The 70666-nt window shown below is 44.3% G+C and overlaps 5 protein-coding genes across 7 annotated transcripts in view; all 5 read left to right on the top strand.

Annotated features, from left to right (window-relative positions):
- The window catches only part of noc4l (nucleolar complex associated 4 homolog), a 4031-nt gene extending 3666 nt beyond the window's left edge, over nucleotides 1–365 (top strand). For both annotated transcript variants that reach the window (XM_076980162.1, XM_076980161.1), the window contains exons 14-15: nucleotides 1–10; nucleotides 107–365. The exon at nucleotides 1–10 is cut by the window's left edge and continues 104 nt beyond it. In XM_076980162.1, the coding sequence (XP_076836277.1) occupies nucleotides 1–10; nucleotides 107–223 (127 nt within the window). In that variant the 3' untranslated portion in view covers nucleotides 224–365. The remainder of the gene's footprint in view (nucleotides 11–106) is intronic.
- A 614-nt stretch (nucleotides 366–979) lies between these two features.
- Nucleotides 980–1780, top strand: phpt1 (phosphohistidine phosphatase 1). The gene is made up of 3 exons (XM_076980387.1): nucleotides 980–1198; nucleotides 1282–1409; nucleotides 1505–1780. The coding sequence occupies exons 1-3, from the start codon at nucleotides 1054–1056 to the stop codon at nucleotides 1595–1597; spliced, it is 366 nt and encodes a 121-aa protein (XP_076836502.1). The 5' UTR covers nucleotides 980–1053; the 3' UTR covers nucleotides 1598–1780.
- Nucleotides 1781–1925: 145 nt separating this feature from the next.
- On the top strand, nucleotides 1926–16533 carry mamdc4 (MAM domain containing 4). Its single transcript, XM_076980386.1, has 28 exons — nucleotides 1926–2528; nucleotides 3497–3583; nucleotides 3696–3857; nucleotides 4024–4149; nucleotides 4251–4484; nucleotides 4578–4694; nucleotides 4908–5063; nucleotides 5181–5281; nucleotides 5522–5677; nucleotides 6987–7077; nucleotides 7431–7544; nucleotides 7762–7860; nucleotides 7973–8110; nucleotides 9447–9586; nucleotides 10197–10305; nucleotides 10577–10681; nucleotides 10914–11045; nucleotides 11375–11502; nucleotides 11753–11966; nucleotides 12143–12280; nucleotides 12410–12534; nucleotides 13944–14034; nucleotides 14152–14301; nucleotides 14513–14638; nucleotides 14850–14974; nucleotides 15251–15353; nucleotides 15504–15649; nucleotides 15936–16533. Exons 1-28 carry the CDS (start codon nucleotides 2477–2479, stop codon nucleotides 15963–15965), a joined length of 3495 nt encoding a protein of 1164 aa, XP_076836501.1. The 5' UTR covers nucleotides 1926–2476; the 3' UTR covers nucleotides 15966–16533.
- A 5353-nt stretch (nucleotides 16534–21886) lies between these two features.
- Nucleotides 21887–52431, top strand: arrdc1b (arrestin domain containing 1b). 2 transcript variants are annotated; one of them, XM_076979439.1, is made up of 9 exons: nucleotides 21887–22342; nucleotides 33215–34303; nucleotides 42021–42131; nucleotides 45221–45271; nucleotides 47260–47414; nucleotides 47579–47761; nucleotides 48370–48546; nucleotides 48821–49295; nucleotides 49509–52431. In XM_076979439.1, the coding sequence occupies exons 2-9, from the start codon at nucleotides 34252–34254 to the stop codon at nucleotides 49574–49576; spliced, it is 1272 nt and encodes a 423-aa protein (XP_076835554.1). In that variant the 5' UTR covers nucleotides 21887–22342; nucleotides 33215–34251; the 3' UTR covers nucleotides 49577–52431. The 2 variants fall into 2 exon arrangements, with proteins under 2 accessions (XP_076835554.1, XP_076835553.1); XM_076979438.1 differs by lacking the exon at nucleotides 33215–34303 and having other exon boundaries at nucleotides 21888–22342.
- Nucleotides 52432–53587: 1156 nt separating this feature from the next.
- Nucleotides 53588–70666, top strand: part of ehmt1b (euchromatic histone-lysine N-methyltransferase 1b) — a 38900-nt gene continuing 21821 nt past the window's right edge. Inside the window, exon 1 of the mRNA XM_076980787.1 lies at nucleotides 53588–53647. Within this exon, the coding sequence (XP_076836902.1) occupies nucleotides 53627–53647 (21 nt within the window). The 5' untranslated portion in view covers nucleotides 53588–53626. The remainder of the gene's footprint in view (nucleotides 53648–70666) is intronic.

Here is a 70666-nt window from a genome sequence, read left to right as displayed (position 1 = left end):
TACTTTTGAGGTGGGTGTGCTGTGTTTTTGTGTGGACTGACTGTGTGTGGAATGATTTTGTGACCTAATTTTGCATGGAATTCAATGTCCTTACTGTTTCCTGAAGCTGATGGAGAGAGACCTGAAGAGCCAAAGCCAATCTGTGCCTGTGGAGTTTGACCCAATCAGAGGGCTGCTTCAGAGCTCCAGGGAGGTGGTGGGCGTGCACTTCTCTCTGGAGTAAAACACTGTACCTTGTGAAGTGTGGAGAGCTTTGTCTTCCTTTGTGTATTCTTTCTGTCATTTTTTTATTGTTTGCTAATATTTCATGATGTTTTGTGTAAGAAATTAGTCTCATTTTATCAATAAAAAAACTTTTGTGAACACATGCTTATTGGCTATATTCAATAAAGGGGTGATCTATAGATATTCCATACTGGATCGGTCGAGGCCCGTGTTAACAACAACCGCCACTGGTTCTGTTGTCCAACGGCATTAGCGGAAATTGGACTACTGTTGGGACAAGGAGGAGGAGGAGAGAGGGGAAGAGAGTTCTGAAGCTGAAGGAGAGGAGGCAGAGCAGGCAACTTCAGAACTTCCAGGCAAGAGGAGGAGCGGTAGACCTAAGAGGAGGTTTATGGATGCAGTGGTAGAGGATATGAGAGTGGCTGGTGTGTCAGTGGAGGACACTCAGGACAGGGCCAGATGGAGGAGTTTGATCCGCTGTGGCGACCCATAAATGGGAATTGCTGAAAGAAGAAGAAGAGAGTGATCTATGCTAACAGGAGATTTCTTCATAGTGAGTTGAATTAGCCTGAATTTGTGTGAGCATGGTGCAGTTACTGTTTACGTAGGGTGACTAAACGTCCGTATTTCACTACAGCACTTCGTGTAGGACTCCAGAGTAAATGAAGTGTTCAAATGAATCGATGTTGAACCCATTGATCTATATAGATCAATGGTTGAACCAGCCAGCGGATAAACGTGTAGATACTCCCCACGACGCTAGATGGCGCTGGAGCGGAAGTCACCACTAACCTGCCAGTGAACGCAGCTACACCCCGCTGGTCCAGAATGGCTGCAGACCGACTCCAGAACCTCGCCGAGGCCGATATCGACCAGGACGGCGTGTTTAAATATGTCCTCATACGAGTGCACAGCAAACACGACGACTCGTACGTGGACGTGGTGCGCGGTTACGGCTGGGCGGAGTACCACGGTACGGACCCGCCGACCCAGACCCGGTTAATCCGCCGCGGTTCTGCTCCGGTTCTGATGGTTTCTGTGTCTTTTTTTTTCCAGCGGACATCTACGACAAAGTGTCCGGGGAGCTGGAGAGGGCAGGCGGTGTCGACTGTGAGTGCGTGGGGGGTGGACGGATAAAACACGACAGTGCGGGGAAACACATCCACATATATGGATATTCTATGGTGAGCAGCACTTCTAAACCAGCAGACCCGGTTTAAATTGTCCGGTCCGGTTATGATTATTCCTGATACCACATAACCAGGGTTTCTGTTCGCAGGGTTTCGGGCGAGCAAACCACTCTGTTTCTGCAGAGAAGCTAAAAGCGACATACCCGGACTACAACATCACCTGGGCCAATGAAGGCTACTGACAGACTGGACCCAGCTCTGTCCTCCTGGCCAGGACCAGCTCAGCTGTTTGTACAGAAACTGCTTATTTTCATATGGTCAAATAACTTATTTATTTTTACCTTATTGATCCAGTTGTTTAGATGCTTTCTTCAGAAATGGTCTGGATTCTGTGTACATTTTGACAATAAAAAGATCATCCACAACTTGACAAACATTTTTTTTTAAGTAGGCAAAGCACCGAAGGGTCTCTGAGCCACTGCAACAGTATCGTGCAACATATTTTAAAGGATGAACAGTCAGTGTGTGCTTTGCTTTATAGAACTGACCTGCTCATGGCAGGTAAAACAAGGTCCTTGGTGTGCAGTAATGAATGAAGACTTTTGTGTTAAAGGTTTTATTTTTTCAAAATAGGTCACACAACCTGTGGCTATACACCAAAATATAAAATCAAACCTGTGTTACAATAAAACATTAGCATTGTGATAGAATCCCTATGTAACATATTAAGGTAAGTAAATGTTTAAATAAACATTTTCTATCCATATCTCATTCTTTATCCCTAGTCTATATTTTCCACTTTTCTACAAAGGCAGTAAGTGTGAAACCCTGACCCCAGTTAGATTCTGATGAAAACTGCAATGGCACCTTCGTCCCAATAGCAATTTATTTTGTTTCATTTGGCGGTGATAGTTACACTATGGGTCGTCTGAACAACAAGTGTTGCCTTGATGGGTTTTGTTTTTTGTAGCTGGAGATATTGCAGTTTATGGCAGGTTAAGCAGGGCACCTGAGTACATGAGGGTGTCAAGTCCAGGTGTTATCTCAGTGGAGGAGCTGGAAGGGGAGATTAAGCTTACCCACCGTGTACTCAGATCATCTCCGATCTCCTGCATGCTGAGATGAAGAGGGAAGTTGATCTTCTCCTGACCCTACTGTTGACTGTCCAGTGGGGTGAGATTTGATCTTCTGTGTGGTGCTCGTTTGTGTTCTTTGATATTTATATTGATATAAATCGACTTTACATTGAGCCATTTATGTTGGATATATATGAGTAAGAACAAGAGTACAGATAAAAATACAATACAGAAGTTTTGTATTTTCACTCAGATGGTTAATACTGAGCATCAATACATTGTGTTATGCTGCTAAATCCTGCAGTCTGGTGCTTATCTGTAGGTTATAATATATATATGCATATCTGCCTTTGTTCTAGTGATATCTGCCGGTCTCTTGTATTAGAGACCTTTGCCTGGAGCTTTTCCCAGGTTCAGTGTGCTCGATGTGATCTTTGAGACTTAAGATGTAAACCTAATGACACACACTGTACTTTTAGTAGAGAACTAAAACTAATTTTGGCCCACTGTCAAAATCCAACAGGGTTGCTTAGCTTCTTTTAAAAGAAATTGTCCAACTGAAAGTCTTCAGCTTTGGTCTCTGTGGTCACTATGCATGTTTGGATATCACAAATGGAATAATTTAAAAATGAACATGCTGTTCAATCTGTAAACTAAGTCTCTTTAAAAACCTAGCTGTGCTTGGTTCTTGGGTTTGCTTTGTATTCTTATAGTAAACAATTTACCAGTTTCTTGTGTGACTTAAGAACACAGTTGAATACAAACATGTAGCAAGAACACATATTTTATACTCATACTCGTACTGACCATGAACTCTTTGGACTAGCAGAAAGATACCATCACCTCTTTAAATGTATCTCTAGCATTCATTGAAAGTAATTGTTTTAATTGAACTACAAAAATATCACTGTAATTTAGTTTTAGCGTTGTCATCACTTATGTTAATGTGATGAGGTGATTTGTGATACAGTATAAATTGTCTTACCTTAATAAAATACTTTGAGTGACATCAGGGGTTATGCACCACCACGTTCATGATTTGTTCTCAAATGCTTACACGTGCAGCCGTTACCTTGGAGACAAGCGTGTGCGCAGGACCAACATGTGACTTTGTGTGTGACTGCACTGACTGCAGTGATGAGCATGACTGCGGTGAGATACAGACGCGTCTGATAGTCATTTCAGATACGGCAGTCCTGGCCACTGCGTTGCACACACGCAGACGCATCTCCAACCCTGTTTGTGCCCCGCTGCCGTGAGACAGGTTACCGAGGGAGTGACTTCCTGTGTGACTTTGAAGAAGCTGGATTGTGCGGCTGGGCAAACGGGTCACCTGATCCCAGCTACACCTGGGAGAGGCGTCAGAGGGGAGATCCCCTCCCAGAGAGTGGACCCTCCTCTGACTACACCGTCGGCACCTCCACAGGTACGCGCATCACACAGCACCTTAGACTAGTATTTTCTGAACTCGTTTTTTTTTTAAGGTGGTATAATCTTTTTAAGGTGGATTTGGGGTTGTTGAGGAGGAATCCCGACGTGAGCCGGCGTGCCTTTCCACCAGAGTGTGTGTGATGTTTCTCTGCTGTGTGCAGGCTGGTTTATGGCGGTGACAGCAGTGAGTACAGCGTCTCCCAGCAGCGCTGTCCTGATGTCTCCTTTGATTAGCGGGACGTCTCCGACCTGCCGCCTTCGACTCCACTACTTCATGTGGGACTCAGGTGCTCACATGTCCCCCCCCCCCACTTCAACCACGCCATCTGATTCAACAGATTTGTCATCAGTCTGAATCACACTACTGTTGCGTCTGTGCGTGTCCCAGGTTACACAGGACTAGGGAACAGCTCTCTCTGGGGGTCAGTGTGGAGGCCTGACGGCCAGGAGGCGGTGGTGTGGAGACCAGAGGGTTGGAGTGTTCGTGCATGGAGGGAGGACACCATCTTCCTGGGACGTGTTCCCGGCCCCTTTCACATTCGGCTTCACTCGCTCCGCCAAGACGGGAGAAGAGGGGACGTGGCCGTCGACCACCTGGAGTTTCTGGACTGTGCCCTGCCAGGTAAGCACGCGTGGTTCTGAGTCCCAAAGCGCTCGGCTTCGTTTCTGGGAGTAAACGGAACTGTGCTCAACTCTGGCTCTCTCATTGGTCCAGACGGTGGAGGGTGTGGCCTGGGTTATTTGCAGTGCGAACGCGGCGGCTGCGTGGAGCACCGGGCGGTGTGTGACAGTACGGACGACTGCGGTGATGGCACGGATGAAAAGAACTGCGGTGAGTGACCCACAGTGAGTGACCCACAGTGAGCACTGCGACTGTGGAGGGTGTTCTGCTTAGGAGCCACTTCTGTTTGGCTTCAGAGAACATCAGATCTGGCGCCCTGCCGAGTGTAATTCCAGCACGCTTGGAGTAACTTCTCTCTGCATGTAACGATTATATTTTCAGTATTAATGTCTTCATGTGAAATGCCTTGTTGGGGTCTTGCAGGACAGCACATGAGCTGTGACTTTGAAGATGGCCTGTGTAGTTGGGACTTGAGATCACTCTCACCACTAAAGTGGATGAGGACCACTCAGATGAATATATCATCATCTGACCCTCTGAGAGGACCTGGGAGAGACCACACCACCAATTCCATTTCAGGTATTTGCAAAGCAATCACTAGGCTTGTGGTGAGTGAATGCAGTATGAACGAATAGCCATTTCACAATAAAAAACATTAAGGTTATTCGGTACTAAAATATAGCCATGATTTTACAGGCCATTTCCTGTATGTTACGAAGAAAGCTGGGCTGAAGGCTGATTGGGCATCTTTCCAAAGCCCTCGTCTGGCACCGACCAATAGTACACATCCGTGTCGCGTGGGTTTGTTAATATTACCATGCTCTGATTATTTTGCAGAGATATACACAGTTGTTTTCTTACATTACCTTGCCAGTGCAAAGTAATTGTGCTGCGATTTATCCTGGAAGTCATTGTCAGGTGTGCAAACATGATATTCTGGCTACCAGCAGAGGTTCCTGTTGTAACGTGCATAAAATATCCCCACCTGGACTGTTACCTCTGCAGGCTCCTTAGCAGCTGGTGTTTCTTGTTGACAGATGGTGATGTACACACACCAGTTTGGCAAGGTGGCTGGGGGTCTGTCGGTGCTGGTGGCGGAGAAGGCGATCTACCCAGTGTGGGAGCGCGGGGGATCTCTGGGAGATCTGTGGGTCAAGGCGGAGGTAGAGTTTGTCATCAACAGCACATTTCAGGTATGTTGCCTCATCATTAAACCAGACAGTACATGTCAAGAAAGACTCTTGGTGGTTTGGTGTAGGGCAGGGATAATCAATTAAATCTTTCCGCGGTCCATTTTTGGCAGATAGCTCAGACCTTAGGTCCGGGTCCGCAGTGGCGAACGAAAGTTGTTGAGCGGGGGGGGGGGGGGGGGGGGGGGGGGCGCGAACGAAAGTTGTTGGGGGGGGGGGGGGGGGGGGGGGGGCGGCGAACGTAACACTCAAATGGGTGGTGAACGTAACACGTAAATTCTCCGGTTTAAAATATAGTCTCCCGTTACATTTTTTTGGCATTTTGGTCTGTATCCAGTTAATCAGGAATGTGATTGGGTCCGGACAGGACGGCGTTCGGGTCCGGATCCGGACCGCGGTCCGCCATTTGGTGATACCTGGTGTAGGGGTTCTACAGTCATGAAAAACTACCCTACCCTGCTTTACCCTACCCTGTCCTACCCTGCTTTACCCTACCCTACCCTGTCCTACCCTACCCTGCCCTGCCCTACCCTGCTTTACCCTACCCTGACCTACCCTGCCCTACCCTGCCCTGCCCTACCCTGCTTTACCCTACCCTAACCTACCCTGCCCTGCCCTGCCCTACCCTGCTTTACCCTACCCTGTCCTACCCTGCCCTACCCTACCCTGCTTTACCCTACCCTGTCCTACCCTGCCCTACCCTACCCTGCTTTACCCTACCCTGACCTACCCTGCCCTACCCTACCCTGCTTTACCCTACCCTGTCCTACCCTGCCCTGCCCTACCCTGCTTTACCCTACCCTGACCTACCCTGCCCTACCCTGCCCTGCCCTACCCTGCTTTACCCTACCCTGTCCTACCCTGCCCTACCCTACCCTGCTTTACCCTACCCTGTCCTACCCTGCCCTACCCTACCCTGCTTTACCCTACCCTGTCCTACCCTGCCCTACCCTACCCTTCTTTACCCTACCCTGTCCTACCCTGCCCTACCCTGCCCTACCCTACCCTTCTTTACCCTACCCTGTCCTACCCTGCCCTACCCTGCCCTGCCCTACCCTGCTTTACCCTACCCTAACTTACCCTGCCCTACCCTGCCCTGCTTTACCCTACCCTGTCCTACCCTGCCCTACCCTGCTTTACCCTACCCTGCTTTACCCTACCTTAACCTACCCTGTCCTGCCCGGCTTTACCCTACCTGCCCTACCCTGTCATACGCTACTCTACCCTGCCCTACCCTGCTTTACCCTACCCTAACCTACCCTGTCTTACCCTACCCTGCCCTACCCTGTCCCTTTCTCCCTCTTTCCTGCAGATACTGATAGTTGCTGCCACTAGGGACCAGGCATATGGAGGCGTTGCAGTGGATGACATCATTCTGTCCCCAGAGTGTCGCTTGTCCAATGGTCAGCTTCTCCCACTTTCTTTAACCTCACGTGGGTTGAACATGCAAATGTGACTGTTGTACTGAACATTAACAAGTGACACAAATTCACTCCAAAGCCCTGACTCGAACTCGTCTGTACTGGCGGGAAGTGAGACGTGCTAAACTGTGACCCCTACCAGACATAAACAATTAGTTTAGTCTTGCCAAATTGACCCTAAGCATATAGCTTATCCTCAAGGTCCAGAATCCAGTGTCAACAGTCATCTCATGCTTCCGTATTATCGCCCGTTGGGGGCACGCCTTTGTCTCACTGCTGTCTCACTGCTGTCTCACTGCTGTCCATTCAGGTCTGTTTAATCTCTTTGCTATCAGAGTCCATGCCCCAGCCTTCGTTCCCCAGGCCGCCCACACACCCCTGCACAGAGAACAGCAAGATATGTGACTTCCAGGAGGACTGTGTCAATGCTGAGGACGAGGCACAGTGTGGTGAGTTGGGGGGGGAGGGGGGGGGGTGTTTGTGTGTTTTTAAGCATTAATAATATGCTAAAAAGGCACCAATAAATAAAACAAATAAAGATGTTTAATAAAGACGTTTGTGCTGCACGTTGTTATTTTCAGGTTGTTGAAATGATTGTTGCCTGTTGGTGGTGGAGGTGTTTTGAATGTGATGTGTATGGGATTTGTGTTGTGTTTATTCCTGAAGGGGACTTCTCACACGAGCGAGGGAGTGAAGGGTGGACAGACGCTAGTGTAGGAAGTCAAAGCTGGGAGCTAAAACGTGACCTTAATAACGCCTCTGCAGGTACGGGCTCACCCAGGGCCTGGAGGCACACGTCTGACTGATGGATAGTGTAGATACAGTATTTATTAATGTGTGTGTGTGTGTGTGTGTGTGTGTGTGTGTGTGTTGGCAGAGGTGTTTTTGTATGTGACGGAAGCTCCTGGTCAGCAGCTCACTGAAGCCCAGGTCCGCACACCCTTCCTGGGCCCCTCCGGTCCTGCCTGTACCCTGCACTTCTCCTATAGGCTCACGGGCAGCAACCCACACACAGGTACCCTGTGTCCAACACTAGGACAATACAGTAACCCACACACAGGTACACTGCGTCCTACACTAGGACAATACAGTAACCCACACACAGGTACACTGCGTCCTACACTAGGACAATACAGTCACCCACACACAGGTACACTGCGTCCTACACTAGGACAATACAGTAACCCACACACAGGTACACTGCGTCCTACACTAAGACAATACAGTAACCCCCACACAGGTACTGTGTCCTACACTAGGACAATACAGTAACCCACACACAGGTACCCTGAGTCCAACACTAGGATAATACAGTAACCCACACACAGATGCCCAGTGTCCAACACTAGGACAATACAGTAACCCACACACAGGTGCCCTGTGTCCTACACTAGGACAATACAGTAACCCACACACAGGTGCCCTGTGTCCAACACTAGGACAATACAGTAACCCACACACAGGTGCCCTGTGTCCAACACTAGGAAAATACAGTAACCCACACACAGGTGCCCTGTATCCTACACTAGGACAATACAGTAACCCACACACAGGTGCCCTGTGTCCAACACTAGGACAATACAGTAACCCACACACAGGTGTCCTGTGTCCAACACTAGGACAATACAGTAACCCACACAGGTGCCCTGTGTCCAACACTAGGACAATACAGTAACCCACACACAGGTGTAATGTGTCCAACACTAGGATAATACAGTAACCCACACAGGTGCCCTGTGTCCAACACTAGGACAACATAGAACCCACATACAGGTGTAATGTGTCCAACACTAGGACAATACAGTAACCCACACACAGGTGTAATGTGTCCAACACTAGGATAATACAGTAACCCACACAGGTGCCCTGTGTCACACACTAGGACAATATAGTAACCCACACACAGGTGTCCTGTGTCCAACACTAGGACAATACAGTAACACACACACAGGTGCCCTGTGTCCAACACTAGGACAATATAGTAACCCACACACAGGTGCCCTTTGTCCAACAATAGGACAACACAGAACCAACACACAGGTGTCCTGTGTCCAACACTAGGATAATACAGTAACCCACACACAGGTGCCCTGTGTCCAACACTAGGATAATACAGTAACCCACACACAGGTGCCCTGTGTCCAACACTAGGACAACACTGTACAGTGACAGGTATGCAGTGCCAAACATCGTAATAGTACAGTACATTGCACACAGGCACTCGGAGCTAAATATTCACCACTGAAGTCTGTGATACAGTTTCTTCACCACAGGGCCCGTTGTTCAGCATAACAGTGTTATCTGCCTTATAAGGAGGTCCACTGAACCTCTGGTGTTCTCTCTGTCTCTAGGTGATGTGTCCGTAGCTGTAGTAGACAGCGTGTTGGGCTTTCTACCCCGGTTATGGGAGTTCAGTGGGAGGACAGGTCAGGACCCTGCATTCTGGATAAAGGAGGAGGTCTATATCGGAGCCAGAGATCATCGCTTCCAGGTCCTAAAGAACACAATTTCATTTCCGCCAGCAGCCGTCATGCTCTCATGAATTCTTTTATTTCTTATAAAGAGATATTAGCCCTTAACTTAGCTTTAACATCTTATTGATGTCTTGCATCAAAGGTTATGTCCTTATGACTTGATGATGGAGGCCTGTTCTTCAGGTTTTAATTGTTTGTGTTAATGTGTTTAAAGCTGTTACCAAACCTTTTTCACTCTAAACGTTTTGCTCAAACTTTTCTGTATACTTTACAAGCACCCAGCCTGAGAGACATCTCCATGGTCTCACGCACACACCACACCTCCCTCACCAGTCACCTGACAGCACTACAATGCACCTGTCTCGTTTCTGAATGGCGTTCGTCTGACTTAAGCCCACAGGAACGCCCGTCAGATGCTCTGCTGCATCGACACACTCACGCTCTCCTGCCCAGCGCACACGTTTGTGTTTCCTGTTCTACATTCTGCTTTTCATTCGACGACTTCTTCCTTCCTTCTGGAGAATTAAGAAAGTCCAGACTCACGCGCTGCCACACCTTTGTGTCGCATGCAGACGTATCATCCAGATAAACAGTGTAAAATTTCCTGTCTCTTATTTCCTTTGGAAGCTGGAGTTCAGAGCTCGTGCTCAAAAGCTTGGCCCAGATGTAAAAATAGCAGTAAAGGATGTTTATTATGTCAACTGCCACCCAAGCTATATCCCCTCCACTTCTGATGGTAAGAACAGTTTGGGTGTCTGTACAGTTTGGGTGTCTACTGGGGCAAAACATCTTGAATCTAAAGAAACGCTCTCATGAGTGTCTTACAATAAAATTATGTACATTTTATACTTATAATTAAATACAACAGGGGCTACACCTTCTTAAAATATATCTACATGATATCTCAGTATATGATCTATAATCTGATCTGATCTGAGAACATTATGTTTTCGTTTGGCGGGCATTATAAAAGTTTTAATTATTTTGTCACTTTATTCTTTAATCAGAGCTGTCATGTGACTTTGAGAAAGACGTATGTGGTTGGTACCAGGATCAAACAGACAACTATGACTGGAGGATAGTGAACGGGACAGACCACACTACTGGCTCTGGTACTAAACCACCTCTACAATACTCAGCTTTGAAAACATTTCTAAGATAAAGCACGATGCCTGTTGTCTGGTGATAACTGTACTGTAAATGTTAAGCGTTGGCTTTGATCCAATATTTTAAGGATTGTCTTGCTACTCTTATGGGACACTTACGGGTGCATCCCCTTGAGTAAGATTTTTCAGCACCCTTCGCCCACGCTCTGTGTAGTGTGTAAGAAATGTCCTTCCCCAGGTAGGAGTCTAGTGGTGAATATGTGGGACACAGCCCTGCGGGGTCTTTCTGGTCGTCTCCTCTCATTCCATCAGAATTCGCCGGCCCAACACTGCCTGACCTTCTTCTATAAACTCTACGGCCCCCAAACAGGTACGAGGCAGAGGGAGAATGAGCCCCATGGAGTTGTTAAATCACCGCTAGCCTACATCTGGGTCTTTAAAGCAAATCCTTAATGTGATTTACATGGGGGGGGGGGGGGGGGGGGGGGGGGGGGAGCATGGGGGATCCTTAATGATCCAAATCCTTAATGTTTAACCTTGCTTTGTAAATTTAAGTGTGCATGCAGGGGTCGTTTAAGACTCGAGATCAGTATTTCACACTCGGGATTCAGACCTTCATGACTAAGGGAAACGCTGTGGAAATGTGCAACCCTTGCAGGTGTGCTGAATGTTAAGGTTCTCTATGTGCAACCCTTGCAGGTGTGCTGAATGTTAAGGTTCTCTATGTCGATGGCTCAGAGGTACTGTTATGGACTCGTGGGGGGGCCCATGGAAATCTCTGGCATGAAGGACACTGTCCTGTTCCCCCACAACTCACCATCTACCAGGTACAGGCAGGACTTTCAAAACCACACAGAAACATACGAGCTGAGTATGTGTAGCTCATTTACTAAATGTACATGTAATATATTCATTTAATCAGTGGCGTTTCATTTCCACTTTGGGGGGGTCCCACACATTGTTTGAGTGATGTCAGCAGGACCCCCCCCCCCCCCCCCCGATATATAAATATATATATGTCTAATAATTTAATTCACTTTCCATTTCCCCCCTTCTTATTCCCTCTGTATCTCCCAGTTGGTGTTTGAGGCAGTACGTTTGGGCTTTGATGGTCAGGTGGTTATAGATGATGTGGAATTTGTGGAGGGGCCGTGTTCTCTGCCCTCACTGTGTTCGTTCGAAGGCCAGCTGTGCGGTTACAGTAGGAGCGGAGCTGCTCTGTGGCTGCATCAGACCGGGCTTTCTGCCAGAATCGGTCCGAAGACCGACCACAGCCTCCAGACGGAGATGGGTGAGGAAGAGCGGGATCTTTATTCATTTTATTTGCATTTTTTCTTGACAAACATGCGTAGAAATTAGGAAAGAACTGAAATACAAGTGAGACATGGCGGATTTTTGAGGTCGTGATCTCTGTGCCATTATGTTTGATATTGGAGCACAATGAGAGAGTTTTTCATGCCCTCTCAGGGTCCTACATGCTAGCTCACAGCGGTGAGGACGTTCTTCCTCGGGGCAGCGTGATGACCCTGACCTCACCTCTACACCGGAGCGAAGTTCACACCGAATGTGTCCACTTCTGGTACCACACCGGTGGTCAAAACCCAGGTTAAACAGTATAAACGCACATGCATAACAAGCTTCATGGTACAGCGGCACTCTCCTTAACAGCTTGTCTGTGTGTGTGCGTGTGCATGTGTGTGTGTGTGTGTGTTTCTATATATACACATGGTGCAGGCACTCTGCGTGTGTACGCCAAGCCTGTGAACGGGATGAAGATCCTGTTGTTCTCCAACAGTGTGGGTCTGGGGTCCGTTTGGCTCCTGGCCATGGGCAATGTCTTCCACCATGGAAACTGGCAGGTAGCACCTTCATCAGCGCCTGAGACATACAGACAATCTCCCATTTACAAAACATATAACCTGTCACTGAAATAGGACCTTTACTGCCACAGGAAACCTTTTCAGCTTCAGGATGCCGTGCATGTCGGGGGTGCCATGTGAACTGTGTGGGTGGGTGGAGTCTAACCCTAACTGTGTGAGTGGGTGGGGTATAACCCTAACTGTGTGGGTGGGTGTGGTATAACCCTAACTGTGTGGGTAGGTATGGTATAACCCTAACTGTGTGGGTGGGTGTGGTATAACCCTAACTGTGTGGGTGGGTGTGGTATAACCCTAACTTTGTGGGTGGGTGTGGTATAACCCTAACTGTGGGTAGGTGTGGTATAACCCTAACTGTGTGGGTAGGTGTGGTATAACCCTAACTGTGTGGGTAGGTGTGGTATAACCCTAACTGTGTGAGTGGGTGGGGTCTAACCCTAACTGTGTGGATGGGTGTGGTATAACCCTAACTGTGTGGATGGGTGTGGTATAACCCTAACTGTGTGGGTGGGTGGGGTATAACCCTAACTGTGTGGATGGGGTATAACCCTAACTGTGTGAGTGGGTGGGGTCTAACCCTAACTGTGTGGATGGGTGTGGTATAACCCTAACTGTGTGGGTGGGTGTGGTATAACCCTAACTGTGTGAGTGGGTGTGGTATAACCCTAACTGTGTGGGTAGGTGTGGTATAACCCTAACTGTGTGGGTAGGTGTGGTATAACCCTAACTGTGTGGGTAGGTGTGGTATAACCCTAACTGTGTGAGTGGGTGGGGTCTAACCCTAACTGTGTGGATGGGTGGGGTATAACCCTAACTGTGTGGGTGGGTGTGGTATAACCCTAACTGTGTGAGTGGGTGGGGTCTAACCCTAACTGTGTGAGTGGGTGTGGTATAACCCTAACTGTGTGGGTGGGTGTGGTATAACCCTAACTGTGTGAGTGGGTGGGGTCTAACCCTAACTGTGTGGGTGGGTGTGGTATAACCCTAACTGTGTGGGTGGGTGTGGTATAACCCTAACTGTGTGGGTGGGTGTGGTATAACCCTAACTGTGTGGATGGGTGGGGTATAACCCTAACTGTGTGGGTGGGTGGGGTCTAACCCTAACTGTGTGGATGGGTGGGGTCTAACCCTAACTGTGTGAGTGGGTGGAATCTAACCCTAAATGTGTGGGTGGGTGGGGTCTAACCCAAACTATGTGGATGGGTGGGGCCTAACCCTAACTGTGTGGGTGGGTGTGGTCTAACCCTAATTGTGTGAGTGGGTGGGGTCTAACCCTAACTGTGTGAGTGGGTGGAATCTAACCCTAACTGTGTGGGTGGGTGTGGTCTAACCCTAACTGTGTGAGTGGGTGGAGTCTAACCCTAACTGTGTGGGTGGGGTTTATCTACTAGCTGGAGTTCGAGGTGGAGGGAGCAGGAGGCATAAACACTTACATTGCTGTTGATGACATCACCTTCTCAGCCCACAGCTGTCCTGCTACAGGTGTGTTTATAATTCATTCGGAAAGTAATATTTCTGAACACTGAATGAAAGGGCAACCACTTCAAATGCAATGTTAAGTATTTCAACATTTAGGTTTCTTTGTGTAAACATTTTCAGATGAAGTGTGTGATCTGGAGCGAGGGTTGTGTGGCTGGAGCAACACTCAACGCCACACTCTGGACCGCTTAGACTGGGAGCTCAGCAACGTGCTGAGTGAAACGCACTACCCCACACCACAATATGACCACACGCTCGGAAGCAAGAACGGTCACTTGGGCTTTTTTTTTTTCTTTTTCTTGTTTTTTAATGGTTACCTTGGTTACTTTTGTAACATTGTACTACTGTTTGCATCATAATAGTTACATTCCTGTCGATACTTTTATTATTATATAATCTAATAATCTAATTTATTATTATAATCTAAAACATGCTGTACTTAGTTCTAAGAGGCGTATTTGATTCTTGTTCCTCTTGTTAGGTCACTTCCTGTTCCTTCCGTCCTCTCCACGAGACACTGCTGGTCAAAATGCCTGGCTGCTCAGTCCTCACCTGCCCCCAACCAAAGGCACCTGTTTACAGTTCTGGTCATATCAGTCTGTTGCCAGTAAGCCGCATTATATTTTAGATTTTCATTTTCATTTGACCTTAATGCAGTCTCTTCAATTATCCATGGACTATTTTGCATTAATTGTGTATGTGAGTTCAATAATGCTAGTAATCCATTGTAAAATAACAATAATAAAGTGTTGTGCTCTCAGGTAAACCTAACGGCTTAAGAGCCTGTGAGCAGTAGCAGTGTTCTTCTCCCTCTGTAGGTGACAGCAGGCTGACCGTGTGGAGTCTGGGTGAAGGGTTCAGAGAGGAGCTACTAAGTCTGACGGACGTTGGGGAAAGCTGGACGCACTTCCACACCAACATCACCTCCGAGAGGGAGTACCAGGTGAGAGACGGTTCCCCTGACGCCTGGTGCCACAGAGTTATCGTGCTGAAATTCTGTTTGTGTTTTTGAATGAAATGTTTGCGTGGGTTTGTGACACAACAGAGCTGCATATGTTTATTTTAAATAATAATAATGTTTTTATCCCTAAAACATCTAACCTGTCAGTCATAATTAACTTGTGTTTGGAACAATTAGTGTAGTTTGTTTTAAGTTGAAAGCGTGTGTGTGTGTGTGTGTGTGTGTGTGTGTGTGTGTGTGTGTGTGTGTGTGTACAAGATTGTGTTTGAAGGGCTTAAAGGAGTGAAGGGTGTTCTTGCCCTGGATGATCTGGGCTACACAGTGGGAGTCAACTGTGCTGGTGAACACACAGACCAGACACGTGAGACTTCAGCTTTTTACTGACTTCAACTGCTCCACAACTCTAACACATGTGCCCATCACACCCAGTAAAAAGATGTAACTACCAAAAGCACACAGGCAAACATACCCGTGACTTCCAGTCTTGAAATGAACACCTTTGCTCATTCAGCAACGCCATCGCCGGACAACACCGCTGTGATCACTGCCGCTGTCATAGTGACTGTCGTCCTGGTTGTGACGCTGTCTGGACTCCTAGTATTCTACCTGAGACGGAAGGAGCATGGCGGGGCTTATGGGAAGGACCCCATCATTGAGGTCGTACATATGCGTTTAACTCGAACTCTAATGACAATGTGCCTATGAAAATCGGTGAAATAGAATTAAGTAATCCTTGAGAGTTTACCGTCTGTACATTGTTAATTTGCAATGTGGCTGCCCTTGCTTGACATGTGTGTCTTGCTGTCGTGTTATTTGTTCAGACACTTTTGTGATGAGATGCAGGACTACACAGATAAAGCTGTGTTGAAGTATTCTGCTGTACATCACAGACGTCTGAGCATGTCTGCTGCGTGACTAACGACGTTCACATTCTGTTTTGCAGGAGCAGGAGCAGGAACAAAGAGTGCCCTAGGTTGTCATAGTGACTGTGATCTTCACGTAATGTCATGTCTGTGGAGCATTCTGTAGGAGACACGTTGGAGAGAAGAACACTACAACATTCGGAGAACGGGAGAAGTCTTTCCTTTCTGCAGTGTGTCTGTGTGTGTGTGTGTATAGGCCTATATTTATATTACACACATATATATATATATATACACACACACACACACACCACATTTTAACTGGATATTTCTGGGTGAGATATTGTTAATCACATAAGTTAAATGTCTTATTAATTAAGGTCTTAGTGTGATCCATATTCCCAGTTTCTGAGTTAAAAGTCTTACATGATGCACCTTTAAGAAACCTATGAGTGATGGTGTTGATGGTGTGAAAAGAGACACGTTTGGAAGGAGACACGCAGAATCCATTATAAATCTTGTAAATTTATTTTGAAATAAATTTGTAAAATTTATTTGTAAATGTAATTTTGAAATTAAATATTTCCGAAGGTTTTGAGGATTCACGTCACTTGTGAAGTTTTAATGAGCTCTCTGCTGAAACTTGTCTTTCACTAAAATAAAGTTGATTGTAAATCAGCCTTCCATATGCTGTGATTTTTGAATATATGGTGCAAATATAGTTAAATATTACATGCAAATGTTTTGTAAGCTTTTACTTCAAACAGACGATGGTAAAACATTAAGGGAATGATGCCCTAGCAACGGCATTGTCTCCACGGCAACATCCTCCCGGTCCATTTGTCTGGGACATCATTAGGATGGCGGCGACAGTGCTCAGAATATATGATGATCTAGTCTGCAGTGGGTTTAAAAAACGAAAAGATAGGAGGTCGTTCCTGTTTAGGCTACTGTTTTCAGAACTGAATCGCAGTCTGAGCATGCCCCGACCACCTAACACACGGTGTCACGCTCTTTCCTTATTTCTCAATAGCAACCCACGCGTTTTTTTTTGACCGCTCCAACCTTCTCCCGTTTCGCCCGAGAGCGCCGCCGAACACACTCTCTACTGCGGATTTTTGTATTAAAGCATGGACCCCGCCGTGCTCATATTCCTGCTGTACGTGATGATAACCCACGAGCTGGTGTGCGGACTCGTGCAGTACCGGAGACGAGCGGCCATGCCGCACAAACGCGCCGCGCTCGTGCGGTGCACCAGGTGAGCGTGCGTCAGCTCTAGAGCGCAAAGGCGCGCGCGCGCAAAAATAAAAATAAAGAATAATAAAAGAAAAGAAGCGCGCGCGCGTGCGTGCGTGATTATTGCATCGCGTGCATGTTCTTGTTTTGATGCTCGTGTGCTGTATCTCCCCGTCAGCGCCCGTGTCTGCCATGGGACACGGCAGGTTAGCAGCAAGCCCGTGAGGTCAGGTGGACGAGACTGGAGGAAAAGTGGTCGCATAGTCAGGAAGGCATGAAGAGCGCCGAGGATGCCTGATGGACTTTAGTTATTACTCCCCCTCAACGTGCTGGGAACACTGTAATCATACTTCTACCGCGCCGCACGCTGCCTTTAACTTTGATGGACAATGAGTGGAAATGTTTCGTTGATCAATGAAGTTTTCATGTTAATCTGATTATGTGGACATCTCCGTGACTCCGTGTGACTCTGTTTGACCACCTGCTGTTCTTCTCTGCTGGGAAATGCTGTGTCCAAATGGATTTGTGTTTTAGTGTTTGTGTTTGTGCGTGTCATTTGTTGTGTGCTGCATTTAATGAGGAACATTATTATTTAATAATGTAATGCATCCGAAAGACAAAAAGACAGGGGTCGTGTTTTGAGATATTCTGTAAGAAAAGATATAGTAGCCTACTTTGTTTTACATATGCATTATGGAAATAAACGAATGAAAGAAAGGAAATAATGTTGTAAATAATAATGGCAGTGATCACCAATGAAGCCGGGATCATTAAACACAGAATCAGCACAGGTCACTACCGATAAATGCAATGGAACCACTCTGAGATCCATGTTCTGGTTAGTATTGATTTAATGCCAAAACAAAGCAGCGGGTTCCACCTCATGTCTTTGAACCACATGCACAGCAACTGTTCTACTGGGGTGGGGGTTGGGGGGGGGGGGGGGTGTTTGGGGGTGGGGGGGTTGACACGTTGATCACTGTGCCCTGTCGCAGTGTCGCTGAGACTGCCGACGTGCTACTACGAAGCGTGTCCATGGCATCCTGCCTGAGTAACCACCTCCTACGCCCTTCTGTGGTAGGGAACTCCAGGAGATGATGGCTCACACACACAGTTCACCATCAGGCTCCACCCCCTCTCATCCTCACTGGAACTTCCTGGAGCTCCGAGATGTTCTTGCTGGATTTACCTGGATGGGCATAGCAGCAAAACAAACCACATCTTCAGTTCCATGACACATCAGTAATAGACAACAGAGGCCATCAGAGAACGAGATGCTGTGTGGTGCGGTCTTGTGTTTTATTTCACTAATGACCCAAATTATAGTGTAAACAAACCAACATGGTGAAGACCTGACCCTGGGTGGGGGGGTCATGTGGCCAAAACTGGGTGTTAGCAAGCTAGTGGTGCAACAAGGTGATGAAGCATGACTAGGCAGAGCCCAGTGACCCCCCTGGCTGCAGTGTGATGGGGAGGGTCCTCTACTGGCACCAGAGGCAGCTATGGCTGTGGTGCCGCTCAACGCGGGGGGGTTTTGGGAGGGTTTTGCAGACTGCAAAACAATATCACAAAATGTGATTAATACATCCCCACACGTTTTGCGTTATGTTGTTACAATGTAGTGCATGTAGATAATAAAAAGGGTTTAGGGGCACTTGCTTCATGTGCTGAGAGGTGACCATTTCCTGTTGGACTGGTGACCATTTCCTGTTGGACTGGGTCTAAACTGCCACACTACAGTGTGTACCATTTCCTGTTGGACTGGTGACCATTTCCTGTTGGACTGGGTCTAAACTGCCACAATACAGTGTGTACAGTAATAACAAATGACTGTGGCATACAAGTGATATTACTCATCATCGAACGGGTCCCACAAATCTATTATTAACTGAGCTCATCCAACAAACCAGGGATAGAGGACCCCAGAACGCTTCCTTTGCCAAGGCAACGATCTTCCTCAGCACGTCCTGTGGTGACCTGGACTTAATGAGCAGGTGTTACCTTCTACACACTTCTGTTCCCATGCCTGCCTCTGTAATGAGAATGTACAAGAAAGAGCTCTATCATCAGGCCCTGTGATCCCCGGTACAGCGTGTAATTGTGTGCTGGGTAGATGAGGTGGATGTCTGGCCTCAGCAAATGAGGGTAATTTGTATTTCAGCTGATGATCGTGATTTGCTGAGTGTAGTTCCCAAAAGATTTCATGCTCACTCAGCCAGAATTTGTTCTTGACTTTGTGTGCAGTTTTGTACAACAAATTAATGTGAAAACAGATATCAAGAGTTTTGTTCTGAAAATTGTTTTTAAATGTTACACAAAATCAATTGTTAATTGTTTATAAGAACAGAAGTTAATTTCCATAAAGACACCAGGGAGGTCCGTTTAATTCTGCACAGTGCTCTCTGTGAAACCTCAATTAGCTTGGACTGCTTAATTGACACAGGTAAGTTGTGATTAACCTGCAGTGAGTGTTGCATCACAGGAGACATGTAAATGTAGCACTGCGAGCCCTAGATACGTTTAATTGGAACAGGATTAACAAGTGGTGGAACACAAGCAGAGGTTCACACACCCAGTCCTCTGTGAATAACAACTGTGATCTGATGTGGATTTTGGTTCACATGAACCTCTCAACTCTTTAAAGAACAGGTGCTGCAGTCTCTTGGTCTTTGTGTGTTCTCTAGCATTTATAAATCTTTAACTCACTCTGTGATCTATTTAACTATTGGAAACATTACATTTGAAATGTGCAGGTGGATAAACTCACAGCACCAAAAACAAGAATGCATTTGTATTGACAAAATATATTTGAAATTGTTGTATTTACAGACCCCAGTCACAGACCCCAGTCACAGACCCCAGTCACAGATCCCAATCACAGACCCCAGTCACAGACCCCAGTCACAGACCCCAGTCACAGACCCCAGTCACAGACCCCAGTCACAGACCCCAGTCACAGGTCCCAATCACAGACCCCAGTCACAGACCCCAGTCACAGGCCCCAGTCACAGACCCCAGTCACAGACCCCAGTCACAGGCCCCAGTCACAGATCCCAATCACAGACCCCAGTCACAGACCCCAGTCACAGGGCTTTATTCTTCTGAAATACTGGTGGGGCAGAGGTTTTTATACACACACACACACACACACACACACACACACACACACACACACACACACACACACACACACACTGGGTGGTTTCACTCAACTCCTCCCCCCAACCACTGTCTTGCCAGGCACAATAAGGCCACAGAGAAACACAGCAGGCACCATCTCAAACTGTCACGTATTGCCCCGCCCCCTCCTGTCAATCAGATTTTTTTTGGCCCCTCCTTCCAATCTGTTACCCCGCCCTCTGATTTTCATTCCCACCTGTTAACCTAGTTTGTATATTTAAACCCTGTCATTTGCCTTTTTGAGTTATTGAGCTATTGGTTATTTAATCTGTTTGTTGTAGTTGTTTCTCGGTTTATTTCTAATCTAACTTTCACTCTTCCAGTTTGTTTTCAGTTCAGATTGCCTGGTTTGCCCTTCTCGTGGATATACGTGTTGACTTTGCGACTCTGATTTTGCATGTGCCCTGCCTGTTGGTTGGGTAGAAGCGCTAGACAAAGGACCCTGTCTTATGTACCTCGTATATTATTATTGTAAATGAAACACTTTGTATATCGTAATTCCAAGTTTTGTTAATGAACATAAGATCTTAAGATTTTGTATCAAATATTTGTATCTTAATTCATTCATAATTCTCTCACTTGACTATAGAGGTCAGGTCAAATTTGACAAAACCACATTTTCTTTTCTTATGATTATTATTTCTAGATTTTGAACGCCATCCTTCCCAAATCCTTAACAAACCTCAAGGGATTCTTTACAGACTGCTGATGCAGTTAGTATGAAACCCACAAGGGGGCAGCATACACAAGCACTGTACCTTAACCGTAGCAGTAATTAGTCTGTATTTAAAAAAGAAAAAAAGGTGTAGTATTATCTACACAAATAATTATTCTGGATGTCATCCAATACTAGTATGTTCATATCACATTTTTTTGCTTTTTCCACACCTTTGTGCCTTTGTGTTGAAAAGGTGGAATGGTGAACACGAGCCGTACGCCTATTGTTTCATGTAAATACATTTAGTTGATGTTGGTCTACTGACTACAGTATGTGTATCTGAATTCTTCACAACCAGTAAAACAGCCTGAGTTTACCACTACATTAGATGTTTTATGCTACAGTGTGAACACTGACAACAAGCAAACAATTAAGCTGCTCCTGTCACACGGAGTTTTACTATTTTAAGCCATTTCTGTTCCATCTCACACTAAAAAGTGAGCTACTGTTTCATACTGCACATGTTACCTCAGCTCATGGGTTCAGTCATCTGGAGCATTCCTTTCTATAGTCAAAAATGTAAGCTTGGTGTAATACAAATGCTCCTCATATGTATAGGTTTACTATGACACATTTTTACATTTGACTTTGTAGTTTAAATTGTAATTAAATAAGGATGAAATGCTGCTCTCAGGATGACAGATCAGACCATGACAGACCATGTTTCCCAAAGTAGCTCTAATGTTTAAATGAGAGAGATGGTGTGTGCAGGAAATGACAGGAATGAAATGTCATGTTCACACACACACACACACACACACACACACACACACACACACACACACACACACACACACACACACACACACACACACACACACACACACACATTTCACATATATAGTACGCGGTAGTAAATTTTCTTCCTCGTCGTCGTGGTGACGTCAGCCTCGGTGAACGGGGCGGGGGAACGCTGCGCGCGCGCCGCAGGTGGGCCGGTGATCTCTCCTCCCCGCCGTTACTTCAAGGCGCGAGCGGAGAGCCGACGCGCGTGCATCCGCGCTGCTGCAGCTGCTGCGTTGTGGCGGAGTCGTGATCGGAGTCGTGATCGGAGGATCGGAGTGTGATCGGAGGATCGGAGTGGTGGTCGGCGGATCGGAGTGGTGATCGGAGTATCAGAGTGGTTGGTGATCGGAGGATCGGAGTGGTGATCGGAGTGGTGATCGGAGGATCGGAGTGTGATCGGAGTGTGATCGGAGTGGTGATCTGAGGATCGGAGTGGTGATCTCGGCGTCATGGGCAAGCTGCAGGAGTTCTGCATCACCTTCACCAACAACAAAGTGGTGTACAGCCCCGGAGAGTCCATCTCGGGCACCGTGAAGATCACCACCGGGACTTCCCTGCCGTTCAAGGGTAAGCGGCGCAGTTTGGGCTTAGACGGTACCGAATAATTACATATGTCACGGGGTTAGATGTTTTTAAACTTAATAATAATAATAAAAATATCCGAATAGTCAACTATTCGGTTCCGCTTCACTCTCGTATGGCAAATCCAGGGACGTGTCGAGTGAAGAACGTGTACTGGGTCCGTCTCTCAACGTACTGCGGGCTTGTCAAATTAAACCAAATGTAGTAAATGAGCAGGACACTATATAAGTAAAGACACGATATGAAGACATTGGGACATTGTGGGTTATTATGCAACACGAGCTGTAACTTGTCGATCGTTTTCATTCGAGGTGAAGCCACATCCTGTGTGTGTAGTCACGCCTGTTTTTTACGGTTGATCATGTTTACCTGATGTATCGATGAGTACAGTAACAGTCTGAGAACACGTTTCAACAGGTGTGAAAGGTGCTGAAGGTGTTGAAGTGTGTGTGTGTGTGTGTGCGTGTGTGTGTGTGTGCGCGCGCGTGTGTGTGTGTGTGCGTGTGTGTGTGTGCGTGCGTGCGTGCGTGCGTGTGTGTGTATGTGTATGTGTGTGTGTGCGCGCGCGTGTGTGTGCGTGTGTATGTGTGTGCGTGCGTGTGTGTGTATGTGTGTGTGTGTATGTGTGTGTGTGTGTGTGTGTGTGTGTGTTATTTCCAAGATTGACTCTCAAAATATACGAATTCTATGGATACAATACGTGTGAATTGTCGACTTAATGCCATGTAGAATTGTTTCAGCCATGCTGTAACGCACGAGAGCACAGGTATGGGTATATGGTAGACCCTCACATCACTCTGAAGACCATATCGACCTGATAGTTTTCACAAGGCACAATATGGTTATGGAGCTGAGTGTAGCTCTCTGGACCACAATGCACCGTGTTTATTTGATTTGTGATATAGCGATTCTCCAACTTTTCTGATCTAGTGCATATGTGTTTTATCTAGCCAGCCTTCACTTCCTCATGATCAATTTCTAGTTATGGTCTGTCTGGAAAACTAGAAAATTATACTAACACTCAAGCATGGTTTTGTTTCTCTTTGCTGATCCTGACAGCTGTGAAATAATTGAATTTGACATATATATGTTAGATATTGCACACAGTAAGGAAGAATGTACAAGAATTAAGGCAGCAGTTTCCACCATGGGGTTTGAGATTAATCTTACTTCAGCATTTTATGTGTTGTGGTTAATCAGCGTTGCCGTAGCTGTGTGATTGATGGTAGCATCAGTTAAACGGAATGACGGTATGCAGTTGCTAGGATATTCTTTTTGCTATAGCTATTGTCTGTTGTTCATTACAGCTTCATTCATTTGTAACACTGTTACCAACACAGTAACCCAATACGAAAACACCAATTTAACCATCACTTATATACAGTAGATTAAATCTGTTAATTTAATCCCAGTTTCTAGGAAGCCCCTTTGTGGATTAGAGACCATGAATCTTGCTTCCGTTTCAAAATTGGTCTGTCAATCATCCCCTCAGGATTAACATGTCTTTAAGATACCGCGTATCAGATCTATAAACTTTCCTTTCCTCCACTCTCAGTCTGTTCATCTGCTAGATGTCATTTAGCCTACATGATTTATTTGCGAAATGCGAACCTGCTTAGAATAGCATGTGTTTCGGTTTCCCCTCAGATGCATCAGTTTGTGGCAAAATCCTGTTCAGTACAGACAAGACTTCTCTGCCTGCCGCCACCCCCCCCCCCCCCCCCCCCCCCCCCCCAGGCTTGTAGTTCGTCAGGATGGAGAATAGAAACTGAATTTCCTTTACTTTTGTGCTAAGCAGTTCACTAACACCTTGTTCGTGGGACCTTAACTTGTCACCTGACTTGGGGTTTTCAGTGATCTATTTCCAAGAAAAGCAAGATCGAAACTTAAAGAAAACCAGCCCAGACCTGCACTGGGAGACCATTCACACTCACTAGCAGAACGAGCCTGATGCATCTACACTCCACGCTCTCGTAACCTTCAGCTACACAGCAGCTGTGGAGGCCTTTCGTTAAGAGGAAGGGAGGTTTGAGCAATTAGCGCAGGAATCATCTCGCAGCACCATGTGTTCCTCTGTGCTTCACTAAGCACGGAGCACGTCTGTAAAGACACGATTATGCTTCAACTGGGGTCTCTTCTCAAGCCAATATGCTCTGATAAAACTGCAGTTGTCCTTAAGGTTGGTATATTGTATTGACAAATGCCTCATGTTGTGGTACGATGGCTATGAAAGCACAAGTCACCAGGCTAAAGGTTCTTTAAGCTGTCGCAGTTTCAGCCGCCATGAGATTTGCAAGGACGTTCGGACCTGATGGCAGCTGGTTGCGGAAAGTAGATACAGTGAAATCATGTTCTGCCCGAGGCAGCTGGACAGTGTGGTGAGAAGGTGTAACCGACTGGGAGAACAACCAGGATTTACTCCTGTTTGTTTATGTTTGTTCCTCAAATATTCCTCTAGAAGTAGAAAAGCAGCTAGCAAAAGCATTTTACATTTTACTCAGCTAGGCCAGATCCTGCTGACATGGAGGCTGGACAGTGTGGAACATTATGTGGTTTCAGTGGCCTTATTACTGTAATTAGATTTAGATGGGAAATTCCAAAAGGGAAAGTGACTGTGGATACAGATGAGCTGTAGGTAAAACTAGTTATCAGCTTAAAAACTTAAAGAGGTTGTAATAATGTTTGATTGTACTAAAAATACATGAGGAACTTTATTTCTTGGTAAGCTTTTGTGATTTTCTTTATACGCTACCCGGGCATGTGTGGTCATCCTCCTTTGTTGACAGAAGGTTGTGTATTTATGGGACATTAGATATGCATTGTGCCGAGTGAGTAAGTAGGTAGTGTACGTCAGTGGGGTGAGGTGAAACTGTGCAGACGCACAGGGAGTGTGTCCATGGTGTGTTCAGGCGTTGGAGCTCAGCCATAGCCCTCTCCCAGATTCCAGCCCTGTTGTTAATGAGGAAGTGCCTTTGTGTTTTCAGTCCAGGAGAGGAAGAGTCCAGCAAATGCCACGCACCCCAGACTTCCGTGTTTTTCGTGTTTTTACCACAGGCAAAAACAGATATCACCGCCATGCCACTGTAGCATAAGAAGCAGTATACAGCAGCACAGGTTTATATTGACCTGCTATTATCTAGGAACAAAGTATTCCCATATCGGTTTCCTCTGTAGTGTGTTTTGAGATCAATTCTGGGAGTTTTTCTTTACATGCAGTTGAATCTCTGAACATCAAAGCGTTAGGTTATGCTGGTCTGTAATGCACTTGTTGACTTGTTGATTGTTATCTCCATAGTGAAACCCTTCTTTTCATTAGCTTCTGGCCTGGCCTGATTTATCCTGAAAGGCTACACCACTGTTGTTGCTGCCAGACACATCCTTCAGCACACACACACTCGAGATCCTTACCCACCCATGCTGAAAACCTCACAGCTTTCTAAAGCTCTTCATATGGTGGGGGAAAGGTCAAAACCATTTCCAGTCTTGGAAAAAAGTTGCCATTTTATGGTTTGTAATCCTATTTAACACAAATGGCTATTTGTGATTGATCATCGTATGTCACCTAACATGTTTTCTCACCTGCGTTGACAGTGTTAGTAAATAAGTGGTTTGACCCTTTCTGGCCTTGATATCGAAATGTGTGAGAAGATCAATGAAACTGACGAAGGTGAAGAAGATCTCAGCTACTTATCGGATCAGAGAGTTAGATGTTAATATACCATGAGTATGTATTTGAGTATACTATGAGTACTTATGAAATTTCTTTGCGCTGAGCTCTTGTCTGAAAATGTTGTGACTATTTTAGTCCTGAAACTAGTGAACAGGACCTCCCTGCAGCAATATCTGGTGTCTCGTGTAGCTAAATGTACTCAAAACGTATGCATGGATAAACTGAGTATGTTCATTTCCTTGTCCATTTTTACATTTTCTCAACCACAAACATATAGTTCCTGATTTGTATTTTAACTAATGCTTTATACAATGGAAGCAAACCGAAGTGTCATTTTGACCTTGCTGTAGACATAGTGGCAGTGGCCGTATTTCTCCAGGAGGTTTGCTAAGGCCAAGCAGTGCACTTCTCTTAAGATCATCTATATGATTCATTAATGAATTGGTAGGCGTGATCACGCTCTCATGTATTTCCGTCATGTACTTCCTTATGGTTAGTGAGTAAATGATATGTTAATTACCTATTTACACAACACACTAGTTATAACAGGATGGCATATGAGTGAAACAGTTCATGCAAGTTTTTCATGCCTTCTCCACTTTGAAACCTGCAGTGTTAATACATATGATGTCCACTGGATCCCAATTTAACTAAACAGGGAGCACAGATGAACATTGTAAATGTTAACGCTTTAGTTTTAATAGTTACATTGTGTGTGTGAAAACTAGCAGAGGGTCTTTCTCATTTAAAACCCTCCCCTTCCTTATCTGTGTGGGAACGTCAAAGTTCACCATGTGCCCTTGACTTGTCCTGTAGATGCTGTTTGAGTTTGGATTTCATTAACTGAAGTGTGTGACTGAAGTGTGTTGTAGCTGAGGCCGACTTGTTTAGTCAAGGTCAAAGGAGGTGTTCCTGGGCGCCGTGGCTGGTCTGAGGGTGTGTTGTGTTAGTCTGTCTCAGCCTGGATCCCTACACACACACACACACACACACACACACACGCTCGTACACACAACTTTCCTCTCACTCTTTCTCTCTCTGTATGTCTCTGCTAGCAAGTGAGAATGGTTTAATCCGCTCTGAGGTCATCCAGACCGACTTGGATTACGCTGAAGACCGCTCTGAGTCAACCAGCATGACCAGCTGCGCTAATGTGTTACCGAAGACACAAGAAGACCAGGACTGATCTCTCTACTCTGATCTCTGTCTCCTCATGAGATCTTGGTGACCTTTTAGAATAGTAGTCTAGTGGTGCTGATAATCATTGACAATTGACCAATAAAACACACAAACGCACACACTGAAAGTTTGAAAGCGCTAAGTGTTGTAGCAGGCTGGGTCTGACCATTCAAGCAAACAGTGAAGACGAACGTGTCAGCCATTGACTGGAACTGAAAAACAGTATAAGACGCTGTCTGTGGGAGAGTCCTTGTGAGTGTTTAAATGTTGATGTTGCAAATGTGGCTTTTGAATAATTGAGGATGGCACAGAAGCTCTGTGTTGTATCTGTGACGCTGTCTGTCAGCTGTCACATGAAGGCCCTTTGTGTGGTATGGCCCCTCCCTCCAGCGTAACCCCAGCAGGGCTGTAGTTTCCTCTGCTTATCTGGCTGTGCTGGCTCCTCAGCGTGAGCCGTGTTAAGCTGGTGGATCGGTCTTGATTTGAAGGAGAGGCACTTTGAAAGCTGCAGGGATGAAGGGACGATCGGAATGTTAACACGGTTCTCGGTTCACCACCCACTAAATCAGAATATGGAAGCTACCCAGAGCTGCCTTTGCTGGAGTGGCCATATAGTTTTTGTGCTTAGTTCATAAAAAGGTCTGATTGGGTTTTCCAGCCCTGACTGTGTCTCTGTGAACATATGTGTACGTATATGCGCTTGAGAAAGAGAAGGAGGGTTTCTCCAACTGATACCTTTCCATTGTCATGCGTGGGTGAACATGCAAGCACAAAAAACATCATTTAAATGGCAAGATACGTGCTCCTGTGTACCCATGAGCACATGGTCAGACAGATAAAGAGCGATGTGAAATCACAGGCCCGCGTGTGGAGCGCTGCGTGACAAGATGGCGGAGTTCATCCACCGGCAGGAAGTGGGTTAAAGTGGTGAGCACCGGACGGTCTTGTTGGAATGCGGTTGCCATGCCAATAGCATTCAGTAGAACGGGTCACGGCAGACGTATGGGCCTTTCCCGGCCCTGACAGCCTCCAGTGCAGGTGCCTCTCAGCTGCTGGGACAACAAAGTGCCCTTTGCCTTCGCAGCCATCCACAGGAGTTGGAGAAGGTTTTGAACTTCAATGTTTCATTACAGTATAGACAGTCTAGAGTGATATGGAGGTCAAAAAATATAGTCTGGTGTATTTCAAGTTAAATATAACATAATATATAACATTTCAATCAATATTTAACTCTGCAGTAAATAAATCCTTAAAATGTGGTTTATGGTGTCTAAAATGTAAAGAAAAGCCAAAAAATAAGTAATTTTAGAAGTGAAAATTGAAAGTGGAGAAGCCCAAGTGTACATCTGCGCCACCCCCCCCCACCCCCTACCCCCCAAATGCACCCTGAGAACGCAGGAATTCACACTCCAGCCAGACGTCATCCATCTGAATAACTGTGGTATTATGATTTAGGAGAATTGTTTTCCTATTTAAATTTCAAGAAATGAGAAATATGTGGAAGGCAAATGTAAAAGGTTTATTTCCTGCATTCTTTTTCAGTGACTCATGAAAGATGCGTTTCTTGAAAGTGTGCACAATGTGAAGAAAATTCCAGTTAGTGATCTAAAGAACAGGAATGTTTAATGAAACTACAGTGCCAGCAACTGCTAGAACTCATTCTTCTGGTTGTTGTGTTTTTAAATTTCTTATTGCTCCAGCGTACGTCTTGTACACCAAAACCGCTACACTTATGGAGAGTGTAGACTGTGTTGATGCTCTAAATGTGTTTTTGACATGTGTCATTTGTATAGGGCAATATGGATGTGGGAATATATAGTTCATCTTTTTCAAATAAGGTTTGAGTGATTAGCATACATCATAGTAGCCACAAGCTGAAAAGTCAAAATCCAAATGACACGGTTAATGAAAATGAGAAAACGGGGCTTACTGAATTACCGACTGAGCCCCTCTGAAGATAAAGTGATTAATTTATAAATAGTTTTTATGAGCTTCAGATGTTTTGGTTATCACGAGAGCATGATTTTACACTGGTGCAATCATGCATAAATATGTGTGCATGTGAGAGAAAGATAGCGACAGACAGAAAGACCGACAAAGAGAGGGAGACAGAAAGAAAGATAGACAGATTTTATTGCCAAGCCAGGCTCACCTTTTGGGTACACCAGAAGTCATTTTACTCTAATCTGACCGACCTCAGCAGAAGCAGATGTGATGTTAGTGTTCCAGGATTAAATCCTCTCTAGAACACACAACAAGCTCAGTTATGGCCGACAGTCTTTCCTCCAGTTCAAACCTCTCCTGCTAACACTGAGGCCATCGCATTTGTTTGGGCGATTTCAGGAAATGAGTCTAGATCATAAACTTAGAAATCAGCGTATATATGTGTGCGAAAATTAGAATTGTTACCTTAAATTTCACTTCCTCAAGCAACGTGGCAACAACCATAGAAAGCTTCACACTTTCTGCATACTGTCTTGAGATTCTGGAGAATATCCGATGTATATGACTGCTCAAAAAAACTTTAGTGTTTAGTGTTTAGTGTTTTCCTCCCCTATTTAAAAAAAGAAACGATTGCATGCACATGTTCTGGGATCTCCTACTGTGTGGAAGTGTAGGTTTCTACATTTTGTGAAGGTGCTATAATTCTGCTAGAGGGCAGGTGTCAGGACCAGCAGTGTGGTGGTGTATGCAGCTTGCAGTATTTGTGGAGTTCCACAGCTGTACTCCAGAATTAAGCGAGCTGTGTCTTAAACGCTGATATTCACACTGAATGTTGGAAAAAGAAAACAAAATGGACTGAATAGTGAATTCTACCTTCTCTTCTACATCTTTGTCTGTCTGATTCACCTGCTGAAGATGAACAGAGGTGTGTTTGGAACATTTCCATCTTGATGGTGCTTTTTGTCCCTGTAATATGCATGTTTCCATTTGCTCATTCATATCCATGTTCACTGAATACACGGTGATCTAATGTGAGTCATTCAATTGTCCCAGCTCGCATGAGTCAGAGGGTGTTGCTTGTTCATAATCTGGCAAGAGTTTCAGATTAAACAGAACAGCGTAATTCTGCTGCCTTCTAGCTGTGGTTTTGTGTTGGTGAACAGTGGGCAAGGCCTCGCACACGCGTGTGCAGCACGTGGCAGACTGGCATCGCGTGGCAGGCTTGGCCTGCTCTCTGAGAAGCAGCCGCGTCTTGAGTGCAGCTAACGTGTGACTGCACTTGGGCAAAGTGACAACAGCGCCGTGCTAACGACGGCAGCAGCGTGTCCTACCCTGGCAAAGCTTCACGTGTTCACGTGAGACACGCACGCTCGTCGTTTTCACCTCTGCAGAGTCACAGCAGCGTTCTGCGCTGTTTTTATTATTATTTTGTAGTGTGCACCCGCCACAAACACCTCCCTGATCGAGTATCCACCGCGTGTTCTGACAGACAGCTCAGGTTTCCGTGCTTGAGTTTTATGTTGATGTCGGTAGGGAAAGAAAACGGAAGCACCTCTTAAACTCGGCAGATGTGAAATATGTACTGTAGCAGTGCCTCTGCGTGGGGGGGGGGGGGGGGGGGGGGGGAGCTGTATTCTCTACGGAGAACACACAGTTACTGCAGCAGGAAGTCTCGCCTGCTGCAGCTGTGCCTTCTTCTGCCACGCCTTCTTCTCTATTTTTTAACGTTTTTTTTTTTTTTTTTTTGCGTAGCAGTCATTAAGTCTGGTGCAGAGCACTTAATGGTTGCCTCGTGACCTTAAAGGAACTCCCTGTCAAGTGTTGGAGTAGCCCGTCCTACTGTAGTCTGCCACTGGAATGAGTTAATAAAAGAATCACATTGTTGAAGCTATTAAAACGGATTATGTGAACTAATTGTGTCATTTGAATTCGGAACATCAGAGACAGTAACGTTAAAAACATTTGTTTTGTCTGAAGATCACGTGTCCTGCATTTCTAAAGCTAGCGTGTAGCTTGGCCATTACACCTCGTTGTTTGGAAGATGCTGATGAGGAAGTGGAAGGTTCTTTGAATGGTGAATGCAGCATCTGTGCAGGATTAAAGCATCAACGCAGTCTGACCGCCCTGTCGGTTTACGCAGAGTCACATTGCTGTTGGCGTATTGCTATTGGCCGGTATTGGGAGAAACATACCATGATGACGTTTGAGAATTTAGTGCTGATGTGTGCTGACATTTTAAACATTTTGGAATTATCTGAATTTCTGCGAGAAAATTCTGTTTTAATCTGATCCGATATTCATGTACTTCATTGTAATAATAAATATTATTTAAATATTAATGGTTCTGTCACGCTACGGTCCCCGAACCCTTCGTTTTGGGGCGTGTGTTAACGTTGTCTGTGTCTACTCGTCTGCGTCAGTGTAGCTCCGTGGGTGCGGGTGCGTCTTGTCATTATCCGTCTCACCTGTGGCTCGTCTCGTCATCACGTGGGGTTGATGTGGTCTGTCTATTTAATGTGCGTTCGCGCAGTGTCTTGTGCTCGTCGTTGTCTAATGTCTACACGTTGCCGTGTCTGTTTAGGTTAAACGTGCGCTGTATTGCGCAATATTTGTATCACATTAAACGTGACGTCTGCTGAATTCGGAGGTTCTGTGTCTCATCCTTCGCTACGCTCCCGGCGTCACAGAACGACGAGCCGACGAGAGACACCCAACCATGCCAGGCTACACCACCCGACCTAAGAAGGGGAGGAGGCCCAGCAAGCACCACCACGCCTCTTCCCCTGCACAGCACCGCGGAGCCCCCGTCACCCTCGAAGCGATGCAGCAGGATCCGTTGTGTGCGGTTATGCTGCTTCGGGCTCGGGAAGCCAAGACGGAGGAGTTGGCGGACTATTTCCGCGAGACCGCGGTGCGGTTTTGGAAGGAGCGTCACCCCTCTCCCTCCAAGGACCTCTCACCTCTGCGGGTAGGCTCCCTCGAGCTCTGCTCCACGGAGAAGACCCCCGAGAGCGAGTTCGAGGGGGCGGACTCTCCGGACGAGGAAGAAGAGGAAGAGGACAGTTCACCCTCTATATGCTCCGCACCCACCATAGATTATGGCGAGGGAGAAGAGGAGGTGGACTATCCCCACTCCGTGTGCTCCGCCCCAACCGAATACTACGGCGAGGAGGAGGAGGATTACCCTCCATCAGTGTATTCCGATCCCACCATAGACTACGGTGAGGAGGAGGGGTCCTACACCGAGGAGGAGGGCTACATCCCTCCGCCCGTAGGTCCCTCTACCACCGTGGAGGAAGGCGGAGAGGAGTATGACGAGGAGGAGTACCCTCCGTCGGAGTGCTCCGCATACCCTGAGGAAGAGGGCTCCTATACCGAGGAGGAAGAGGAGAGCCCTCCCCCCTCGGAACTGTCCGCCGGGACGGTGAAGAGGAGGAGGTTTCCAGAGGCGGGCTCGTCTCCCGAGCGCTCCCCAGCCAGCGACATGGACTGTTCCCGGGGTGGCAGCTCGGGGCAGCCCATGAGCTGGAGCCGTGGCAGTGAGGAAGATATGGAAGCAGAGGAGGCCCCTCCCACTGCCAGGTCCGGAGGGAGATCCCCGGGTGAAGAAGGATTCCCGTACGGCCCACCGAGGGGCGGGACCAGCCGCGCTGCACCTGACGCGTCCGCCAGCCGCGCTGCACCTGACGCGTCCGCCAGCCGCGCTGCACCTGACGCGTCCGCCAGCCGCGCTGCACCTGACGCGTCCGCCAGCCGCGCTGCACCTGGCACGTCCGCCAGCCGCGCTGCGCCCGGTGGAGGGTTTGCAGCGAGGGCAGGAGGAGGACCGTCCACCGCAGCGCCTGCAGCCCCAGCAGCTCCCGGTCTCTCTCCCCTGATCGCTCTCCTCCTGGCGCGCAGCCTGGCGCCACTGTCATGTGTGTCCGTTCCTGTTTTCGTATGTATTCCCGTATGTCTGCCTAATCTCCTTTTCCCTTTCGTGCCTCTGTGTGTTAATGTTCCTGTTTGTGTGTTTGTAAATGTCCCGTTAAATGTGTCTAACGTGTTTTCCCCGGTCTTCCCAGGGAGGGTGTTCTAGGCTGTTCGTGGCGGATTCTCCACCGAGGGCGGTCATCTCCCAGACGCAGGACTGGGCACTTCGGATCCGCCCATCGACGTGGGTTCGGGGCACTCGGTCCTGTTGGCACCCCGGGACGGGTAGTGCCCTTGGTGGGGGCGTCTGTCACGCTACGGTCCCCGAACCCTTCGTTTTGGGGCGTGTGTTAACGTTGTCTGTGTCTACTCGTCTGCGTCAGTGTAGCTCCGTGGGTGCGGGTGCGTCTTGTCATTATCCGTCTCACCTGTGGCTCGTCTCGTCATCACGTGGGGTTGATGTGGTCTGTCTATTTAATGTGCGTTCGCGCAGTGTCTTGTGCTCGTCGTTGTCTAATGTCTACACGTTGCCGTGTCTGTTTAGGTTAAACGTGCGCTGTATTGCGCAATATTTGTATCACATTAAACGTGACGTCTGCTGAATTCGGAGGTTCTGTGTCTCATCCTTCGCTACGCTCCCGGCGTCACAGGTTCAAGCAATGAAAAACTACTAAATATGAAGATTTCCATACCTTTTCTTTCAGTTTGCTTGGCTTAAACCGTTTGTTTAGTAATAATATGGCACATTTACATGGATCACTAGGTAAATTGCTTATCATGCGGATATGATAGTCATACATCTAATATGATGAAGTAGGAATTGGCAGATGGATTTCAGATATATATGGAGATATTTGTCTTTAAATAGTATTTGGTTGAATCCTTTATTCATGCTGTAAGTTTTTGATCTGTATTGCTCTGTTAGCCAGTATGTTCTGAAATGTTCATGTTCATGTGATTTTTCCACATGCTCCCTTGTTTTGGTTCAGTCCCCTTGTTTAAAGTCACCTTGCCAATGTCATGTTTTTCAACAATGTTAGTTGTTGTTGTTAAGTGCATTTAAACCATTTATTTCAAACCGGTGTTTTCCTGGTTCTCTTTGTGTTGGCTATATGACCTTTGACCTATATGACCTGTGCTATATGACCTTTGACCATCTTACTGACACTGATTTCATTCTTCTCAGCAAATGCGTCTGCATCCATATTGCTGTCATTATACTTCAACCATGTTATTAACAGGTTGGTCAGTGTTACATAAGGTTAAATAAAATAAAACAAACTAAACTATGTTGTTTATTGACAAACAAACAATTGCACTGAGCAAAATGTTTACAAAATATTTTGACATCGTCCCTTTTAATGCTGTATGTAGGCAATACTGTGTCGTACAACATATGTTACCATCATTGAAATGAATTTAGAATGCATGAATCTTTTGAAACGTCTATGACAAGTTTACCCACTACTTTAATGCTAACTAACCTATGGACCTACCTCATAATCTACTCTGCTGCTGTTGTAGTGATTATTGCTATGGATTATGAGATCTAGGTTGACCTCAGGGAAATCTTCATTAGATATAACATGTTTCATGTACAAATGTAATCTCATTTAATCTTGCAATCTGATCTTGCAGAAAATTCCCTCACTGGGAATTTTGGTAATCTAATCTCAGTATTTCAATGGTAGATCTGTTCCTTGTAATCTCAAATTGCGTTCCGCAATGTGGATATGTTGGTTTAGTAACATTTGATGAGGTAATTTTCTGCCTCTGGCTGGCCATATGGTTTATTTATTTATTTCTTTCTTTCTTATTTATTTCTTATATATTCTTATTTATTTGTGCCGTGTTTTGACCAGATGACGTGTAGCTCACTGATGGGCTGACCTTAAAATCACACAGTAGCCCCAGAGTTACGGTCCACCCTCTTGAAGCTCTCCTCAGCTGGTAAACATGGAAATATCAGTGTCTCTCCCAACAGAGCTCAGGTCTCCATACCAGCAGAGCCCTGCCCTCACGCTGACTCATTGTTCCACCACAGTGATGTCACAGGGGTCAAATTCTGCTAGAATGGCCTTCCCTGATTGGTTACAAGGTTCCTGCCAGTTTCCAGGGAGATTCCCCTCTCCCTCCCTCCTTTGTAGACACTTCATTTGACTGGATAATGTGGACAGTTTTATTAAAACTTTTATGTACGTCACTATCTCTTCCAGCAGCTCTGGTATGTCTCATGAGATCTCAATCTCACGTCTCATTAGCTAAATGATAGATGGCTATGAGATGGCTCAGATGGCCATATGGATGGCTAGGTAAATAATATTGTATTTTTTTGCACTTCTGTTTCATTGGCTTTATGCCTTCACAACAAAATAAGTTAAATCTACACTAGTTTATGGAGTTTTCGCAACATTTTACTTTTCCAGCAATAATTTTTTCTTTAAAACTGCTAAACTACTTTTAACTGAAGCATTTCACTTCTCTGAAGCACGGCCATCTGAACGTATCAGGATGTAGCTGTTCAAGTCGTGTACCTACTCTACAGGATAACGCACATAGCCACAAACACAAAACAGCTGTCTTGCTCATTTAAACAGTGCCAATAAGTGCAGAATATAGAAATAGGTATTTCTAATAGAATTGTAATTCCTGAATCATGAATATGCATGACAAATTCGATCATCTGTCCTATAATCAAGCATTATGTACATAATACTTTTTTCCTTTAATGTTACACAAGCAATTCGGTCAAATTCCAGGCTAGAGACTTACAGAACTGGATCAAATTCATTGCTTTTTTTCTGTGATATCCATCATTTCCTGCCAGTATTGGCCCAATAATGAAACTGGGTATGGGACCAGAGCTGAGCCATGAATTACTGACCAGTAGGTGCTGGCCATTTTTAATTAGGGTTTAGATATATCTCGTAGGCTGTTTGTAACAGCCATAGATCAGATTGACTGAAAAGGCCATTTAGCCCGTCAGTCATGGCATGGTTCCTTGGAGCAGAACATGGGTTTTCTTGAAGCGTAGTGTTACCTAAGCAATTCAGAGGCAGCAGAGTACGCATATGAAGCACTTTTTGGTGTGCAATAACATGAAACAAGCGTGCCTTATAGGGAGGGTGCCTTTATGATCTATGAAATCATTCTAGGAGTGCTTTTGTCACCGTTCTGTTTAGCAGTCTACCTATTAGTTGGCCGTCGGCTCCTTTTAGTGTTTATAGTGCCCTGTCGAGCAAGCAGATTAAAGCTCTGTGTCACGTGACTGCGGTAAACTGTGCAGACCCCAGGAGACACCCCTGTTGCACTGTATCTCTGATGCAACCGCTGACCTCTTTACGCTGCGAGGACCCCAGCGTGCACTGAAGCGTCAGCTGTATGGGGAGATTCCTGCCTCTTGCCTGGGTTTGGTGATTAACTGAGGAGTTTGGCTCTAGGATAGCGGCTTTGAGAAGAGTCTGTAATTGAGAAGCTGGGAGGCATAGTGAGACCATCTCCTGACTTGGCGTGCACAGATCGTGCTGTAGATATAGTTTGTCAGACTTGAGTGGTACATGAGAGTCGAACGTGGTGGGACTGCACTTTCTTCATACTCTATTAAAACTCTCTCTTTTTACATATATGACTAGGTGTTTTTTTCTTATCTGAGAGGAAGGGCCTGTTGTCTTTACCAGTGTCATTAAATCATTTCCAGGCTAAAAGGTTCAGCCAAAATTTATTTATTAGGGGTGGGCATAGATTAATTTATTTAAATCTAGATTAATCTCACTGAAATCTTGAAATTAATCTAGATTAATCCAGATTAAAATGGCTCATTCAGAATATGCGTGCCTCCCAAGTTGTGACGGGCAGGGTGAGCGAAAATAAATGGAAGCGATCACGCCAAGTCTCAGGGAAATAGGATGGTTTAATATGTAAAGTGCGCAAACCAAAACCCGTGAACTGATCCGAATTAAGGATATAATAACCAGCAGTCAACTGGTACAAAGACAAGACATATATAGACGAACAAACGACCCTCAGGTGAGACGGATCGCGGGCTCCGCCCACCTGAGGGACGAACACAACGCCACACCCACAGGACAAGCTGCTGCTGTAGACGGGGGCGACCAGTAGGGGGCCGCCGTACCGTGACAGATCCCCCCTCCAAGCCGCACTCCCCTCCACCGGCTGTGCGGCCTACAGCAGCAGCACACAAAACAAAGGGGCAGGCAGGCAGGGACAAGGGACACACCCCCTGTAGTCCCAGAGCTGAAACACAAAACACACACAGGTTAGCTCACCTACCTGGGCGGGACCCTGGACCGACTGGGCCGTCAACAAGACAAAACCACGCCCCGGTCGGTCACAGGGCCCTCACGCCCTAACCGGCCTTAAGCCGCATAGCCCCACAGGTGCGAGGACGGCGGGCCACGGCTCCATGTCCGTCTGGGGTGTATGTGTGCAGGTTACCTCCCTGGGGCGTGGCTAAGTCACCTCCTGGACCTACCTCCTCCCGGAGCTGGCCCCTGCCTTCTACTAGGGGCCACCCCAGCCTCCTGGGGAGTCAGCCCCAGCCGGAGCCTGACTTTACGAGGTGGACTCCTCCACCAAACCCAGGAGCGCCAGAGACCGAGGCCCAGAGCACCCTTATCGCGGGCTGGGGAACAGCCCCCAAGGGCCTCCTGGTCACCCCGAGCAGGAGGGAGGATCTCCATCCTCAGCAGGAGCTCTTCGGACCAGAGCCCTATCGTCCCCAAACATCCGGGGGCCCCAGCCCTCTAGGGAGGGGCTCTTTCCGACCGGGCTCCGGTCACCCTACAACATAAGGGGGCTCCTGCCAGCTGAAGACCCCCACAAGGTCCAGGACTGCCACGATCCACCACCAGGGAGAAGCACCTGCACATAAAACACAAAAAGCACACACACACCCACACACACCAACACAAAACACATACGCGCACTTACCCTGACCATCTCGGCACCCCGCCTCCGGGGGGAGGGGTCTCCATCTCAGCAGGAGGGGACACCAAACAACTCACCTGATGCATCAGGAGAGGGGCCCCTACCGGCTCCGGAGAACACCCTCGACTCCCTGGTCAGGGCCTCCCTTAGGAGCGACGCCCTCCGTGCCACTCCCCGTGGCACGGGACCATCACTGGTCCACCCCCACACACACACTCAAGGGGGAGGAGCATGTGTGGAATTACACACAACAGTTCACAAGCACGCTAAAACAAAACGAACACGAAAAGACAAAATACAAAAGACAAATGGACAGGACCAACACACGCGCGCTCTGTAAATGGTGACGCAACCACTCCGGCTCGCAGTCGCTCCCTAATTCCAACACGGAACACATGGGGAGCGAGGCGACAAAAGCGAGTGATACTCGCGTCACGGTTTACAGGGACGCGCCTCCCCAGCTCGCAGTCGCTCACAACACACAAACGCAACACAGAGAGCGAGGCGACAATGCCGAGAGGCACTCGCGTCTCACACGCACAACACTCAAACGTGTGTGTGCAGCACGCTTCGGTCCCGCTGTCCACACACACACATTACGACAAAAAAAAACGAAACGCACATCCATAAAAGAGGAGCTTTACGGGGGTAACGGACTCCAGTCCTCGCCGTGTTTCAAACAATACACTAGATAAACGAACATTTAAACACGGCGGGACGAGTGGAGACCGACCCAGCTCACTCTCATATGAAACATACAACACCACGCAGACAAACACTTACCACGAGACATTACCACGAGACATGACCACGAACGAAGGAGAAAGCAAAGGAGACTGGCGGCTTCCGAAGGTGGCTGGTTATTCTGTGACGGGCAGGGTGAGCGAAAATAAATGGAAGCGATCACGCCAAGTCTCAGGGAAATAGGATGGTTTAATATGTAAAGTGCGCAAACCAAAACCCGTGAACTGATCCGAATTAAGGATATAATAACCAGCAGTCAACTGGTACAAAGACAAGACATATATAGACGAACAAACGACCCTCAGGTGAGACGGATCGCGGGCTCCGCCCACCTGAGGGACGAACACAACGCCACACCCACAGGACAAGCTGCTGCTGTAGACGGGGGCGACCAGTAGGGGGCCGCCGTACCGTGACACAAGTAATGACTTGTAAGCACACGTGCGATTTGTTGTGGGTGGTAATTCACAGGTTTGAAAACTCGTTCTCGCCCCCGACTGTGCAATTTGGTTAGGAATACACCCGAGCTAAACTATCAAGGTGAATGTCATCAGTTTGCTTACCTATTTTGACCTGTTCCCAACCCAACTTTAAGAATAGATTAACGTCGATATTTTTTATATCGCCCGATAAGCGTATCACATTATCGAACGTCGTTAACGCCGATAATGGCCCACCACTAATATATATATATATATATATATATTATTTCCTTCCATGTATGTTAAGGAGCATTTATTATGAAATGTTTACATTTGAAGTACTGTATATGCCATATATGATTCTTATTTGCATTTGGGGAAGTCATTGCAAATTGCTGGAGTTTTTATTAACAAGGATGTAATACAAAGCAAAGGAACATGTCGCTACTTGCTAAAATGAATCATGAAATGCCTTCAGTTGCTGTGGTGTATGTTACTGGCATGGGTGGAGCGCAGACTTGTGTTTTTCCTGGTGGTAATAATGGTGTCCATACGGCCAACAGCAGATGGTCCTGGTGCTGATCTGACGCTGAACTCTGAGCATCCACTCCTGCTTCTGTCCTTTAGAGCCGTCTCTTGCTTTTCGAGGCAGAGACGGCGGCTCCTTCGTGCCAGCCAGCCGTAGAGAGCGCCTTCCTGGGCAGCAGACTGGTGCCATCTGCCACTCGTGTTTGTGTGTGTGGCACTGACGCGTTCCTGCTTTTAACTGCGTGCCAATAGCTGGCCGGACATCAAACCTTAAAATTCCACAACGGCGTGTGTGTGTGATCAGAACGCGCCGGCCCAGGCCCACATCCTCGTGCGCGGGTCTGCTGTGTCTTCGCCGCCTTCTCGTGTCTGTGGCACGCTGCTGTCGAATTTTCAGTCAGGGCTTGACTCTCCTTTTTCTGTTTTGCTGAGGAGGTGCGGTCCTGCTGGGGTTCTGCAGAACTGCCCTATCGGAGCAGGAGACCGCTGACCAGCACACAGGAAGTAGCAACTCCTCCTCCCACTCCTCCGGCTCCGTTTGCCCAGTGGGTATTTGTGATTAGGGATGAGAAACATGACGCTCCTGGGAAGGCAGTCTCAGAGAGAGCTGAACTTGCCCGAGTGTGTGTGTGTGTGTGTGTGTGTGTGTGTGTGTGTGTGTGTGTGTGTGTGTGTGTGTGTGTGTGTGTGTGTGTGTGTGTGTGTGTGTGTGTGCGCGTGCATTACAGTGGACAAGGTCTGTGTGTCCCCGTTCTTCTGAGCTCATTGGATTTGAGCTCATCCTCACAGAGTTGCTGGTGGTCATATCCCACGTGGCTGGTCCTTCTTCATCATGGCTAAAACCCGCAAGCCATGTCTTTCATTTGCAAGACAGTTCGCACAAACCTCTGTGAGCATATTATGTGTTATTGTTTCTAATTCCAAAGAACAATATCTAGAAAATATTTTGTGCAGTTGCATAGCCATTGATGCTTCCATAGACAACAAAAATTGTGAACTTAATGTTTCATGTGGCATTGGACCAATTGAAGCCATTGTGGAGAACTCGGCAGTCGACAATGCTAATGCAAATAAGGCGGGTTGGTGCTTTCTCTTAGGTACAGTAAAGCAGACAAAAGGTGTTCAGAGCGGACGGGCACTTCATGTGTTTGCACTAGCTCGCCTCTGCGGACCTGAACAATAATGTCAGGATTTTTCATTAAAGATGAAAAGCGCCAATGCTCTGAATGGCCCTACTAATTAAAAAGCAGACGATTCCATTTTCATCTATTTAATTATTCCTACGTCACTTCAGTTTTCAGACAGAAATTCTGAAGTGATTTGAATGTGATTCTGATTGTTTGAGTGTCTTTAGTCTCTGTGCTGACCACTACACAGATGAAAAGTCCTCTTACTGTAATGACAATGCCGAGGAGACTAGCACTTAGTGTATTAAATGTAGCATGTTCTATTTTAAAGATCATCCCTGTTTGTGATGTTTTTAATGTTTTGTAATTTAGAAGTTAAGGCATTAGTTTTGTTTAGTTTGTATGTTTAGTTTAGTTTTTATTGTAGCTATTTTTTCAGTGCCTTGTGTGATTTCTTACTTAAGTCATTTAGTTAAGACCTAAATGACTTGTTTTTTTGTTTGTCTATATAATCTTGTCTTTGTACCAGTTGACCGCTGGTCATTGTATCCTTAATTTGGATTGTGTTGCGGGTGTTTGGTTTGCACACGTTCTTCATTAAAACCTCCTTTTCCCTGAGACTTGGCGTGATCGCTTCCATTTTATTTCGCACTCCCTGCCCGTCACACTGACAGATCTAACAATATCTAATTATTGAACTAAATACACACAACAAAATTTACACAAAATGAAATTATAACATTTTTAAAGATCAAAATACATATATGTGAACATGTAAATAAAGAGAATGGAGAATGGATTAATGAGCCAGTGAAATAATTTGACCTGCACAGAGTATTGACTGATAGTTGTTCTGGCAGTAATGGCTTTTTAAGTGCTATTAATGCTATTAAGTCTGAAATGTGCAGACTGAAGCAAATGAAGCAAACCTTTCATATCACATCCTGTTTAAATTCTGAATTGAACTCCTCAGAACCTCCAGATGAGTGGCACCATGTGTCAAATATAAATCTTCGACAAAATAATGCAGAAAACTATTTGTCTCTCATTAAGGATTCGCCACTTTGGTTATGTTTGAAGGTATATTGAAGTTGGAATATGTAAGGATATGATCGCAATACGGAGGTTTGGCTCTGAACCATAAACCCTGAGCGGTGAGTCTGATCATTCTCTCTCTCTCTTCTCTGCAGCCATCAAGGTGAACTGTGTGGGATCATGCGGTGTCTCCACCAAGATGAACGACATGTCGTGGATGGTGGAGGAGCAGTATGTGAGCAGCATGCTTTCTGTGGCCGATAAAGGTGAGAAGGTCCGCACCCTGCAGCCTGTCTGGCCTCCACTTGGGTCTTTCAACACTGGTTCAATCTGCTGAGATGTTACGGTGGCTTGTGGCCAGTCGTCTGCGTATGAGTCTTCTTCTGTTTATTGTTCGCACTTGCAGGTTTTGTTTCTTTAAAGGCCTCACATTGTGTTTTAGAGCAGGGCTGTGAAGATCAGGTTTCTCTCATAACTGATTTTACCCTGGGATTAGAACTTCTTTCCTTCTGTAGGTACATTTTGGAGATGTCTAACTGAAATTTAAAATGAAGCATGTTCGTGTCACGGCTGTGGTCAAAAACTGTGGTCATAAAGCTGTGGTCCATTGTCTGTGGTCAGAAAGCTGTTACAGACATGTTCCAACTGATGATTTCAGAGGAAATTACCGGTAAACAGTGAAACACAAACAGTCCTGCACATGTGCAGTGGACCAGTTAATGTAGAGTGGAAAACAGGCACCTCTGCTCTCTGTGTTAAACATCTCACCCTGGGTCTGTAGTCTGTGAGTGCATCTTCATTTACTTTGCCATTAAGTTATTTCTTCGGTTGTTTTTTTTTTATGATAAATATGTTCCCTCATTAGACAAATTTAAGGCTACTGTGCTGACATTGTGTCAGAACTGTTACTCTCTCTCTCTCTCTCTCTCTCTCTCTCTCTCTCTTTCGCTCTCTCCCTGTCTGTCTCCATTCTCCATCTCTCCAGAGTCTGTGTTCTCCTCTGTGAGTGTGGGCTCTGGGCTGAAGGGCCTTACAGCATCTCTTCTGTTGAGAGTGCGTGTTGGTGTACATGCTCCCGCTTGTCTTACCACCCGCCGACCTCTCACCCCTCTGCCCTCTTAAGGCCGCACGGGGACAGATGTGCTCCCTAATGACTCTCCTCGTAGCTCTCAGCCAAACAAAGACAGCGAGTGTCTCCCCCGCTCGCTGCCAACGGCTAATGCCACGCACCCATTAAGGGTGTGTTTGCACGCTCCAGAGCCCTGCAGTATGTACTCAGCCTGCAGCAGAGTGCTACAGGGGCCTGTCGCCCCTCCTCGCTGCAGTGTGAGCAGGGCTCGAGTGCTGCTGCCAGGTTCTGCCTGCAGGCTTGAGTGCTGTCTCGTGTTCCCCTGGGCTTTGCTGGTGTGATGTTTTATGTCCTACATGTGTTATTGTGCAATCAGCATCATGACGTGCGAAAGGAGACGGAAGTGCAAAAGTCAAAAATGTACGTGTGCTAGAAGTCTTTGTGGACTTTGAGGGAGAGACCAGCCATATGTGTGTGTGTGTCTACACTGAAGTGTGTGTTGTTTTCTCCTTCTGAGGACTGCTGCTGGTCACCTGTGTGTTCTTTTAGTATTTGCTTTGTAACACAACACCACCGTAATGTCCTAAATAATGAACCTGAGTGTTTACTGAGTGTTCTCCTCTCCTCCTCTTTGTTTGAATCTCGGTTTATTATATTGTTTATTTTATGTTCTTCTTTCATTCTTGCTGTTTTGCTCATTCACTCTGTCTCTCTTTCTCTCTCTGTTCCTCCCTTTTTTTCTTCCCCTCTTTCTCTAGCTGAGGCTGAATAGTAATGTGGTATATAGGCTACTGGAGGGGACGTTGTTTGGGATGGTGTTAATAGCCCAGCGCCTTGTTGACCTCCCTCAGACGGAGCCGCCCTGTTTGCTGCAGTGGTCCTCCCGGGCCTGTGAAGATCAGGCTGATCGGGATACACAACAGGTTAATCAGGACGTCAGTGCAGCTGTCAGAATCTCCACAGCAGCAGCACAAACAGCCCTCAGTCACATCACTGCACTCCCACTGTGTCAGACAAGCTCATCAAGTTTGTCTTGGGCACCAAACAACATAAAAGCATAACAAAAATGAATGTCTGATTAATTTTAAAATATTCTGCATTATTGCATGATTAAATTGTCAGTAAAAATAATAATAATAGTTAATAATATAATTTTAAAAAATTCTTGTGCTTGTATTATGGCAGATACGGTATGTATCTGTAGATATGTATAAGCATACGCAATGAAGATGTATTTTGCGGACAGGTTTTTTATAATTTGAAAACTGGCAATGTGCGGCTTAGTCGAGCAGCGGCCGCGTCAGCCATAATTATAGCAGGTCCAAAGCAGAAGCGTAAGAGCGGTCCATCAGTACACACAGCCCTTACGTGTGAGAGTCTTCCTTCGCCCCTCCGACAGGACTTTTGAAGCGTGTCACATTCCTCTGTGTCAAGTATATGGCAATATTCTGCATGCTGTGTGTGGTGCCTGTTACCACGCGTCCTCTTGTAGTCACACGCGTGAAAGGTGTGTGCTGTCAGGAGGTTTGTGTGGCACAGGGATGGATGGTGTCTGCAGAATCATAGCTGCTGCAAGTCAAAAATAGCAAAGGCCCTTTTATGTGTCGCCTTGAAGGTTTTATGATCAAAATCTGTATTGGTTGCTTTAAAAAGGCGTCGTAAAATTTCTGTATTTTTAGTCACATTTGTGTTTTAAGATTTGATTTAAGATTTGCGTTTTGGCAAACAGCTTCTACTTTCAAAGACCAGCACTTCAGACAGGAACTGGTCCTTCTCCTCATTTCCTATAACAGACCTCTTCCTGTCTGAGAGGTTCCTTCATGTAAACAAGGTGAAGATTAATGTGGTAGTACTCGGGCTGCAGTAATTGAATTGAACTTTTACAGCATATGTTCACTCGGGGTATCTAACACATAACAGAATACAAGTGCTGTGTGTCTTATTTGTGCTAAGCAGACATGTGACTATGTGTAGCAACAGCCTGTGTTTCATTTGTAAGTATTTAGTGGCTGTATTGGAGTCCCTGGAGATGTTGGTAGTTTTCTAAGCAGTGTATTTCTTTCAACCACTAAACTGGCTGTTTTTGTGTGTTTTCTCACTAGTACGTCTCGGTCATGTGACCCATGCTGACATTGTTTGTATAGCACTCGCATTGGCGCTGGTTCCTTTACAGGATTATGATTATGCGCTGACATCCTCCACCTCGCGTGTAACAGATAATCCAGCCACGGTGCTCTTGATGGATAATCCCGCTGTCCTTACAGCTCTGCCTCTCTCCCTCTGCAGGTAATCTGGCAGCCGGAGAACACAACTTCCCTTTTCAGTTTCTCATTCCAGGTAAGATTAAGGACCAGTGGTCTTCTAACAGCTTTTTCTACATGAGTTACACACTGGAATCCCCAAGGATCACATTTACATTTATGAAGTACAGTGGAGATCACTGGAAATGAAATAATAAAAGACAGAGTTTGACAGTGTAGGTTTGATGGTGTAGGTATCAGTTGTTTTTACACTGGGGATTTTGCTCTGTATGCAAACTTGGTGACTAACTAATTTCCTACATGAAACCACAGTCCCCGCGGTTACTCATTAATGTCCAGATAACTGCAGGCCTCCACCTCTCTCCCTTCCATCCCGCTCTGTCCAGTTTCATGAGCAGCTGCAGAACGTCCAGACACTATTAAACACTGCTCTCTGAGGAGAATTCATAAACATCTCACTTAAGATGGGTGTTCAGTGTAATACATGGAAGTGAAAGGCCAAAGGAAGTCACTGATGTCCCTGACGAAGTGGAGATGGTAGAGATTCTGTTCTCAGTTCTTGTCTGTATCCAACCTCGTGAGTTTTGTCGTGCCCACTGTGTTTCTGAAACCATCTACATGGTCAAATCATTTTGTGGCTGTGGAGTTATGAGTGTGTGACGCCAAAGTTCGGTTCCGTTATGGTAATGTTCAGCTGAAAAGAGAAAAGAAAGAGGCAAGAATAAGACGCAACAATCTCTGGTGTCTGTGGTGACTCATGTCCTGTGCTGGTGACCACACATACAAGTGCAGTAGTCTTCTAAGGAAAGAGTCGTTTTGAAACCAAAACTGGATCAATGGACAGAATCAAATTAAATTCCACTAACCCAGCCGCGCGTGTCAGTGAAGAGACGTCAGAGCAGGACAGTGTAGGTCTGTGTATCTTTAAATGGTAGAAATATACCTGACTCAACTTTATCAGCTAAGGATCAAGCCCTTCACGAGTCGAGATTGGGCATGTCACGGCAGGGTGAACACAAAATTCTGCAGTCTAATAGCTCTCTGTGACCTCAGTTTGATGCCACAGGATTAAAGTAATAACATCAGTGATGGTACACTATGCCCCCTGCTGCCAGATTACAGAACCACACACTGAACTGTGCTACATCCATAATAAATGTATTAGGGAAGATCATGAAAGGTGATGTCATGAACATTGATTTAATCATTATTAAATTGTCAGTCTTTTGATTATGACTCTAGTATCTAATAGTATGTATCGGAAGCTTTTGAAAATTTAGTAAATTATAAATTCACTATAAATGTTTCTTGAGTTACAGCAATTAAACCATCACTGTTTACACTCCTCCACAAACCGTGGACGTCAGACGAAACCAACAGCACACAGTAGACAACAGTCAGCCTGCCAATAACGGTCTTGACCAAGTGACTGACCTGTGTCTGGCTCATTATCAGACCTTAGATTACAGAGCTAACAATAACGCGTCTGTAGGAATGTTCTGGGCGTTAACTGCCGTTCTGAGGAAGAGGGATAGAAATGTCATGGCGTTATGCCCTTCCCCTGTCCGAGCTCCCGGCAGTTGATGGAATGTTGCCGATTTGAGCTCTTGGCACAGTGGGTTGGTTGATGACCATACTTCAAAACATCTCGACAGATTTGACTAATGTTCACATTTATATCGTCATGCTCAGCCCTTTGGTCATCCGTCAAAGCCTGCAGGAGAAACGGACCCTCTTCTTTTCAAACGAACTCATCGCTGCGTTCTTTTAAGCTTCTGGTTTGTCTTTGTCATCGCTGCCTCCATTATTAGATCTAATAAATGAGCCACTACTCTTCAGTGTCCTAGCACAGTGGAGCAAGAGATTGTTTAGATCACTGAGATCTTATCAGTGACAGTGCTATATAAAGCTTTGACTAATTAGATCTATAGACCTCTGACTAATTAGTATCTAGATTTCTGTTTCCACATTTTATGTAAATAACCCTCCTTTTGTTTAGATGCATTTATAATGTCAAGAATGTCAACGTGTACATGACTAACCTACAAATTGCATCATTGACAGCACATGCCCCCACTTCTTATGAGGGACCATTCGGAAAGATCTTGTACAGAATCAGGGCTGTAATAGACACACCACGGTTCTCTAAGGACTACAAGACCCAGAAGCCATTCTACCTACTCAACCACCTGAACCTCAACGAGGTGCCTGATATAGAGGTAAGAGGTTGTAGAACTCTTTATTTAAAACTATCTTAATTATCTTATATTTAACAGAAAAATTAATATTTATTATTATAAACTTGATTATTTTCCTGGAACGCTCATTTGAGAAAATTTTACACAATAAGACTCCCAGTCCCTAAACTAATTTCCTCTCCCAGCAACCCAGCTGTGCTGTGACGTCTAAGAAGTTCACCTACCTCCTGGTGAGGACGGGGACCCTCCTGCTGAAGGCTCACAGTGACCTGAGAGGCTACACCCCAGGTCAAATCATCAAACTATCTGCCGAGATTCACAACAAATCTGGCAAACACACTGGATGCGTGTTAGCCAGCCTCATCCAGGTGGGAGGACATGTTGAGATATTTAACCAATAATCATTCTTACTTCAGTTCAGAGCTGCAACAACATGGATGTTTGGTTGGTGCCGGTGATTTTTAAGCTGCTGTTATTCTAGGTTGTTGATGGTGTAAAACGAGGACCATGTTGTCTCTTACGCCCACATTTGTGTGCATGTGTGGAATTAAACTGTGGGGTCAAAACCTTGAAGGGTATTTCAGCTGTGTCAAACACTGCCTTGCTTAGGCATTTGAAATGATAATCTGTGAACAAGTGTGCCTTGTGTGTGTGTCCCACATATGCAGTGTCTGTGTATAACAGATACAGTGTTTTAGGAATGATGACCAAAGCCACTGTAAAACCGACTAGTTTGTAGAGGTGGAGCAAAGGAACTTTTATGCTTTTTTTTGCAAGAAAGTCATTGAGTGATTGAACTTCAGTTATGTGTCCGCTTCTTAGCTTATCATTCAACACTTATTTCCTTTCTGCCCTTTTTTTAAATAGTTGCTCTCATTGTTGGAAGTCTCTCTGAGTGTTTGTGTTCTTTCTGAAGGACCTGTGTTCACTGGCCAGTGACTGATCATCCATGCATCTTTTTCCCCCCCGCGTGCAGAAAGTGACATATAGGACCAAGCGGCCGTTGTGTGACTTGCGGACCATAGCGGAGGTGGAGGGGGCGGGCGTCAAGGCGGGCAGTCACGCGGAGTGGCGGGAGCAGATCATTGTGCCCCCCCTCCCCCAGTCTGGCCTGGCGGGCTGCAGTCTCATAGACATCGACTACTTCATCCAGGTTAGCCAGAGAAGGCCCTACTCACCACCTACAGGTGCCCCGAGGGCGGGGTTATTTGTAAAGACAAATTTTATTTTAAAGGGTATTCGTTATCATATTCTGCTCATAATATCATTCTCATATTTTCTGGTGGAAATGCTACAATATCTACATAGTTAGATATGCCTTCTCCTCTGACCAATAAGAAAGGTTTGAGCTAAAGCAAGGACCAGTAATTGTGACTGTGATTATGAACTTTTATGGTGACTTTCTAATTATCTCTTAATTCCTGTAGGTGTCACTGAAGTCACCCGACACAGTGGTCACTCTGCCCATCTACATTGGGAACGTGGCGGTCAACCTGACACAGCCCCCTCTACCCAATCCTCTTCAGCACGCTGCCCCGGTCCCTGCTATGACCAGCCCCGGTACTGGACCGGTTGTTCCGAGCGCACCCCCTGCTGAAGAGGACCTGGGGCGGGAGCAGGGTGCAGGGGGGCTGACCAGTGAAGAAATCCCCACCAAGAGTCACTCCCAGCAAGACCCGTCCGGGCAGGCCGTGACCCTTTCCCCTAGTGCGTTCAGCCACAGCCCAGGCCAAGCTGATCCGCGCAGTAATCCCGCCCAGCCAGTAGAGGGCGCCGCTCCTCTGTTCTGTGTATCCACAGGTGCCACCATCCCTTTTTTCACTGAAAACAGTGCCAGTCCCGTGCCCACCACGTGTCCTCTCATCCTGCCTCCGGAATACAGCAGCTGGGAGTACCCGCACGGTGAGTGACGCCATTTTGTTCACTGTTGTAGATGTAAACGGCGTCTTCAAGAAGAGGCAGTACATTTGTACAAGCAGCTGTAATATTAATTTACCTCAGGATCTCTGGGAAGGAACGACAGATGTGTCCATGTTTCTTAATCCTGTTTAGTTTTTTTTTTTTCAGGGTATTCTGTCTATTTTTATACGTTTTTGTTTCCCTTCTCATTCCAAGAACCCCCACCCACTTATGAGGAGAGCTGCAGCAGTAACAACTCCAGCTTCAACACCAGCTTGACGTAGATGAGCCCAGGCGATGGGAAATACCATACCCAAGTGCATGCGTACATCTGCAAGCCCCCTCTGCTGGACACTCCAGGCATTGCACCCCTACTCCAATTCTTTCTAAGCTTAGGTAGAAGGGATCATTGACTTTCATTTGATTTATATCCCCAGTTCTCTTTGTTCCTTGACATGGAGGAAGAGACCCTGGAACAACACAGGGAACTAGTTTATCAGTGCCTAAATACAGTAGCACTCCTGAACAATTACAGGTTAACAAAACCTACTGCATTTATATGAAAGGAATACCAGCATCTGTGATGCCTTGAAATGAAAATCCATATCTATATGTCTTTCACTTGGGCCAGGCTGACCTTCTGTGAAGCCTGTTTAAAAAAAAACGGCTTAGTAAAGTCACAGTCTGCACGGCAATTTCTGTGAGACTTTTAAACTCAACTGTGGTTTAATGACATTGATCTGTGAACTCGCAGAGATGCATTCACTCAGGCCAGTGTTAGTGGGCTCTTCTGGGAGGCCTGGTTATTAATAGGTAGCCATCGTCACTGTGGGAGGAAGACGTAGTGCATCTAGTCCTCCTCATCACTGAACTGCAATGAGCTCTATGCAGACACTGCTTTGGCTTTTAACATGTAATGTAGCTGAGCATTATGGGTAGAGAAGACACCACATTGGGTAACAGTTTTTGTTACCCACCTTGGACATTGACTGCTTGACTGCTTGTATAATTTTCTCCTTGAAGATTTAGGAAGACTTTGACCGACACTTTAAACATTATGTTTAGTAAATTTTATTAACTATTATGTAATTAATTGGAGTAATTATTCTGTTGCAAAATTAAAAAGCATTGTTGGAAGAAATTGAGATGAGAGTGAACTATCATTACTTTGTAATGATTTTGAACTGGGTCATTTATTATAAAATGCTCTTATCGGTTTGTCCGTGTTCTGACCCTCTGCATGTATTCTTAAAACTCGATGCACACCTAGTGAGTGTGTGGGGCAAGTTGTGGTTAGCATTGTACAGATTATGATGAAATGTTGATTTTGAGATGCAACCAAGTAAATGTTCCCTAAGCTGGAATGAAATGCATGGGCTACAATATGCACCACTGACACTTGATGCAAACCCCAAACGTTTGTACATGACTTGTGTGTTAATTTATTGCGATTAAATCAACCCACAACTACTGATGGTAAAAAAAATGTATTGAATTCCCAGTTGAGGCCTTATGTCATATAATGATTGCTGTGTACAACTTTGATAGTATTCAAATACTTTTAAAAGTATGATTAATCAAGATCATGGAACTGTTGAATTATCAAACATTTGAAATATTGAAGCACAAAATAGCACTTTTTAATAGAATTTGATTATGTCTATTTGTATATTTAATTGTGTGAGTGAACGACACAGTGAGTGTGAAAGACCTCCTTTAATTAACTTCCAAAACTCCAATATTGTTAAGTTAGCTTTAGATTCACTTTGGTGTTTACTGTCATTTTGTCTTTTAAATAGCAAACCTTATTGTTCAAATTCAAGGTTCCTCTCCAGTCTTGTGTAGGTCTATGTTCAGTGTCAGTTTGTTTAGTTCTAAATACTCCATTGGTTATGTTACTTATCAATGCCCTGGTATATCTGTGCATCTAAAGGTGGAGAGTTATGTTTTCAGCACAGATTTTACAATGGACTGTCCATCCCTGTAGCAGTGTGTGTGTTGTGTTCAGATGCATGTGCATGCCCCGAGACCTTACAAGAGATGCCATTCAACTGTGAAAAATATTTCACCAATTGATAACATTTTGATACGTGTAGGATTATGTATTCGGTTGTGCAGTATCTAAATTGGAGGGATAGCAGTCACTGAAAATAACCAAGCAATTGTTTAAAGAGCCTTCCTGGTTCGGTCAAAACCAAAACTATGCTTCGCTATTCCCACTAAAGCAGAGTATGTGAAAGGTCTTCCATCTCCACGTTAAACCTGTTGCTCAGTGTGACAAGTGCATATTTTAGATGTTGGGTCACTGGAGGAGAATATTTATGGGCAGATCTTTTTTTAAACACCTGGATGGTTATTTCTAGAGGGACTCAAATAAGCCTTTCGACCTACGTTGCCTGCTTAGAAATGTTCAATATAGTACTGCGTCATTCCGAGAACTGCTTAAAACTGCTCTCAAAACAAAACCCAATTTTGTTATCATTTCTGTCCACCTGGAACATTATGTTGGATAACATGCACCAGCAAATACCACCATGCTTGCTCTTAAGTTACAGCAAGCCCATGCCTTAACTATTTAATGTAGCCCTACCACGACTGTGGCACGAGTAGATGATGTGGCTGTTGCTTGATTTCAGTGGATTTGTTCTTCTAGCATGTTATTAGCTTTCTTGATTCTATCCTCCCAGTGAGGACCAATGCATCGATCAAGAAGGACAGATGCTACTGGTTTTATCTTGTGTAACGTCCACCACACTTCATCTCTCTTAACGATTAAAGGCAATGAACATGTGCAATGTGCAGTGAAGTCACTCCAGCTTCGTTTTGAACTTCAGATGTATGTTTTTTGGCCCCTCTAGCTTTCCGTACTTCACATCACCAAAGGTTCAACAACAGCTTTATTACTTTGTTTGTCCATCGTGTGTTACTTTTTTTTATTGATATGGGTGGCCTGCGGTTTTGTACTTTTCTATTGAAAACAGTGATTGTGCATATGGTGAGCTTTTGAAATATGTTAGCGCCTGATGCTTGTTAGCAGGTTTTGCAATGCAGTAGCACCATTGTGGATCAATGTTGTATTTCAGAAGAAAAACTAAAATCTAAACTGTACAGTGTACTAATAAAATCTTATCAACCTCCATCACTTCGTAACTTGTTTTGTCATGGTAGCACTTGTTCAGTGCTTCTCCTGAACCCTTCTTTTCCTCTTTTTTTAAACCAGGATGGGTAGAACTGGATTCCAGGAAATCTCACTTCCTTTACTGCCTTACTTGGCAAATAAATCAAGAAAGCCGAACATGGGATGCAACAGTGAAAGCGACAATGCTTGTTACTACTGTATTAGTGTGGCTAAGCCATTGATAGACATGTTATATTGAAATGGGTAAACCAACGCTGTTTACAAATATATTTAGGAAGGGAAATTCCTGATGTGCACAGACTATGCATCCTTAAGAACTGGAAAGTTATTTTATAGAGAGCCATCAACAGAAAGATTACAGTCAGCAAATCCAGTTTAACCGGAGATAAAAAAAAACCTTGTGAGGAGTTTTTATATAACCTAGATCTCTAGATCTAAGTAATAAAACTACCACTCTATCAGTGTCCGTGAGGTAAAGGTGCACCTTTTTCCATGGCATGCATTAGTGTGCTTGCTGAGTGGCCATTGTTGTTACCTGCTGCAGAGCTCTGCTCTCTGTAGGAAAAGGGCACTCAAAGATCAAGGCAACTAGAGGACAGGCCACGCCCACATAGCCGTCTGCTGCCGTCGCTGCTCATGTGTTGCCATAGAAACTAGGCCCCGATCCATCAGTGTCTCGCACGGACATGGACCGAAATCTATCTGCATGCACGGTGGCCTGCCTAAGACTTAAAACGAGGGTGCCTTTGGGAGGAGGAGGAGGGGGGGGGGTAAGATATGATGGATAGCGAGTTGAGGACATGAGGAGAGAGAGACACAGAGAGAAAGGAAAGATTATGGAGTGACGAATGAACGACGTGACGCAATGATCAAGTTCAGGGTTCTTCATCGACGACATTAACACAATATTGTTAACCAAACCTAACAAACACGCAGACACGAACACACAGATCACAATTAAGCAAGAAATCGCCATGTTGGTGGGTGAAATAAATAAATGGATAAATAAAAATATGACGATAGCGCGTTACACCTCAAAATAGGTCGAGAAACTCAATTAGTGACGTAGGAGAAGGGGGCGGGGACTCGGAGCCATGGCTTTAGTGACGCAGGAGAAAGGGGCGGGGACTCGGTGTGAGGAGCCATGGCTTCAGTGACGCAGGAGAAAGGGGGCGGGGACTCGGGGTGAGGAGCCATGGCTTCAGTGAGAACTGAGGTAAGCGGCGGATTCGATTTCACCTTGTAACTTTGTATCGCGCGGCGTTCCAAAGAACGCGCTTGAGCGTTCGCGGCTGTTTCCGCCGCTGTCTCGCGAGCCCGGCGCCAGACAGCGAAGCCTCGAGTGCTTTTATTTGACCTCCATCTGCACACGTTTTCAAACATCCCGCCTGACGGTCTCGGTCTAAACTCGCTCGCTTTTGTGTGGTGTCGGCGAGTGAGCGAGCGTGAGTCGTTTGTTCAAGCACATAATGCAGCCGGCCCCGGAACCTGAATAAGATTCAGAATTCACCCAGCGTCAATTGAGCCGTGTGTTGTAATGCTGGTTGCGGGGCCCCGCGCAATCCGGCTTCGGATGCTACGTTGCTACAGTCATAACAATAACACTTTATGAAAATGGTTTTGCATTCTCACAATACGCGCATGTGTCGTTTCTGCGCAGGACGTTGAACTGCTCATAAACGGTGTCATTGCAAAACCAAGCAGTCTTCATTTCATACAGGGAGCTTGGCTATGGCTAGCTAGTTATCCTAGCCAACTTAAGAGCCAAGTGATCAGATCTGAATATCCGTTGAGATGTTGAGTAGATAACGCTTGAACTCGCGTAAACACACCAATGTTGTGTAGTATATTCATTAATAAAAGCCTCAATATAGCTGGCTGGACGCAGGTTTTAAAGGTCACTTGATTTATACACTGCCAGTCTATTAAAGCTACCTGCTGCTGTCAGGTGTCCTCACCATCAGTCTGTACTATTGTACATTAACGGTACCATCTATCTATCTGTGTGTACTCTGAAGTCGTGATTTGTGTGCCTTGCGCTATTGGCATTTATTTCAATATCTTTCTCAATTTACCACACACATTATTCCTACAGAAAGTGTTGGGTGTCGGAGAGCCTGCTGTATTTTGCCTGTAGAGGGAACCACACGCTCACAGTATTTCACTCAGTTCTCTCTCCCAAGTTAGGAAGCAACACCACAATTACATAAAATTGTAAGTGAGAAGGGGCCATCTGTCTTTGATTTGGGGGGGGGGGGGGGGGGGGGGGGAGAGATTCCCCTTTGGATATTATGGGCTGTAGATTGTAGCTACATGTTGGTCTGTAGTCCATGCTGGTAAATTAGTAACTGGTGTGGGTTTTCTGGAGGAATTGCCCGGCCTAGCTAAATATAAAAATGCACAGGTGTAGTCGATATTTGTCCTTTAGTGAGGTTGTTATTGATCCATATTTCTTGTCCAAAAAGGATCTTGGGGCTGTATGTGTAATTGGAGATGTGTAATCTGGCCAAATCGGGTGCTTCCACTGTGTTGGGCAGGAGAGTAGGAGTAGACCCTGTCTGATCGTTTTTGAAATCAGAAGTAGCTAGCTTTTAGCTCAATTTTAACACATTTGTTAAAATGCCAAATCTGCTAGCTCATGTCAACCCCTGAATATAGTTTTGGCTTTCAAAATATGATCTAGAACCGGGCCTGTTGCTCTGTGTGCATGGTGGTATTTCTGCTACTTTTTATTTAGACCAAATGCAGCAGTAGTCTTGCCAGGTATCATATTTACAAAGTCGGGTTTTGCAATGGGGAAATCTGATTTTAAGAACTGAAATTCGGTTTAGGCTTCGAAATAAGCGTAGGTGTCGAAAATAAAGCCACTGTGGTAGACCTGTACATTGATTGTGCATACATGGGTGTCTTGTTTGTCAATACGGGCAAGGACTACTACTTTTTAATTTCTGCAGTGTGTGGTTTGCTATTCACAGTCCTTACTGAGCATGCTGCATGTGGATGAAAGGGGTAGTATTGGGGTAGTGTAGTAGTATTGGGGAAGTATTTTACTATTGGGTTGTATTGGGAGTGTGTGTTTCACTGCCTTGCAGAAACAGGTTTTAGTTCCAAATTCACTTTGCTTGTCAAAGTTGTCATGGTTTTTAGACTTCTTGAAATTGAGAATAATGCTTTTGAAGTTATAAGATGCACCAGTGGTAAATCAATAGGTTTCACAATATATCAGTTGTCAATCAATATCACAGCATTTGCCATTGCTGTACTGATGTGTCCTCTAAGAAGTTCACAATCACACTTTCCATTAGTGGACATTAGCATTCTCATAAAACAACAAACATAAACGATTTGGGTTGAAATTTAATCAGGCCTACCACATTGCATCTAGGGTGCAGAGTATGTTTTAATTGTTATTTGTAGCATTTCTAGTGATATTTTTTTAGCATTAACATTGTGCTGTCTGGATTATGATTGTTTTAAATAATTTTTGCATGTAGTCAGAGTGACTCCAGATGACTTTATTTCAGTATTTTTCTGTTTACTTACATAATTTAGGTTGGCCTTGGGCCAAAGTCCATTATCATAAAGCTGCATCTTTAAACTAGTGTGGCTGTGTTTGTTTGACAGTTCTTTGTTAGGGAGAAAATAACCTTTGGAACATTGAACATTTAGCTATAGCTATACACGCTTTTCCATGTCATGTCTTACTTTAGAGACAAAAGACAAAGTTAATTGCCATTAAAAGACAATAACAAGGGAAATTACATGCAGAGAGCTAAATTTAGAAAACCCAATGGCATTACAGTCTTAGTTGGAAGCATTTGTAGAAGTATAACGTTTAGGTAGCCCTGGTTACCCAACTAATCAATAGGTATTCTAAGTAATAAATGGATTAAAAATCAAGTGCTGAAAAGGTGATGTGTTCCCAATATGATCCACCTATAAGTTCATTATATAAACATTGTAATGCAAAAAAAAAAAAAAACTGGACCAAACCTAGGAATGATCATGAAGTCTGAAATTGAGCATACTGTAGCCTATATCAAGTAAATTGTTTCTGTGCCAGAAAGGCTACAGTTGTCAAAAATAAGTTGTTTCTGAAGTGTCTTGATTGATGTGCTGTGAAGGCTAGCCTACTCATTATTTTGGGGGAGGAGCTAATTGACATTTGGATAGTAATTATTTGTTGATTTGTTACTGATTTGTTAGCCCGTGTATTTAGAGCTAAATTCTTTCTTCAGCTATGCACTGATAATGTCCTCTCCCATGTACCTTTACGATGTCTGTTTCACTAACACTCCTTATGGCCTTAGGCCTTATGTGTAATGGTACTCAGAAGTCACAGTGTGGTTCACGCCACAGTTTGAACATCATGGCTTGGTATGGGTTCAGTACATAATAGGAAAAGCCAACAATGAAAAAATTCTCATCTCATATCATCGCTATATGTTGGCATTTAGAGCTTTAACCCAACCCAACATAATGTAAATGCCATTTGCTTTGGTAATGCTTTAAGATCTGTCAGCTTTTGCATCTACCTAGATTTTGCTGAAAAGCAACAGGGATAAGCTATACTCTTTTGAGAGAGGGTAAGGGAAAAGGGGCGGGGATTCCAGTGATTGGATGGTTGGTAAAGTGTAATGCATAACAACAATGCTATTGGCTTTGGGGAAGGCTTGGATTTGAGTCACTTCAGTTACATTGACATAACCAACCTGAAGTGACTCCAATCCAATTTCTTGGGTAATGTGACAAATCAGATTTTTTTTCAGGGCTGTGTACAAATAATCTAATTAGATTGAAGTCACTTTAACGTGGTGATTTGATAGAACAAGATAGGAGTTCATGTGGCTTTTTGCATTTTTGCGCTATTGTTGTCAAATGACGGTGGAAGATAGTAAAAATGGAGGAGAATAACACCAGTGACCAGATTTGTAGAGAGAATTTACATTTTCTAATTTCTTCTGGGTTTGTCAAATGCTTTGCGCCCGCAAGAGAGTCCAAATTCCAAATAGCTGAATGGGTATTTAGAGAGTAGTATGCTAGCATTGCTGCTACATAGTAGCTACTGCTTGATTGGTGAGCTGACCGTGGACTAGCTGAAATGCTAGCTTCCTGCTACCTAAAATGTGTTGGATGTAGTACAAAGGAAATGCACAGGTTATCATATTAATATTTAATGTAATACATCCTGGGACAATACTACTTTCTACAAAACTGCAGGAAGACCCTGGCAAAGTGGTGAGAACCCATTTCAATTATTTAGCTGTTTAACTCCATATGACTCCATTCATTGGGGACTCTCTTTCAGGCACCCTCTGGCATTTGGCATTAATTTTTTGTTATTACAAGCTGAATGAAAATTGGACAGGATCCCTATTAACCGGTTGGGGCAGCAACAGTAGCTGCAATAACGGCATAAGCAGTATAACTGGCTTTCCCCCACCATCTCGACCTGATGGTGTACAAATGATGAACAAATACATGAGCTACTAGGTTCTGTTAGAATTAGCCAACTACATACTACTTGCATAAGGATGGGGCCCCAAATTAGTATGTAGTGTACAGAATTATTCCAGTACACAAAAGATCCCTGGATGATGTACTACGCTACTTCTGCCAAATATTCCAGTACACAATCCGAGTTAGCTTCATGGTGTACAGAATTCCATCATGCAACGTAGGCACCTTCCAACATTCAATCCATATAAAAAAACGGATTGGACGCCAATGTGGAGAGAGATTGTGATCATAAATATATACATTCATATAAATCTGCTACAAAGCAACAGCATTTTGTACTGCTCATTGTTTTTAAATGAGAAAATCCACTAACTGATAGCTAGCTAATAGCTAATTTGTGAACCATTGCTTAGTGTTAGCTTAGCAGCCTATAGCTATAGCTTTAAAGCTATATCATCATCATCATCATCATCAGTGTGACAATAGTATAGAATACTACCGCTGACTGCCATGCATTTAATGACTGAAATAGAAGTTTTGATTATAATTGGGGAAAGGGGGCCTACTAGAAACGCAAAGTCGAGTAGGTGCCGTCTCGGCCAACATACAGAATCAACAATTACATCATTCTTTTCAACATGCCTGACCTGACAAGAAGTGAGAACAAGAACGCCACTGGTGTCTGTTGATGGCCATATTCCTGAGCGTATGAAGCCATAAGTGAGGATTGTCCCCATTCAGGTGGACGAGAGGAGCCCACCTTACCTAAACCTGTCTGTAAATTTTTCATTCCCTTTTGGCATGTCATGCGTTGACCTCTGCGTGGTCTCTTCCATTCTGCCCATGGGGTCGAGAATAGAGCACGACTAGACAAGCGGTTTGGTTTCATACGAAGAACATGCACAAGCCAACACAGTCTAGCTAGTTGTACACGCTCCTCTATGGAGTTCTGTCTTAATCTCCCTACCAGAACAAGCTGTCGCACCTGACGTTACTAACCCTATCACTCCACCTTATTCTAGGTCAAAAACTTCCAGCCAATGCAAATCTTCAGAACGAAGAGCCCATGTTTCCCAGCTATAGAGTAAGACCGTACAGCTGCATTGTAGACTCCACCTTTAACACTCAAGGAAACATAATTTCGACGCCAAAGATGCCTTCGACCTGCGTACGCTATTCTAGGCTTGGATATTCGAGAACTCGCCTCCGTTTTGACAGATCCGTCACTAGAAATCTTACCTCCCAAGTTAGCTAAAGTCATTTGTAATGTTAAATGCTAATGTTAAAACGGGAGTAGTTAGGTCCCAATCCTGTAGAGGGACCTTGCATTTCGATGGGCCAAAAGACAGAAGTGCTACCTTCTGAAGCCTATTCAGCACCGCCTGAGCACTCGCCCTAGTTTCGACTAGACAGACGATGTCGTCTGCATACTCACACACCGTCTTTTCCCATGATCTAATTTGACGCCAATGTTGTGTAACCCCTTCAGAGCCGTCCCCATTATTTCATCAATTATGAAATTTAACAAAAAAGGGGAAGCAGAACAGCCTTGGCAGACACCACTATTTGTTTCAAAGGTGTCAGATAGCTGCCTATAAACCCTCATTCGTTTGGTCATCTGTGAGTATAGTGCCTTGAAAAGGTTGACGAATTTTGAAGGCATTCCTTTGTGGCCTAGAATCTGAAACAGTCCTGAGTCGAATGCTCCCTGGAAATCTAGGAATACTGCAATAGTTGGGTGACAGCAAGCGTGGCGTGACTAGAATACTACAAAGAATAAAGATCTGGTAAATGCAGCCTCGACCTGGTGGGAAGCCATCTTGTTCTCTTATGTTCTCACCAATAGGAGTGAGATGGTGTAGGAATACGGATGCCAATAGTTTGGTCGCTACTGGTATTCAATTTATCCCTTTGGTTTCCACAGCAGTCACACGAACCTTTCTTGAATACTGCGACCACCAGTGGTTCACTCCAAGACATACGGAAGCGTTCTTGCTCCTATATATTGCATAGTAGATTAGAGTGACCACTAAACTATCTCCTTCATCTTTTAAGAGCTCTGGCCAAAATTTGTCGGGTCCTGCCGCCTTACCTCGCTTAAGTGCCTTGATACAATTCCTAACTTCAGTCATGGTAGGGGGAGCCACATTAATTGACCATTCGAGATGCGCTGGGTTCTTGGGGATTGGTTCCTGTGCTGGTGGCCAGCCAAATTGTTCCTCAAAATATTCTGCCCAGTGCTCTAGTCAGCTAGCTTTGTTATGAATTAAATTTCCATTCCTATCACAAATTGTTTCACTAACTGCTTTCTTATAGTCCCCAGAGTCTCTTATTAGTTTGAGCAGCCTTTTACTGTTTCCTGATGCTGTGGCTGTTTCCATTTCTATTGACATGTTTGCCCACCAAGCCTCTCTCTTCTGTCGTATTTGTAGAGTACGCTGCCGTCTCCTTATTATGTGAACTTCCGAGAAGGATGTGCCGTTTTTTGCTGCATAAGAAACAGCGTTCTGTTGTTCTGTTTTATCTCTGTTGGTTAGACCACATGCCTTAATAGTTGCTGAGTCCATGGCACTCCTTATAGCTTCCCACTATTTGTCCAGGCTGTGTTCACTTGTTTCAGGGAGTCAAATGTTTTTGGTAGGAAATGCGAATCTCTGGGTTGGATAACCTGTGCATCACCACCTGAGTATGTCTCTTCTGTCAATGACTAGTCAGTTGTAGCGCAAATACCAATACAATACCAATGCATGGTCCGATTCTACATAAGTATTCTATAAGTAATCTGTTTGAGTTTGTTGTTCAGAAACACTTGACCGCCACGTCGCCGTTTGACTTTAAGTATGCCTAAAGGCAGTGCTTGATAGTAATAAGCGGTTGGTTGCACAGAGTTACATCAATCGATCCCTGTTGTTGGTTCGGCAAGCTGGAAGAGCAAACGTACCACCTAGATAAGATTCTGAAGAGCTAAGCTTGCCTACTTGGGTATTCAGATTGCCTGCAAGCACTACAATGTCCAAGCTTCTTTAAGTTTTTAGTAGAGCTAAGAGATGGTCGTAGAACTGATCTTTTGACACACCTGAGCAAGTATCAGTAGGAGCGTAAGCTGAGATCACAAACAAGCACCATTTACGGACACTTTGCTTGTTCACCCTTATTAAGCCCTGAAGTCAAGCAACGCACAAACAGCTTTTAATGGGAATCCAGTCTAATAAGGCAGCTTCTGCCCTGCTGCTCAGAACAATACCTACTAGGGATGCACCGATTCACGTTTTTCACTTCCGATACCGATTCAGATATCTGAGGCTTAGTATCAGCCGATACTGATCCGATAGCGATCTGATAGAGTAAAACAGTGCTGAATCGACTTAACTTTTTTTTTTTACACAAACATACTGAATTGCAAGTTTATTGAAAACTGCACCAGTATAGCACACTTAAACACACATAAAAACATGTAAAAACAACACAACTTGCAATTGTTCAGTCAGTGTAATTATGAATATAACATTGAATGTAAAATAAATAATACCAAAGAACCTGAAACTGACAAAAACAATAGGTTCACAACTTTGGTCAAACTTGAAAAAAATAAACTGCAAGAAACCTTTGAAATGGTTCAAGACTTCTAAATATAATTTAAAATAAATAAGGAGATGAAATAAGAGAAACAGCAATACCTATGCGGCTAGTTTGCTAGCGCAGACATCATGCAGCACAAAGCATGTAACCGCCAGAAATATGTGTACTGTCTCTTTAAGGGAGCGAGTTGAGTGCGCGTATGGAATATTGTTTGTTTTTTTTAGCTTTCTGCCGTAGACCGACTCAGACCACTGCTCTTTATTTTATCTTTATTTTATTTCTGTAAGTAATGCATTCAATGAGTTTTGGACAACTCACCAGTTCATGTCTGAACAGTCAAGTAGTGCTGGAGCCCAGGTTTATTTTGGTCAACCAGCAAATAAACGGACTAAGTGGAATACCACCAGCACGAGTACAAGTCAGTGATTCACCTCTCCTCTGTGTGCTTCGTGTTTCACTCGCCTGTTAACTGCCCAAGTTCACTTCTATCCGGAACAGAGTGGATATTTAAGGTTGAACTAACTCCGAAGAGCGTTACAAGCATAGAATTAGACTGAATAGATCTGCTTTTATGGATCGGTCACATTGTCACCGATACCCGATCTAGAATTTTTTCCAATATCGGGACCAATACAGATATTAATATCGGAATCGGTGCATCCCTAATACCTACACCGTATTTTCCCTGTTTTGTTGGGTGCAGTTCATCTGACTGTGAATGCGCAGACACTTTTGTCAATCAGCAGTGTTGACGGTAGCTGTGAAAACAACTTTTTCTTCATTCACTCAACCTGATCATACAGTTGTGATCAAATTTATTCAACCCCCACTGAAATAAAGTGTTTTGGCCAGTTTGACATTGATTTTGATCATTTCAGTCATCTTATTTACAATTATATCAAAGAGGCACTTATAAATTAGACAAACATAACATAATATTTATGATGGAATAACCACAAATGTCTTTACTGTGCTCACATCATTATCAGTTTTATTCAACCCCCTAGTGACATTATTTTTTAGTACTTAGTACAACATCCTTTTCCAGTTATGACAGCTTTCAAGCGTGAAGCATAGCTTGACACAAGTGTCTTGCAGCGACCTATGGGTATCTTAGCCCATTCTTCATGGGCAAAAGCCTCCAGTTCAGTCACATTCTTAGGCTTGCGCACTGCAACTGCCTTCTTTAGGTCCCACCAGAGGTTCTCAATTGGATTTAAGTCTGGTGATTGCGATGGCCACTCTAGAATGTTCCAGCCTTTCATGTTCAACCATGCTCTAGTGGACTTGGATGTGTGCTTCGGATCATTGTCCTGTTGGAAGGTCCAACGTCTCCCAAGCCGCAGGTTTGTGACTGACTCCATCACATTTTCCTCCAAGATCTCCTGGTACTGAAGGGAATTCATGGTACCCTGCACACGTTGAAGCTTTCCTGTACCATTAGAAGCAAAACAGCCCCAAAGCATAATTGACCCCCCGCCATGCTTCACAGTAGGCAAGGTGTTCTTTTGTTCATAAGCCTGGTTCTTCCTTCTCCAAACATAGCGCTGGTCCATTGTCCCAAACAGTTCTAATTATGTTATGCAGTGCGCGCCTTATTGTCTGAGCTGAAACTTCAGTGCCCACATCTGACAGGTCTTTTTTCAGTTCCTTAGCAGTCACGCGGGGATTTTTCTCCACATTACGCTTCAGGTAGCGCACAGCAGTCGCGGTCAGGATCTTCTTTCTGCCACGACCAGGTAACGTTTCCACTGTGCCCTTTAACTTGAACTTGCGAATGATACTTCCGATAGTGTCTCTTGGAATATTTAACAACTTCGCAATCTTTTTATATCCATTGCCATTCTTGTGAAGAGCAATAACCTCTTCTCTTGTCTTCTGGGACCATTCTCTTGCCTTCACCATGCTTGGAAACACACCAGTAGATGTCTAGAAGGAGCTGAGTATCACAGTCCTTTTAAATCTGCCTAATTGGTGCTTATCATGCTTGATTGCTGCTCGTTGACATCCACAGATGTTTTCAATACCTGATGGAAAACACTGGAATGAACCTCTGTTCTTAGGAGTGGTAGTCGTAAAGGGGTTGAATAATTGTGTCAATGAAGAAATCACAAAAAGGCCATTTAATACTTTATGACAAAAAAAATTGATGCTATCTTAGTTGCATTTAGTTCTTTAACAAGTCCTTGTAAGATTTCATTATGAACACAATTACAAATGTGCACTGAATTCCATAAAACCCTTCGCAGCATTGGGGGTTGAATAAATTTGATCACAACTGTATATGGCTAACAAATTGGCCCACTTGTACCTTCAAGATAAGAATATCCAATCTGAGCAAAAAATTGGAATTGAACAGTGAGGCTTATAATCTGATTGTACCCTAAATACCCATGGAATATCTAGAAATTATCTAGGCTAAATATTTGAATGTGCTCCAGTGATATAATTTTCAGTGTTTAAGTATTAGTTTCCTTTCATGAAATAATTATGTAATTGCCAAAAATTTCAATTAATAGGACATTTCCACAGCTCTTGCTAGTGGCTAAAATGACAATTTCTGTGCTATAAAGGATTGTACAATTTTGACAAATCATAGTCATTGTTTTGAGACAGTGTAGTTGAGATTACTAATTTTCAGCTAAAACCTAACATACCATCCAGGTCTTGGAGTTATTTCATAATTACATAATTTCTCAAAGCATTCATTTTGCTGTCAGAAATTATGTATGTGTTACAAACTTCTAGACCAGTAATTGCAAATGTGAGGGGTCACTATCACTAAGCGTTAGCTTGTTGAAAATAGTGAAGACAAAAATATCGGATTTTCACACAGTCTACATCTCTGTAGTCACTCATGCACACTAGGAAACTTGGTAAAGTTCACTTCATTTTTGCATATTTGGAATTCTTTCTTCAATACCTTTAAGTTAAAAGTGCCTAAATATGCTAATTCTTATTTCTGGCACCCAAGACAAACATCTACAACTTTGTTTACATCAGGAATAGACGTATTTTTTTACAACATGTTATTTTAAATATACTCCTGTCACCACTGCAACGTCTAAGGCACGTCTACAAATTACCTTAACACGGACGCAAGTGGCGATCGTAAAGGCCCCAGAGTACTGCGCACTCTGTTTTTTGCAATAATTTCAATAGCTTTTAAATGGTCCATCTAAGACCACCAAAGAAGTTGTATTACATTAAGTGCATCCTAAATAACAACCTACAACTAAAAGATGGGTATTTATACCTTGCACCAATTTGTAGTGGCCAGTTTTTGTCAAATATTTCAATAGCTTTTAAACGGTTCATCATAAGTCCTTAAAACAAGGTTGTTGATTAGGACGCACTTAATGTACTATAACTTGTTTTATGCTCTTTTGATGGACATTTTAAAAGCTACTGAAATATTTGACAGAATGTGCACTTAATATGTATACAAATTGTTTTTATCTTTATAGCCAATTTAACCACATTTACAAGGAAGAGAAGTCATGTTGGATGGTAGAGCTCCTAAATAACAGCTGATCTGATGTGAGTGTTGCAATGCTTATTAGTTTGTATATTATTATGGAGCCTAGAAAAAATTATTGGTGCTTTTAGTTTTGGGACCTACTAGCTACTTGAGTAATTTTTTTTGTCCAGAGCCCAGCATGCAAACCAATCTTGTTGCCATGGTAACCACCAATTGTTTACCCTTTTAATTTGTTTTAACATTTGTATAAACCTGAGTCATGACTTAATGACAATGAGAAAATGTGGGTCCTGGGCTGAGACCAGTTGAGAACCTCTGAACTAAAGTGCCCTTATATCGGTATTAGTATCGGTATCTGTATTGGCAGTTATATATCTGAAACACAAAGCAGCATTAAAATTCGTCAGGTAAGTGTTCATTCCCCTGTTGTTGAGGGGTGTTTCTTTTATACTACCACATATAGTTTCGGACAACACTGCAAAGCGAAAAGTATGAACGCCTCCACCGCTCGCGGAGGTTCGCGCGAGGTGTGCGCGGAGTCGAGCGCTATGGTCACTCAACCAGGCTTTATCGCCCTTCGCTGAAATGTTCCAAAAGCACCGCTTGCAAACTGGCTTGTTCATGTTCTTCGGTTTTCCATCTGTATCCCAGGACAACCAAGAGCCAATGTGGACTGGACATGGCTCAAGTCTCCTTTTTTTATTAGCTTGTGTGAGTCAGTGATAAATTGTCGTTTTTATAGCAGTACCGTTTTGCTCAAGCTTCAGAATAGTGTTTTTGTCAGTCACATTTTACATATGCCTTTACTGGAGGGTTTTATTTAGTAAACATCAAATGGATTGCCACACCCTCAAGTGATTGAAACAGTCATGGCATTCAGTTATGCCATTCGGCAATAACAGTCATGTATACAAAACTAGGCTAGTGATCTCAACACAATCGACATAACGTATTTTTTAACGAATAAACACTATCCGCATGTGAAATGCGAGCTTTCTCTGGCTCTGCATTTGTCCAGCAGTCTATAAATGAAAAGATGCCTCAAGATTTTACAGTAAACTCCTTATGACATAATGCGAAGGACATGTGAAAGTGACATTGGGAGTTGATGGGTACAAGGGGGCACAAAATCTGGAGTTTTTTGGGATACAAATGTGTTCATGAGTGTTTCCTATGTGCATAAACCAACATTGTCAGTGCAGCAAAAAACCATCGGATGACAGCAAAAGCACTGACCCTATAGTTTCAAAAATAGCAAAAGCAAGCCATCTGGCTTGTTTTCTCTCTGACAAGCTGATGGTGTACAACTTACGAACTACTTAGTCCTGCAGAGGTAAAGGCATGCATGCACCACCCGGCTGTTTAATTTTGGACACAATCTACAGTTTAGTATATAAATGGATATCTAGCCATCCTGGCCTCTATCTGTCGAAAATGTGAACACATCTGGTCTATGCTGGAAATTTACTACATACTGTATACTGGTATCTGTAGTAGTATGCTGTAGAGTACCCAATATGTGAGAAATACATTCCAAACGTCTTCCTGTATCTGTTGCGTCAAGGCCAGGGCGTCTCTTAGCAGTCTTTCATTGGTGAAAATAAGGCTGAACCATCAAATGTTCATCTAACCAAGCAAGCAGTCGAAAACACTATGCGCTAGTCATGGGTCATTCACGAAGGATCCGATTCTATTGAATGGCTCCTTGAAATAAATGAAAGGAACAGTCAAGTTTAAATCCGAGTTAAAAGTTAAAATCCGAGAGTATCACACAGAGAGCAAATACCTGCATGCCAGAGAACCGTAATCGAGCTGCAGAGAGCATGTTCAGCAACTGCAGTGCTAGAGAATGTAATTTAGTAAATTGTTTTAGTATTTCTAATTGTTTTTCATGCTTGAAACGTAGGCCCAATTTGGATACAAGTTGAAACAAACTTTTTGTATTTGCAGTTATATAACTATTGTCATTAAAAATGTACTTGTCAATTTGAATGCTTTTGAATTTTTTTTCCATTTAGGTGTTTGAATTAGTCATACATTTAAGGCTAGGTAGCAAAATTTGCATAATTGTCCATCATTGCTATTAATATCAAGGTTGTCTTATAGTTTACCTTACCCTATTGCTGCCATTTTTAAGGACTTTTTAAATGGAATGGAGCCAAAAGTGCCAGCTCCCTTCAATGAGCTATAATAACCATCACTACTTATCGCATGGTGATCAGTACATTTCCAGTGACAATCTGTGAGGCATAATTATGTTGGCCCCATGCTCAGAGTGTAAAATTTGAGTATACTCAAAAATTGAAGATGCATTCAGCTAAATTTAATTGATCTTTGTAAATAAGATAAGGGCTATATAAATAATGAGGCTTTATTAATTTAGAAGTCTTACCAGTGTAAATGTAATATATTCAACGACAAATCTGTGGCATTCCTCACAAATAAAGGTTCGGATCATATTGGTATCATTAATTTCTTTTTTTCTATAAAAATTCACATTTTATAAATTCATATCAAGTTGTAGCTTCCAAAGACGCATGTTAGCATAGCAGCAGCATAGCAACACTTCACCATTTAGTACGAAACGGAGTAGCACTAGAGTTAATATTTTGTGAACTAACCCGTCATACCCATATTAAGATCAGTACATAGTATATTCTTTATAGTATTAGTGTGTAGTATGCAATTGGGACACACCGTTACAGGTCTACATTAGCTATATTAGCTATAGCCATCACAGTTCTATTAACCACTATGAATAGCAAGGATTCCAACGTATTGCTAAAGAAATATTATGTAAAAGTCGACAATTTAATAAATGTTATACAAATTGTTTTTAAAGCACAAATTGGAGATTAAACATAAAACAGGACCACGCCAGCCAGTTTTCTTCATCAGGGTAGGATTGTAACTGCCTTGCTTCAAGGTTGTTGCCCTCTCCAGTGTTGCTAGGTGAGAAATGTAGGATTATCGTACAAGAGACATAAAATTCATATTTTCAGGGAAATTATCGTACACCCGTTATAACCAAAATCCAGCTAATCATGGCCGTTGTTCTGAGGCAAACACATACATGTCACTCGTAGCTCACATTTAGAAAAGCACGATTGGCTGGAATTTCTTGCCAATTGTGCATCTGTTTTAGGGGTGTGTTTAAAAAATCGCTCTTTCGATTCAAATCGATCTTCATTTGATTGATTCTATATCGATTAATGAAACCTGAGATCGATCTTTAGAATTAGCCAATTTTCCCCGCATATGCGTACCGTTTTAACGTCTCGCATTTTATCTCGCGAGATCATCCTTTTTTTTCTCGAGCACCGCCACTTGGCTGGGGTGATCAGTTAAGCATGGCTGCAGCAAGAGTAAAAAAAAATGTACCTCTGATCCACATCTATGATTCAATGAGCTACTAGTTCGCTCTGGCGCCAACCACTGGCGAGCGATCGATCGCGATATAATACTTAATTTGTGTCCATTTTACACCGCCACCCCCTCCAGGTTCAAATCTCACTCCAAGCGATCTTGAAAAGTTGGCAACCCTGCAGATGAATGGTTACATTTTGGATTCAGAAACCATGATGTTAGGGAAGAGTTGGATAAAAGCACAGCCGTGTGTAAACTGTGCAACATGGAGGTGAAATATTGTGGGAATACCACAAATCTGAGAGATCATTTAACACGACACCATCCTGATATTCAAAAAACGCCAGAACCCAAACAAACTCCACTAGAGAAGGCATTTGCGATTAAACTATCTACAAGTTCTCCCCGTGCCAAAAAATTAACCGAAGTGCTTGAATTCCACTTTTTAAAGGTGTATGAACCGTGCAAACATGACTTTATTCATTGCGCTGAAGCGTGGCGCGCGCAAAGTTACAAAATTCAAGAGGTGCAGGACCTCGTGAAGCGACAGTGCAGTCAAGTATAAAGCTGTGAAGTTTTCTCAACAGTTGGCAATATTGTTACTGCAAAAAGGAGCTGTCTCACTCCTCAACATGTTGATCAGCTCCTTTTCTTTTTGACAATCTCCAAGATGCCAAAAAGCAGTCATGAATAAATCTTAGTTTTTGGACCTTAATGTTTACAATATTCAGAACTATGTTCATAAATGTTTTTGTTACATGTAAAAGAAAAACTTAATTAATTTGCACTTTAAAAGTCTGTTCAAAACCGCTTTCAATGCCTTTTCTGGTAAAGGAGCTATGGAAGAGTGTGCATTAATTGATATTAAAAAAAAGAGTGTAACTGTTGTTCACAGTATAAACACTAATATCTTAATACATTTTAATAAAGTTTGAGTGTTCCTTGTATCATTAAAACATTTCACATTCAAACTACACTTTTTATTGTAACTGAAATGTCCCTACAAGAATCGATATTGAATCGAATCTAATCGTAAATCGAATTGAATCGGGACCTTGTGAATTGAAATCGAATCAAAATGGGAAATCAGTGGTGATACCCACCCCTAATCTGTTTCCGTAAACAGATGCCTTCATAGTTCACAAAAAAATTCCAACAGGTAGTTACGACAGCCGATTACAACTACACATTAATGGATCGGTCAAATTTTTGTACATTTGACCTTTTTGCGAATTATTAATCGTACATTATACAGACAGGGCTGTGCTAGTTGTCCGAGATCAAATGCAGTTATTGGTGACGCCAATCATTTCTTGTCTCCGCTTCTGCCAGTTCCTGCTGTACGTAAACGTGCGCATTTGTGACTTTATTCAGGAGGCGCATTTGTTTCGAATAAGTTGAGCAAGCAGGTCTGTGTGTAGTTTCACCAAGGTTATTTCGAACATAGACTAAGACACTATAGCAGCGTTCCGGAGCCTAGGCCAGGTGGTAGCCTAGGAAAAATTTGGAAAAATCCAAGGCTGTGAAAAAAACATTTTAAAAACAAACTGGTGCAGAGGTGCCGTACAACTTTTGTGGTGCTTTTTTTCCCCCCTTTTTGCCTTTGCATCGCAGAGAACTATGGGTAACCAAAAGTCTTAAAGGATACATCCAAAATGCCATACTTATCTCCTATATAGTGTGCCAGAGCAGTACGTGATAAAGGGTAGTACGTCAGAGTATGCATTAAACAGTAAGTGGAAAGTGCCTTAAGTAAAGTATGCTTACTGAATCGGGAGCCATTATGAAGTATGCAGTTGCAGCACACTGTCCTAACCCATGATCATGTGAAATCATATGACATGGGGAAAACGGTGGCCGTAGTATGGCCAAGGTTGTTTGCATACTGCCCGTCACCCACTGAAAGAATTGAAATCTAGTGTGTATTAAGTATGCCGTTTCAGATTGCGCCCGGATGTGTCCTCGAAATTGCTATGAAAGAAACCTGCATTTCTAGGCTACAAACGTAGGATCCTTCACTTAGGAACAGCCTTCTTTGACATAGCAGTCGAGATATGCAGCCACCCTCGACTGTAGCCTAGGCTTTGGAGGACAGCTTATATTCTTATTTTATTGACATCATTATCTAACCAAATAAACCTGAATTTGATTGGCTCCATACACCTTTCACTCGTAAAATCAACGATTAGTACGTGGCCGTATTATTTAAATCGTTATATAAAAAAAATAATCACACCCTAAATATTTTCTTCCCCACTACACCTCTTGCTGTGAACTATCAAATGCATTATTATAAAATTGATTATTTTTATTGAATGCAGGATGTGATATTGTTGAGAGTGGGGCTGT

Source organism: Brachyhypopomus gauderio, chromosome 18, assembly GCF_052324685.1.
Source record: "Brachyhypopomus gauderio isolate BG-103 chromosome 18, BGAUD_0.2, whole genome shotgun sequence".
NCBI classification, from domain to species: domain Eukaryota; kingdom Metazoa; phylum Chordata; class Actinopteri; order Gymnotiformes; family Hypopomidae; genus Brachyhypopomus; species Brachyhypopomus gauderio.
The sequence above is the reverse complement of the archived record's forward strand: the minus strand, read 5'-3'. Positions and strand labels throughout refer to the sequence as shown.

What these genes read in the sequence shown, in the direction of transcription:
- phpt1 (XM_076980387.1), top strand. Translation starts at nt 1,054, where the DNA reads ATGGCTGCAGACCGACTCCAGAACCTCGCCGAGGCCGATATCGACCAG. An exon ending in CGGCTGGGCGGAGTACCACG is followed by an intron (nt 1,199 to 1,281) that starts GTACGGACCCGC and finishes TTTTTTTTCCAG; the next exon opens with CGGACATCTACGACAAAGTG. An exon ending in ACATATATGGATATTCTATG is followed by an intron (nt 1,410 to 1,504) that starts GTGAGCAGCACT and finishes TTCTGTTCGCAG; the next exon opens with GGTTTCGGGCGAGCAAACCA.
- arrdc1b (XM_076979438.1), top strand. Translation starts at nt 22,225, where the DNA reads ATGGGCAAGCTGCAGGAGTTCTGCATCACCTTCACCAACAACAAAGTG. An exon ending in TTTTCAGTTTCTCATTCCAG is followed by an intron (nt 45,272 to 47,259) that starts GTAAGATTAAGG and finishes CATCATTGACAG; the next exon opens with CACATGCCCCCACTTCTTAT. An exon ending in TGTTAGCCAGCCTCATCCAG is followed by an intron (nt 47,762 to 48,369) that starts GTGGGAGGACAT and finishes CCCCGCGTGCAG; the next exon opens with AAAGTGACATATAGGACCAA.
- mamdc4 (XM_076980386.1), top strand. Translation starts at nt 2,477, where the DNA reads ATGAAGAGGGAAGTTGATCTTCTCCTGACCCTACTGTTGACTGTCCAG. An exon ending in TCCACCATGGAAACTGGCAG is followed by an intron (nt 12,535 to 13,943) that starts GTAGCACCTTCA and finishes TTTATCTACTAG; the next exon opens with CTGGAGTTCGAGGTGGAGGG. An exon ending in TGAACACACAGACCAGACAC is followed by an intron (nt 15,354 to 15,503) that starts GTGAGACTTCAG and finishes TTGCTCATTCAG; the next exon opens with CAACGCCATCGCCGGACAAC.